This window comes from Triticum urartu, chromosome 6A, assembly GCF_056163025.1.
Source record: "Triticum urartu cultivar PI428250 chromosome 6A, HENAU_Tu73, whole genome shotgun sequence".
Taxonomy (NCBI): Eukaryota; Viridiplantae; Streptophyta; class Magnoliopsida; order Poales; family Poaceae; genus Triticum; species Triticum urartu.
Window position 1 is genome coordinate 25201982 of NC_141878.1, and position 72089 is coordinate 25274070.

Here is a 72089-nt window from a genome sequence, read left to right on the forward strand (position 1 = left end):
AAGTTAAGTAGTGAGTGGGACCAAAAAGATCCATGTGAAGTAGTTCGAAGGGTCGAGTAGTGGTCATGATTTTCTTCGAGGGATGTTTGGCCCTCGTCATCTTCCCTGCTTCACAGGCACCGCATAAGTGATCTTTCTTGAACTTGACGCCCTCGATGCCTATGACATGCTTCTTCTTCGCAAGGGTGTGGAGGTTCCTCATGCCAGCATGCCCAAGCCTCCGATGCCAAAGCCAGCATTCTGAAGCTTTTGCCAGAAGACATACTGCAAGCTGTGGCCCTGCTGAGAAATCTACCACGTACAAATCATCTTTCCGATACCCTTCAAACACTAGAGACTTGTCAGATTCCATTAGTACCAGGCAACGATATTTTCCAAATATTACGATCATGTTCAAATCGCAAAGCATTGAGACTGACATTAAGTTGAAGCCAAGGGATTCAACAAGCATGACTTTATCCATGTGTTGATCCCTTGAGATTGCAACTCTACCTAGACCCAATACCGTACTTTTACCAGTGTCAGCAAATGTGATGTGGCTCTTGTCGGATGGACGTAAGGTTGAGTCCATAAGAAGGCTTCTTTTGCTAGTCATGTGATACACCCACTGTCAATAATCCATTCTGAAGACGCTGGTGTCGTACCCTACAGTGCAGTTAGGGGGATAGGCTTCACGAAGAGAATTGTGAAGCAAAAACATTTGACGAACCAGTGGGTTATGAAAACTTAGATCCAGATTAGGACTAATAGGGAGAGTAGCATGCGATTCAGGAACGAAGTACATAGTAATGCCATTCGGGCATTTGATCTTGCGCCCTACAAGATGTTTAAGGTCCCCAGCAATAGCGTCAGAAGATTTTGGTTTTCTGCTGGAGACCTTTCCCTGCATATGAGAGTTAAGCTTTCTTAGCCACCTACATCTTCAAGGGTGGCTTAGAAGCAATAAGTCTAAGTGCAGCATCTGAGAATTTTGGCTTTGGAGCCCTAGCAAACAGTCTAGCAGGCGGACAATAGTACTCATAAGAATAGGCAGAATAGTTCTTGGTCATATGAACATGGCGGTTTGATGAACCGCTCTCATATTCATATGCCTGAGTATGGTTTCCCTGCAAAACATTTGCGTTAGTGCGACTCAGGTGAGTCCTCTGTCTGTATGAAGCCTTTGGACCGTATGAAGCCTTTGGTCTGAGGTTTGTCTTCTTCATGTGAGGTGTCATGAAGACATTCACAGGAAGATTTTCAAGACACCTTTTGGGAACCCAGATCTTCTTCATAGGCGGTCCATTCCTGTAGTTAGTACCAATGTACCTGGCAAACACTTCACCATTTTGATTCTTAAACAGTACATAGTTTGCATCAAAGGATTCATCAATGATAATGGGGTTAGCACAACTGAAGCCAGATAGATTGGATGGATCTGCTGAAGGTTCCTTTGCGGCAACCCACTTGGTTTTGGGGTACTGCTCAGGTTTCCAGTAAGAGCCATCTGCATTCATTTTCCTTACGAACCCAACACCCTCTTTCCTAGGGTTTCTGTTCAGAATCTGCTTCTTGAGGACATCACATAATGTCTGATGCCCTTTAAGACTTTTGTACATCCCTGTTTCAAGCAATGTCTTCAACCTAGCATTCTCATCAGCAATAGCGGTGGTATCCTCAGCAGAGGGGTTAGTTACCACATCAACAGTTGAAGATATTGCAACAACAGTAGCAGTGGAACTTTCAGCAACAGAAGTAGCATTATCACGCTCAATGCATTTAAGACATGGTGGTTCAAATCCTTCCTGAGCGGAACTGATCTGTTTGGCGCGAAGTGACTCGTTTTCCTTTTGAAGATCTTCATGAGCCGCTCTCAATTTCTCAAGATCTTGCTTCCTTTGAAGATAATCATAGGAAAGCTTTTCATGAGTTGTTGAGAGAGTATCATGACGACTTTCAAGTTCCTGATACTTAATGTGAAGATTTTTTATGTCTTCAATTAAGGATTCAGACCGAGTCATTTCAGCACCCAAGAGATCATCGCTTTTGTCTAACAGTTTTTGAATATGTCCCATAGCTTTCTGTTGTTCAGTTGCAATTTTAGCAAGTGTTTTGTAGCTGGGTTTTGAACCACAATCAGAGTCATCGTCACTAGATGTTTGATAGTGAGTAGTGCGTGTGTTTACCTTGGCACCGCGTGCCATGAAGCAGTAGGTAGGAGCGGAGTAGTCATTGTCATTTGCATCGGTGTCAGTGATGAAGTCATTGTCTTCAGTGTTGAAGATGGACTTGGCGACGTATGTTGTAGCCAGACTTGCAATGCCAGAATCAGACTCCTCCTCAGACTCCACCTCTGCCTCCTCAGAAGAGGACTCCTCCTCTGAATCCATTTCCTTGCCAACAAACGCACGTGCCTTGTCAGATGAGCTCTTCTTGTGTGATGAAGACTTTGAGGAAGACTTGGAAGAAGACTTTGAGTATTTCTTCTTCTTGTCGTCAGAGTCATATTCCTTGCTCTTCTTCTTCTTTCTGTTCTCATTGTCCCACTGTGGACACTCAGAGATGAAGTGTCCAGTTTTCTTGCACTTGTGGCATGTTTTCTTCTTGTAGTCATGAGCAGAAGCTTCATCATTCCTTGAGCTTGATCGTGAAGACTTTCTGAAGCCTTTCTTCTTGGTGAATTTTTGGAACTTCTTCACAAGCATTGCAAGTTCCCTTCCAATGTCTTCAGGATCATCAGAACTGATGTCAGATTCTTCTTCAGATGAGGAAACAGCTTTTGCCTTCAAGGCACGAGTTCGCCCATAGTTTGGACCGTAGATATCTCTTTTCTCAGAAAGCTGAAACTCATGTGTGTTGAGCCTCTCAAGTATGTCAGACGGATCGAGTGTCTTGAAATCAGGACGTTCTTGAATCATCAGGGCTAGGATGTCAAACGAACTATCAAGTGATCTCAGCAGCGTCTTGACGACTTCATGTTTGGTGATCTCAGTAGCGCCGAGGGCTTGAAGCTCATTTGTGATGTCAGTGAGTCGATCAAATGTGTGTTGGACATTCTCATTGTCATTTCGCTTGAAGTGGTTGAAGAGGTTGCGAAGGACACTGATTCTCTGATCTCTCTGGGTTGAGATGCCTTCATTGAACTTGGAGAGCCAGTCCCAGACCAGCTTGGATGTCTTCAAGGCACTCACACGGCCATACTGTCATTTGGTCAGATGACCACAGATGATATTCTTGGCAGTAGAGTCCAGTTGAGTGAATTTCTTGACATCAGCAGCAGTGACACCTTCTCCAGCCTTGGGAACGCCATTCTCGACGACATACCATAGGTCGACGTCAATGGCTTCAAGATGCATGCGCATCTTATTCTTCCAGTAGGGATATTCAGTTCCATCTAAGACGGGGCACGCAGTGGAGACTTTAATTATCCCTGCAGTCGACATAGCTAAAACTCCAGGTGGTTAAACCGAATCATACAGAACAAGGGAGCACCTTGCTCTGATACCAATTGAAAGTGCGTTATATCGACTAGAGGGGGGTGAATAGGCGATTTTTATGGAAGTCTTCAAAACGTGGAAGTTATGAAGACAGACAGTAGAGATATGCCTATTACTATGCAGCGGAAGGTAGACTACACTAGGCAAGCCATGGTCAAGTATTCAATAGAGTGAAAGCACAATGACAAATAGCTGCAGTGTAGTAAGGATCAGGTAGGAAGATATTGTGAGGCCAAACAGAACACACAGTCACTCAGTGAAGACAAAAGATAGAGCAAACATGCAATGACTTCACAACGAGTAACAGTAAGTAAAGGGAAGTGAAGATGAAACCAGTGACTCGTTGAAGACAATGATTTGTTGGACCAGTTCCAGTTGCTGTGACAACTGTACGTCTGGTTGGAGTGGCTAGGTATTTAAACCTTAGGACACACAGTCCCGGACACCCAGTCAAGGACACTTAGTCCAAGACACCCAGTCCTCACCGTTTTCTCCTTGAGCTAAGGTCACACAGACCTCGCCCAATCACTCTGGTAAGTCTTTAATGTAGACTCCCAAACCTTCACAGACTTCGTTCACCGGCAATCCACAATGTCTCTTGGATTCTTAGAACGCGACGCCTAACCGGCTGGAGGGTGCACAGTCCTCAAGTGTAATAAGTCTTCAGATCACTCAGACAAGAAGACTTAAGTGATGCCCAATTCTCTCTGGCTCTGGGTGGTTAGGGCTTTATCCTCGCAAGGTATTCTCTCTCTCAAAGGCTTCGAGGTGGGTTGCTCTCAAACGACAAAAGCCGTGCACTGAATCTGAGCAGCCAACCGTTTATGGTTGTATGGGGTGGGCTATTTATAGCCACTTGGCAACCCGACCTGATTTGTCCGAAATGACCCTGGGTCACTAAGGAACTGACACGTGTTTCAACGGTCTGATTTCAAACTCACACGGCAACTTTACTTGGGCTACAAGCAAAGCTGACTTGTCCGACTCTGGACAAGATTACCTCTCATAGTCTTCACTCGAAGACATAGGTTTTTAATTAGGCATCACTTCAGTCATTCTGACTGGTTCTCTTGGACCCCACTTAACAGTACGGTGGTTCCTATGACTCAACACAAACGAAAAAGAACTATGAAGGATCTAAGTCTTCGAGCTCCACAGGCTTCATGTGGTGTCTTCTCTTGTCATAGTCTTCAATGTGAATATCTTCATATACCACCATTGACTTCAATGTCTTCGTACATTTTTAGGGGTCATCTCTGGTAGGAAAACCGAATCAATGAGGGACTTCTACCTGTGTTATCTTGCAATTCTCACAAACACATTAGTCCCTCAACTAGGTTTGTCGTCAATACTCCAAAACCAACTAGGGGTGGCACTAGATGCACTTACAGTGAGTGAGGAGCGGAGTCCACTCCTCTTGAGAATAACCCGCCTAACATGGAAGATACAGATAGCCCTAGTTGATACATGAGCTATTCGAGCATACAAAACATGATATTTATCTGAAGGTTTAGAGTTTGGCACATACAAATTTACTTGGAATGGCAGGTAGATGCCGTATATAGGTAGGTATAGTGGACTCATGTGGAATAACTTTGGGGTTTAAGGGATTTGATGCACAAGCAGTATTCCCGCTTAGTACTGGTGAAGGCTAGCAAAAGACTGGGAAGTGACCAGCTAGAGAGCGACAACAGTCATGAACATGCATTAAAATTAATCAACACCGAATGCAAGCATGAGTAGGATATAATCCACCATGAACATAAATATCGTGAAGGTTATGTTGATTTTGTTTCAACTACATGCGTGAACATGTGCCAAGTCAAGTCACTTAAATCATTCAGATGAGGATACCACCCTATCATACCACATCATAACCATCTCAATAGCATGTTGGCACACAAGGTAAACCATTATAACTCATAGCTAATCAAGCATGGCACAAGCAACTATGATCTCTAGTTGTCATTGCAAACATGTTTATTCATAATAGGCTGAATCAGGAACGATGAACTAATCATATTTACAAAAACAAAAGAGGTCGAGTTCATACCAGCTTTTCTCATCTCAGTCAGTCCATCATATAATCATCATTATTGCCTTTCACTTGCACGACCGAACGATGTGAATAATAATAGTGCGCGTGCATTGGACTAAGCTGGAATCTGCATGCATTCAATAAGCAGGAGAAGACAAGGCAATATGGGCTCTTTTGTCAGATCAACAATAATGCATATAAGAGCCACTTCAACAATTTAATCATGGTCTTCTCCTATTGCCCCCCAAAGAAAAGAAAAGAAATAAAACTATTTACACGGGAAAGCTCCCAACAAGCAAAAGAAGAACATGAAATCTTTTTGGGTTTTCTTTTTAATTACTACTACAAGCATGGAAGGTAAATTAATTAAAAGCTACAACTAAATTTTTTTGGTTTTTCTTAAGGTTTATTAAACACACAAGAAGAAAGCATAAAAAAAGAAAATAAACTAGCATGGATGATACAATGAAAAAGTATGAGCACCGACATCTAGCAATGAGTGTGTGAGCATAAATGTAATGTCGGTGAGAAAAACGTACTCCCCCAAGCTTAGGCTTTTGGCCTAAGTTGGTCTATGGCCACGGCTGGCCTGACGGATATCCATAATAATAGTTGTTGGGGTCGTACTATGATGCAGCAGCTATCGCCTGCTGAGCTACAACGTGGCGACGAGCGGCCTCCTCTCTCCTCTCATACTCATCTGCCTCCTCTCTGGTAATAGTATATCCTCCTCTTGCCTGAAATCAAAGAAAGTAGGAGCAGGGAGAGTAATACGGACAGCACGGCGTCTGTCAAAGATTAGTCGATACTGGAGAGGTGATTCGTTCCTCTCGACAAACTGATGGTGAACCATAGCATTAAAATCTAGATAGGCAGGAGGTAATTCAATATCATCTTCGCGCACATCTATACCAAGAAAATTAGCTACGCGGGTTGCATAAATTCCACCAAAGAAATCTCCATTACATCTATTAAGATGCAACCTACGTGCAACAATGGCTCCCAAATTATATGATTTGTCTCCTAACACAGCACTCCTAAGAATACTGAGGTCAGGGACACACACGTGACATGCTTCATCTTTACCATTTATGTATCTGCCTATGAAGAGAGCAAAATAATGTATGGCAGGAAAGTGAATGCTCCCTATGGTAGCTCGTGTAATATCTCTAGATTCTCCCACAGTTATATCAGCAAGAAAATCTCTAAATTCAGGTTTGCGAGGATCCATTATACTACCCCATTGTGGAAGTTTGCATGCAGTGGTAAAATCCTCTAAGTCCGTGGTATAAGATTTATCATAAAGATCAAACAGGACAGTTGGAGAATTACGTGAAGTGGAAAATTCAAACCTCCTCACAAAGGAGCTAGTGAGCTCATGATACTGACTGCACTTCTCTTCCTCGAAGCTCACGAGATCAGCATTACGCAAATATGCGTTGAATGCTTCATTTATTCCCGCTTGATCCATAAAATTTTCAGAAGGCCACTCACAAGGACGCACTGGAGCGTCTCTCGGTGGCTCTTCGTCAGCATCACACATTGCAAGCCTGGGTCCTTGCTTCTTTGAAGAACCACCTTGGAACATTTTCCTAAGCATTTTTCTTCCTCTGAAAAATTCTGAAAACTTTTAGTAACTTCAAAATTAAAGTAAACCAAACTCAATAAAATTGATAGTAACTACTCCTACAAGTGCCTAGGGCCTATATCATGCATCAAAACTACTTTTGACCATATAAATTTGACATGCAAGTTCAAGAACAGGGTCACCTAAGCAACACAAATTTGCAATGAATAAAGCACTAGAACAAAAACTAATTGGACCAATAGAGGAGTCACATACCAAGGAACAATCTCCCCAAGCAGTTTTTGTGAGAGGTGCTTTGAGCAAGGATATCGAAAATGGCAGCAAGATGAGCTAGAACTCGTGCTTGAGCTGGTTATTCATGTTTGTGGAAGGAAGATGAAGTGTGTGGGTGCAGGAATAAGTGGAGAGGGCCACCATGGGCCCACGAGGCAGGGGGCGCGCCCTCCACCCTCGTGGCAAGGTGGCTGGCCCCCCTGGTGTGTTCTTTGTTCCATAAATCCTCAAATATTCTAGAAAAAATCATATTTAATTTTCAGGGCATTTGGAGAAATTTTATTTTCGAGGTATTTTTATATTGCACGGATAATCAGATAACAGACAGAAAAATATTTATATTTATTTTTATTTAATATGAATAACAGAAAGTAAAAGTGGGGTACAGAAGGTTGTGCCTTCTAGTTTCATCCATCTCATGATCATCAAAAGGAATCCACTAACAAGGTTGATCAAGTCTTGTTAACGAACTCATTCCGAATAACATGGAACTAGAGAAATTTCGAATAACACTATGTTACCTCAACAGGGATATGCACATCCCCAATAATAAGAATGTCATATTTCGTCTTGACAGTAGGAAGAGGAAATTCAAAACCTCCAAATATAATCGATGGAATTTTTCCAATAGAGTTGATACTATGAACTTGAGGTTGTTTCCTCGGAAAGTGTACCGTATGCTCATTACCATTAACATGAAAAGTGACATTACCTTTAGTGCAATCAATAACAGCCCCTGCAGTATTCAAAAAGGGTCTTCCAAGAATAATAGACATACTATCGTCCTCGGGAATATCAAGAATAACAAAGTCCGTTAAAATAGTAACATTTGCAACTACAACAGGCACATCCTCACAAATACCGACAGGTATAGCAGTTGATTTATCAGCCATTTGCAAAGATATTTCAGTAGGTGTCAACTTATTCAAATCAAGTCTACGATATAAAGAGAGAGGCATAACACTAACACCGGCTCCAAGATCACATAAAGCAGTTTTAACATACTTTATTTTAATAGAGCATGGTATAGTGGGTACACCGGGATCTCCAAGTTTCTTTGGTATTCCACCCTTAAAAGTATAATTAGCAAGCATGGTGGAAATTTCAGCTTTTGGTATCTTTCTTTTATTTGTAATGATATCTTTCATGTACTTAGCATAAGGATTGGTTTTGAGCATATCAGTTAATCGCATACGCAAAAAGATAGGTCTAATCATTTCAACAAAGCTCTCAAAATCCTCATCATCCTTTTTCTTGGATGGTTTGGGAGGAAAAGGCATGGGTTTCTGAACCCAAGGCTCTCTTTCTTTACCATGTTTCCTAGCAACAAAGTCTTTTTTATCATAACGTTGATTCTTTGATTGTGGGTTATCAAGATCAATAGCAGGTTCAATTTCTATGTCATTATCATTACTAGGTTGAGCATCATCATGAACATTATTATTAACATTATCACTAGTTTCAGGTTCATTACCAGATTGTGTTTCAACATCAGAAATAGAAATATCATTTGGATTCTCAGGTGTTTCAACAATAGGATCACTAGAAGCATGCAAAGTCCTATCATTTTTCCTTTTCTTCCTTTTAGAAGGACTGGGTGCATCTATATTATTTCTTTGAGAATCTTGCTCAATTCTCTTAGGATGACCTTCAGGATACAAAGGTTCCTGAGTCATTCTACCACCTCTAGTCATAACTCTAACAGCATTATCATTATTCTTACTATTCAATTCATTGAGCAAATCATTTTGAGCTTTAAGTACTTGTTCTACTTGAGTGGTAACCATAGAAGCATGTTTACTAATAAGTTTAAGTTCACCTTTGACATTAGCCATATAATCACCCAAGTGTTCAAGCATATTTGAATTGTATTTCAATTGTCTACCAAAATAAGCATTAAAGTTTTCTTGTTTAACAAATAAATTGTCAAACTCATCTAAGCATTGTCTAGTAGACTTATAACGAGGGATATCACCTTCATCAAATCTATAGAGAGAATTTACCTTTACTACCTGTGTCGGGTTCAACAAGGATTTTGATGCAGATTTGGTGGCTCAATTCTTTGCTACTGTTCATCTTGGAACTGATGCCGACAGGACTCTGACTTGGATGACCAATGGCAAGTTGCTTTCCGTCAAGTGGAAGGCCTTCATGGAGTTACTTGAGGTGGAAGATCACGGGCTTGAGACTCCAGTCGGCTTCCGCCCTCACCTCAATGCTACCTCCACTCACAAGCAAGCTCTCTGGCCCTACTGTACTGTGAAGGTTCACCCTGTGACTAAGAAGGAAACCTATGAGCTGTTTGCCTTTCTGAACATCCTTCATCGTGTCTTCCGAGAGACTCTCTTCCCTCGCATCGGGAATCTGGATATGGTCCACTCCTATCTCGTGGACATGCTTCTATTCTGCCAGCATGACAAGGAAGCAAACACTAGAGAGTGCCTAGACATTTCTCATGTTATGTGGTCTGAACTTCTCTCTGCCGTTTCTGAGCGCAAGTGCCCAATCTATGGTCCATTCATCATGCGGCTCATTGAGAAGGCCTGGGCACGTGTCTATCCCAAGGAGATGTTGGAAACTTGAGAATTGGTTTCTCATGAGATCAAGCGTCTGAGGAAGAAGGACAATTGGGGCACTCCAGCGCCTAAACCAGGGGGTCCATCTACTGCTGCTGACATGGAGACCGAGGGTGGGGCTGCGGCCGATGATCACGATGAGGACTTTGGGCCTTCTAGTGCAGAACCCTCTTGGGCAAAGAAGCTTAAACGCAAGATGAAGAAGCTCTTCTGCATGGAGTCCCATGGTCAGGGGCGTCACAAGGAGCTCATGCGTCAGCTGGGTGGGACCGTTGCCAGCGGTTCTGAGGGCCAGATCACTGATGAGGAGGAATGGATTCAGCAGCACTGTCCGTGGACCGATTCAGACACCGAGCAGTTTCCGACTGAGGATGGCAGTGCGGATGACCCTGCCAGGATGTGATGAGTTTGCTATCACCTGGATTTGTAGCTTCGCTCTATGCCCTTTTGGTGTCTCGCTACCAAAGGGGGAGAGAGTTTAGGGATTTGTGTTGTTGTCGTGTTGCGAGTGTGTCTTTGTGGTTTGTGGTGCCGTGTTGCGAGTGTGTCTTTGTGGTTTGTGGTGTCTTGTGTTTTCTCGTCGTTTTGCTTGGTTTGGTTTGGTGCCAGTGATACCTAAGTTCTAGACATATGGTGTTAGACATATGCTACCCTACCTTTACCTTATTATCTATGTCTATTCAGTACTGTAGTATCTTATGAGTTGCATGCTTATCCTGTTTTATACCCTGCTCTCATGTATCCCGTGCTTAGAACTTTTGGACTATAAAATATAGGGGGGTGTTGATCCAAATGTGTGTGCCTTGCATTCCAAAGGCACTACTAACTAGGTGCATGATAACCCACAAGTATAGGGGATCACAACAATTTTCGAGGGTAGAGTATTTAACCCAAATTTATTGATTTGACATAAGGGGAGCCAAAGAATATTCTCAAGTATTAGCAGTTGAGTTGTCAATTCAACCATACCTGGAAACTTAGTATCTGCAGCAAAGTGTTTAGTAGCAAGGTAATATGATAGTGGTGATAACGGTAGCAAAAGGTAACATTAGTAAAAGCAATGTTTTTGGTATTTTGTAGTGATGATAGCAATAGCAACGGAGAAGTAAATAAGCAAAGCACAATATATGGAAGGCTCGTAGGCGATGGATCGGTGATAGAGAATTATGCCGGATGCGGTTCATCATGTAACAGTCATAACCTAGGGTGACACAGAACTAGCTCCAGTTCATTGATATAATGTAGGCATGTATTCCGAATATAGTCATACGTGCTTATGGAAAAGAACTTGCATGACATCTTTTGTCCTACCCTCTCGTGGCAGCGGGGTCCTTACGGAAACTAAGGGATATTAAGGCCTCCTTTTAATAGAGAACCGGAACAAAGCATTAACACATAGTGAATACATGAACTCCTCAAACTACGGTCATCATCGGTAAGTATCCCGATTATTGTCACTTCGGGGTTAACGGATCATAACACATAATAGGTGACTATAGACTTGCAAGATAGGATCAAGAACACTCATATATTGATGAAAACATAATAGGTTCAGATCTGAAATCATGGCACTCGGGCCCTAGTGACAAGCATTAAGCATAGCAAAGTCATAGCAACATTAATATAAGAACATAGTGGACACTAGGGATCAAACCCTAACAAAACTAACTCGATTACATGATAGATCCCATCCAACCCATCACTGTACAGCAAGCCTACGATGGAATTACTCACGCACGGCGGTGAGCATCATGAAATTGGTGATGGAGGATGATTGGTGATGACGATGGCAACGGATTCCCCTCTCCGGAGCCCCAAACGGACTCCAGATCAGCCCTCCCGAGAGGTTTTAGGGCTTGGCAGCGGCTCCGTATCGTAAAACGCGATGATTTCTTCTCTCTGATTTTTTTTCTCATCGAAACTCAATATATGGAGGTGGAGTTGGAGTCGGAGAGGCAACAGGGGGCCCACGAGGTAGGGGGCGTCCCCCCCAACCCTCGTGGCAAGGTGGTGGGCCGCCTGGCCTTCATCTTTGGCAGGTATTTTTCTTATTTTCTGAAAAGTGTCTCCGTGAAGTTTCAGGTCATTCCGAGAACATTTGCTCCTGCACATAAATAACACCATGGTAGTTCTGCTGAAAACAGCATCAGTCCGGGTTAGTTCCATTCAAATCATGCAAGTTAGAGTCCAAAACAAGGGCAAAAGTGTTTGGAAAAGTAGATACGTTGGAGACGTATCAGTGCACACATTCAGGGGGAGCCCATCTATATTTTGTAGTTCTAAGTATCCTTACTTTTATGTCTTTTCCCTGTGCAAATCCCTGGTTGTCATCAATCCACCAAAAAGGGGGAGATTGTTACGGCATATCTCTCTCGATGTAGTTTTGGTGGTTGATGACAACATATTTGCGGACTAACCGTGTGCTTTGAGCATTTCAGAGATTCATCCTTTGGCTCGAGACGATTTCTTTCCCCTCGGAGTGTTTTCCAAGATGGTGTAGCTCTTTCGTTTCTTGTTGGTGGATTAGTTTCGTAGGAGTCACCGTACTATCAAGAGGGGGTCCGCTTTGGTATGGCTAGGGTGGAATCATCGCGTACACTTTCGTTTCACACCCTCAGGGCCTTCCCGCGTTGTTGGGGTCTTATTCCCTGCTGTTTCGGCAGTCTTTAGCCCCAGCGGTAGTACCATGGTGCCCAGCGGTAGTACCACTTGTGTGTCCTGCTACCTCTTGAGCACTGAGTTGGTTTTCCCCGAAGAGGAAGGGATGATGCAGCAAAGTAGCATCAATATTTCCCTCAGTTTTTGAGAACCAAGGTATCAATCCAGTAGGAGTCTACGCGCGAGTCCCTCGCACCTGCACAAAACAAATAAATCCTCGCAACCAACGCAAATAGGGGTTGTCAATCCCTATAGGGCCACTTACGAGAGTGAGATCTGATAGATATGATAAGATAATATTTCTGGTATTTTTTATGATAAAGATGCAAAGTAAAATAAAGGCAAAGGAAATAACTAAGTAGTAGGAGATTAATATGATAAAGATAGACCCGGGGGCCATAGGTTTCACTAGTGGCTTCTCTCAAGAGCATAAGTATTCTATGGTGGGTGAACAAATTACTGTTGAGCAATTGACAGAATTGAGCATAGTTATGAGAATATCTAGGTATGATCATGTATATAGGCATCACGTCCGAGACAAGTAGACCGACTCCTGCCTGCATCTACTACTATTACTCCACTCATCGACCGCTATCCAGCATGCATCTAGGGTATTAAGTTAAAACAGAGTAACGCCTTAAGCAAGATGACATGATGTAGAGGGATAGACTCATGCAATATGAAGAAAACCCCATCTTGTTATCCTCGATGGCAACAATACAATACGTGTCTTGCTTCCCTTACTGTCACTGGGAAAGGACACCGCAAGATTGAACCCAAAGCTAAGCACTTCTCCCATTGCAAGAAAGATCAATCTAGTAGGCCAAACGAAACTGATAATTCGAAGAGACTTGCAAATATAACCAATCATACATAAAAGAATTCAGAGAAGATTCAAATATTATTCATAGATAGACTTGATCATAAACCCACAATTCATCGGTCTCAACAAACACACCGCAAAAAGAAGATTACATCGAATAGATCTCCACAAGAGAGGGGGAGAACATTGTATTGAGATCCAAAAAGAGAGAAGAAGCCATCTAGCTACTAACTATGGACCCGTAGGTCTGAGGTGAACTACTCACACTTCATCGGAGGGGCTATGTTGTTGATGTAGAAGCCATCCGTGATCGATGCCCCCTCCGGCGGAGCTCCGGAACAGGCCCCGAGATGGGATCTCGTGGATACAGAAAGTTACGGCGGTGGAATTAGGCTTTTGGCTCCTGTTCTGATCGTTTGGGGGTACGTGGCTATATATAGGAGGCAGGAGTATGTCGGTGGAGCAACAGGGGGCCCACGAGGGTGGAGGGCGCGCCTGGGGGGGTAGGCGCGCCCCCTATGTCGGTGGGAACGACACCTATGGGATCACGAGAATCCCTACTACGGTTAGCGGGGCGCGGGGTCGTGAGAAGAGCGGATCAAGCAGGTAGCACACAGTTCGTTTATCCAGGTTCGGGCCGCAAGGATGCGTAAAACCCTACTCCTGCTTTGGTGGATTGTATATCTGTGTTCTTGAGCTAGCTATGGGGCGTGAGGAGCTCCAAAAAGCCGAATCCTCCTCCTGGTCGCCTCGGGCCTCCTTTTATAGAAAAAAGGGTTGCCACAGTGGCACACAGGAGGTGGAAAGGGTACAGTGATGCGAGGTTATCCCTTGCATTACATGACAAGGCGCATTTAATGCGTCTTGCTTAGGTGTCCTTGCTTTATCGGGGACGGGGGAGAGATCTGTCTCGTCCGTCGCCGCTCCTTCTTGTGTCGACACGCGCCCTGGCCAGCGATGCCTGAGATGCCACGTAGGTAGGCAGGCAGCTGAGGTGGCGCAGTGGTGGGTCTTCACGAAGATCTACATGCCGCCACGCAGGTGCCTGCCTAGCTGGTTGGGTCGGCAGCTGCATGCATGCGGTGGTGGAGGTTTAGTTGGCGTGGGCCTGATGGTGGCCCTGCGGGTGTCCTCGGCAAGGGCCTTGCCGGGGCCCCGGCAAGGGTTTTGCCGAGGCATCTGCTGTCATCCCCAGCAAAGCGCTTGCCGGGGGCCTTGTGGTCTTCCTCGGCTGGGATCCCGCCAAGGGTTGTCGTCTCCTTAGTGCGTATCTGATCTTGAATGTCTTCACAAAGATCTGCATGCCACCACGGGGATGTTTCCCGAATCCTTGCCCCATGGGGGCAGTGGACTCAAGGGTGATTTGCTCCGTAGGTGTGAGACGAGTCGCCGCGGCAAGGGTCTTGCCGGGGCTGCTAGAACTGTCTCCCGGCAAGGATCTTGCCGGGGGAGTCCGCTTCGTCCCCTTTGCTCTTCGTGGTCTTGGCCTTGGCGTCGTTCTAGTTCTCTTGAGCTTCGGTCTTACCCTGGCTCACCTCCCTTGCCTTGCTTGGTGTGGTGGTGCCCGTGGCTCAGACTGCCCGTGCACAGTTATAGGGGTACAAAAAGTGTACCCCCCTTTTTGTACACCGACAGGAGCCCCCGGGCCTGGGCCACACATAAGCACAATGCGTTGTTGGGCTAGGCCCAAAAATGGTGCGCGGGCAGGCAGGGCGGTTTTTACCGCGGTAAGATTCTTCGCGCGCTGCGCTTCCCACGACTCCCGCGCGTGGCGCGGCGTGGGGAGGTGCGTGTGACGTGGGCAGCATGCGTGGGGTTGGTTCCCGCGGGCAGGCGTCACACCACAGTTAATGTGAAAGGAGGCGGCCCGTGTTTTCCCCCATAAAAAGGGAATAACCACGGGGGCGCTGCTCACTTTCTCCTCTTTCCTCGTGCCTTCTCCAATCTCAGAGCCGCCGTTTCCTCTCTTCCTTCTTTCCTAAGCTTCCACCGTCGCCCGCCGTCGTTGCTTCTCCATCCCCCTTCCTCAGCCCTCTAAACTTCTTGGCCGCCATGGCGCCCAAATCCGTCAAGGGCAAGGGGGTGGCTAAGGGCGCTGGGACTGTGGAGCCGCCGGAGAGCGCGCTGTCGGGGGACCAAACGAAGTCCGCCTTTTTCTTCCCCTCGACGGTTGATGTTCATGAGCTCCGGGCCTCCTTCAGGCCCCTATGGGGAGCGAAGACGGGGGGAGAGAATTTGGGACACCCGGCGACGCGTGTCATTCCTGCTGCTTGCGCCGATCCTGCTCCAAATCGGTATCCCTTTTTCGTCGACTATCTTTCTTGTGGGTTATGCCCCCCTTTCTCCGATTTCTTCTGCGACATTATGCACACCTTCGGCTTTCGCCTCTTGGATTTTACTCCGAATGCGATGGTGTGCATGGCTTTTTTCGCGCATCTTTGCGAAGGCTTTGCCGGGGTGCAACCCAACACGGCACTCTTCCGCCATTATTTCTTCCCACGGATCCAGCCGGGAGGTGCCATCTCTGGTTGCGTCACCTGGATCCCAAGATCCAAGGGGGCGTATCCGGACGGTGCCGTGAAGGAGAGGTGGGAGGAATGGCGTGGCCGGTGGTGCTGGATTGAGGATGAAGACCCGCCGGAATTCTGCAAGGTCCGCCGAGTGCCGCCGGTCCGTGGCAGCGATTGGAGCGATGTCGACGCCGCCGACGGGAGGCTCACTGTTGCCACTACTAGGATTCTCCGGCTCACCCGGGCTGGACTCACCCTTGAGATGATAGGGGCGGACTTCATTCGTCGCCGGATCACCCCGTTGCACAACAAGGGGAGGCCAGCCTGGCTTTTTACGAATCCGGCTGACATTATGCGACTCCGCCCCGGCCTCGACCACAATTTCACGGTGTTGGCGCATGCCCACTTCTGCCAGCGGCTTTTCCAGCTTGATGTGGGTCGCGATGGCGAGGTCGAATGGACCGTCAAGGCCACGAGGGCTGCCGCAAAGGTTGGCAAGGCCCTCAAGGGGCCGTTTTTCAAGCTGCCAGTGGGGGTGGTCCCGTTGTGCAACAATTCACGTCGGTCCGAGATAATCGCCATGATGCCGGACTGTAATGCGCACGGCCCTGTCCCGAGCTGGAAGGAGCCGAAGGACACGGATGTGCAACAATTCTTTGACACCCTGATCGAGGTGTATGTCAATGCTGACGCCGAGCGGTGGCTTGTCATGGACACCACCCAGGCAGAGCTGGACTACATCGCCACTAGGGCAAGGGAGGCGCAGCTCGCCATGGAGGCCGGCAGTGCCGGGGGCGTGGAGGACAAGGCCGCAATGGCTGCGGAGGAAGAGCAGCTCACCCGGTGGGCGGCGGCCACCGAGGAGGTCAGCAACACCGACACTGGAGCTCCGCTTGTCAAAGACGCGGCCGACGAGTCGTCGGAGGAGGAGGACGTGGCGGCGGGCTCGACGCCAACCAGGGGAAGAGGGCGAGTCCTGCGGCGGGCTGGCTCCGGTGAGCCGGTCCGGCCTGGCAGGGCTACGCGGCCTCAATTGGCCCTGGAGGGGTCTGGGCGTCACACGAGGGCCACGGCAGCCAAGAGGCTGACGAAGGCCGCTGAGAAGAAGAAGACAACAGCCCCTTCCTCATCTGGGCGCGCACAAACCCCGCCGTCTTCGCCTCCTCCGGCAGATGTCGACTCGGATGTTGACGCGGAGGTCACTTTTGATCTCGGGCCTCTCAGCCCGAAGAGGAAAAGGAAAGTGGTGGAGGAAGAGGAGATAGATGACGAGTAAGTACTCTGTTCCTTACTGCCATTTCCATTCCCCTGAATTAAGTCACTTATCTTGATCCGTTTTTGCTTTTGCAGGGATGCAGAGACGTTGGCCCAAAGGGTGAAGAGGGCGAAGGCCTCGGCGAGCAGTCAGCCCCCGGCTAGGGCTTCAAAGACGCCACTGGTGGTGTTGATCAGTCCAGACAGCAGCCCCCGGCACAACCCCCAGCGTAAGTTCGTCACCCTCCTCCTATTCGACACGTGGTAGGCATTCGATGCTATGGTATTGACCTTGTCGGGTTTGCAGGAGGGGAGCGGCAGCAGGAGGAGCCGCAGAGGGCTACCCCCAACACACCACCCCCATCGACTACGCCGCCGCGAGGGGCGTCCCCGGCAAGGGCATCAAGCACGGAGCCCACACCCATGGAGGAAGAGGGGAACTTGGGCGCTGGTGACTCTGCCACGGCGCCAAATGCTGGCGGGGAGGGGACTTCTACTTCACAGCCCGACACTGGTGAGTCGCCTGTCCTCCGTCTCTGTTTTTTTCCTTATTCTTTTTCTTGGCTTCAATGCTCCCATTACTACCCAGGCCCTTCTTCAATAGGTATGGAGGACGTGGATACTGTTGTTGGGAATATTGCTGAGGAGGCCGCGGCGGGGGCCGACAGGATTGCTGCCGAGGAGGCTATCAGGGATGCTGGCGAGGTCACCGCTGATGAGGCCGCCAAGGATGCTGCCGAGGACACCGCTGCGGGGGCCGCCAAGGCGACCGGCGAGGCTTCTGCCGAGGGCGCCAATGGTGGGCCCGCCGGGGAAGCCGGCAAGGCCACTGCCGAGGAAGAGGTGGTTGATGATCAGCCTCCCTCCTCCTCAGCCTCGGGACCCGGCAAATATCTGAAGGTGGGCGACGATCTTTTCTTCCATCTCCCAAGGGCGTCAAGTTCCCGAGCGCCCGCTGAAGGGGAAGTCTTTGACGGCGAGGTGCTTGCCGCCACCGGGCTCGAGGTTGTCGATGAGCCGGGCGTTGGCGGCGATGGTTCTCCAGAAGAGCAGCTTTTCCGCGCTATGGGGGCCAACTTCCGAAAACTCCAGGCGCTCTACCGTGTCCGTCTGGACAAGGTTAAGTCCGGGACGGCAACGGTGGACCAGGCGGAGGTGGATTTCAAGGCGCGCGTTGCTGAGACGCAGACCTGGTTCCACCAGACTCGCGAGGAGCAGAGGGCCTTTCAGGAGGAATTGGCCAAGCGCAATGTCGATCTCACCATGAAGATGGCTGACATCGAGAAGGCCCGGAAAAGGCGGCGAACTTGGCTGCCGCGGCCGAGGCCATCCGGAATCAACATCAAGCCGCACTGGATTCCCAGGAAGAGGACCTCACCATGCGTGAGGCGAAGCTTGCCGCAGCGCTCCGTGGCAAGGATGAGGAGCTTGAGGCCCTTGTCGCGCGGCGGACTCGTGAGCTGGAGCAGAGGCACAAGGAGGCACTCGATGCCCAGGCTCTGGCCCATGCCGGCAAAGTAAGGGAGTTGGAGGTGGGGCGGGACGAGCTGAAGGAGCAGGCCCTCAAGCTTTCCAACGAGAAGAGCACGCTCAACAACGCCTTGGTAGAGGCGCAAGGAGCGATCATCAGCAGGACTGGGGAGCTCTCCGAGGCGCAAAACTCCGTCGGAGATCTCAAGCTGAAGCTGGAGAATCTCGAGAAGATGTTGTCGGAGAGCAGGGCTCGGGAGGAGATCTTAACCAGGAGTCTGGAGGAGGAGAAGCAGCTGCGGGCGAACGAGGCCGCCTCCCACCAGGAATACGTGGCGGGCGAGAACAGATGGATCAGCCGTCTGGAGGACGTCGCCGGCAGGGTCACCTCATAGTTGGCCACCATGGGGATGCCAAACGTGAGGTACGCCCCTGAGCGCAGTGGGACCGTCAACACCAAGCTGACTCTGTTCTTCGAGGGCGTCCTTGGAGCCTTGGCTTATCTTCACTCCAGCAGAGCGGCCACGTTGGCCGGGGAAGCCCGGCGACTTTGCCGGGGGGTCATGACCAAGGTCCTCACCAAGATGGCGTACTAGAACCCTGACCTCGACTTTGGTGTCGCGATGGATAGCTTGCCGGACGGTATTGACCTCACGGTGCTCAAGGAGCGCATCAAGCCCGTCATCAGCAGCATCGACGAAATCAAGAGGGTGGAAGGCCAGCGCCGGGATTAGGCATCCCGTTCTTCACCGCCGCTGCAGGTTCATGACCAAGACAAATTTCATCTTTAGTTAGAACCGCAGCAATGATGTGGTGTAATATAACTTTGCAGTACTTTTAATTTCATGCACGTTATTTCCCCGTTCAATTCCTCTTTGTATGCGCGCCCTACGTCGATTGGGTAGGCTCACCAGCGCGGAAGCCCCTAGCAGCGTTTTGGGGACGGATCCCCATGGGCCTGCTGGCTACGCGTGCTGCCGGACGAGCCACCTTTCCGCTCTGAACGCGGCCGCTCGAACTATCGAGCTTGACTCGAGTCAGAATCGAGAGCGTTGTTGATCGCGGAAGGCTACTCTGCCATTCTCGACGCAGCCGTTGAGCTGTTGAGCGGACTCGAAACAGGGCAAGGGCATTGCCGATCGTGGGAGAGCCCCCTGGCGTGCAGGTTTCTCATACAAAGGCGTGACATCTCGGGGGGGATAACCTCATATAAGAAGGATAGAAAAAATAAGGGTTCAGTGCAACTTAGCTTCTGTTTGCAATCGCTCGAGTGCTGAACTTCTGGCCTCCTTTCTTCTCCAAGGGCCACGAAGACGAAGGAGTGCTGGGCTGATTGCTAGAGCCGATTCTCACAACTGCGCCCCCTACCTGGCGCGCCAAAGATGTCGGTGGGAACGACACCTATGGGATCACGAGAATCCCTACTACGGTTAGCGGGGCGCGGGGTTGTGAGAAGAGCGGATCAAGCAGGTAGCACACAGTTTGTTTATCCAGGTTCGGGCCGCAAGGATGCGTAAAACCCTACTCCTGCTTTGGTGGATTGTATATCTGTGTTCTTGAGCTAGCTATGGGGTGTGAGGAGCTCCAAAAAGCCGAATCCTCCTCCTGGTCGCCTCGTGCCTCCTTTTATAGAAAAAAGGGTTGCCACAGTGGCACACAAGAGGTGGAAAGGGTGCAGTGATGCGAGGTTATCCCTTGCATTACATGACAAGGCGCATTTAATGCGTCTTGCTTAGGTGTCCTTGCTTTATCGGGGACGGGGGAGAGATCTGTCTCGTCCGTCGCTGCTCCTTCTTGTGTCGACACGCGCCCTGGCCAGCGATGCCTGAGATGCCACGTAGGTAGGCAGGCAGCTAAGGTGGCGCAGTGGTGGGTCTTCACGAAGATCTGCATGCCGTCACGCAGGTGCCTGCCCAGCTGGTTGGGTCAGCAGCTGCATGCATGCGGTGGTGGAGGTTTAGTCGGCATGGGCCTGATGGTGGCCCTGCGGGTGTCCTTGGCAAGGGCCTTGCCGGGGCCCCGGCAAGGGTTTTGCCGAGGCATCTGCTGTCATCCCCGGCAAAGCGCTTGCCCGGGGCCTTGTGGTCTTCCTCGGCTGGGATCCTGCCAAGGGTTGTCGTCTCCTTAGTGCGTATCTGATCTTGAATGTTTTCACAAAGATCTGCATGCCACCCCCGGGATGTTTCCCGAATCCTTGCCCCATGGGGGCAGTGGACTCAAGGGTGATTTGCTCCGTAGGTGTGGGACGAGTCGCCGCGGCAAGGGTCTTGCCAGGGCTGCTAGAACTGTCTCCCGGCAAGGATCTTGTCGGGGGAGTCCGCTTCGTCCCCTTTGCTCTTCGTGGTCTTGGCCTTGGCGTCGTTCTAGTTCTCTTGAGCTTCGGTCTTACCCTGGCTCACCTCCCTTGCCTTGCTTGGTGTGGTGGTGCTCGTGGCTCAGACTGCCCGTGCACAGTTATAGGGGTACAAAAAGTGTACCCCCCCTTTTTGTACACCGACACCCTACCTCATAGCCTCCTCTTTTCTTTCTTGACGTAGGGTCCAAGTCTCCTGGGTCTTGTTCGTTGAGAAAATCACGTTCCCGAAGGTTTCATTCCGTTTGGACTCCGTTTGATATTCCTTTTCTTCGAAACCCTAAAACAGGCAAAAAACAGCAATTCTGGGCTGGGCCTCCGGTTAATAGGTTAGTCCCAAAAATAATATAAAAGTGGATAATAAAGCCCAATAATGTCCAAAACAGTAGATAATATAGCATGGAGCAATCAAAAATTGTAGATACGTTGGAGACGTATCAAGCATCCCCAAGCTTAATTCCTGCTCGTCCTCGAGTAGGTAAATGATAAAAACAGATTTTTTGATGTGGAGTGCTACTTGGCATAATTTTAATGTAATTCTTCTTAATTGTGGTATGAATATTCAGATCCGAAAGATTCAAGACAAAAGTTCATATTGACATAAAAATAATAATACCTCAAGCATACTACACAAAGCAATTATGTCTTCTCAAAATAACATGGCCAAAGAAAGTGCATCCCTACAAAATCATATGGTTTAGTCATGTTTCATTTTCGTCACACAAGAATGCTCTCATCATGCACAACCCCGATGACAAGCCAATCAATTGTTTCATACTTTAGTAATCTCAAACCTATAAACTTTCACGCAATATATGAGCGCGAGCCATGGACATAGCACTATAGGTGGAATAGAATATAATGAGGGGGGTTATGTGGAGAAGACAAAAGAGGAGAAAGTCTCACATCAACGAGGCTAATCAATGGGCTATGGAGATGCCCACCGATTGATGTTAATGCAAGGAGTAGGGATTGCCATGCAACAGATGCACTAGAGCTATAAATGTATGAAAGCTCAACAAAATAAACTAGTGGGTGTGCATCCAACTTGCTTGCTCACGAAGACCTAGGGCACTTGAGGAGGCCCATTGTTGGAATATACAATCCAAGTTCTATAATGAAAAATTCCCACTAGTATATGAAAGTGACAAAACAAGAGACTCTCTAACATGAAGATTATGGTGCTACTTTGAAGCACAAGTGTGGCAAAGGATAGTAACATTGTCCCTTCTCTCTTTTTCTCTCATTTTTTTGGGTCTTTTCTTTTTTTTATGGCCTTTCTCTTTTTTATAGACTTTCTCGCTTTTTATGGCCCTTTTTTTATATTCCTCACTTGGGACAATGCTCTAGAAAATGATGATCATCACATTTCTATTTATTTACAACTCAATGATTACAACTCGATACTAGAACAAAGTATGACTCTATATGAATGCCTCTGGCGGTGTACTGGGATATGCAATGGACCAAGAGTGACATGTATGAAAGGATTATGAATGGTGGCTTTGCCACAAATACTATGTCAACTACATGATCATGCTAAGCAATATGACAATGATGAATGTGTCATGATGAACGGAATGGTGGAAAGTTGCATGGCAATATATCTCGGAATGGCTATGGAAATGCCATAATAGGTAGGTATGGTGGCTGTTTTGAGGAAGATATAAGGGGGTTTATGTGTGAAATAGTGTATCATATCACGGGGTTTGGATGCACCGGCGAAGTTTGCGCCAACTCTCAATGTGAGAAAGGGCAATGCACGATACCGAAGAGGCTAGCAAGGATGGAAGGGCGAGAGTGCGTATAATCCATGGACTCAACATTAGTCGTAAAGAACTCACATACTTATTGCAAAAATCTACAAGTCATCAAAAACCTCGGTACTACGCGCATGCTCCTAGGGGGATAGATTGGTAGGAAAAGACCATCGCTCGTCCCCGACTGCCACTCATAAGGAAGACAATCAAATAACACCTCATGTTTCAAATTTGTTGCATAATGTTTACCATACGTGCATGCTACGGGACTTGCAAACTTCAACACAAGCATTTCTCAATTTCACAACTACTCAACTAGCACGACTTTCATATTATTACCTCCATATCTCAAAACAATCATCAAGCATCAAACTTCTCTTAGTATTCAAAACACTCTTAAGAAAATTTTACTAATCTTGAATACCTAGCATATTAGGATTTTAAGCAAATTACCATGCTATTAAGACTCTCAAAATAATCTAAGTGAAGCATGAGAGATCAATAGTTTCTATAAAACAAATCCACCACCGTGCTCTAAAAGATATAAGTGAAGTACTAGAGCAAAATTATATAACTCAAAAGATATAAGCGAAGCACATAGAGTATTCTAACAAATTCCAAATCATGTATGGCTCTCTCAAAAGGTGTGTACAGCAAGGATGATTGTGGTAAACTAACAATCAAAGACTCAAATAATACAAGACGCTCCAAGCAAAACACATATCATGTGGCGAATAAAAATATAGCTCCAAGTAAAGTTACCGATAGAAGTAGACGAAAGAAGGGATGCCTTCCAGGGCATCCCCAAGCTTTGGCTTTTAGGTGTCCTTAGATTATCTTGGGGGCACCATGGGCATCCCCAAGCTTAGGCTCTTGCCACTCCTTGTTCCATAATCCATTAAATCTTTACCCAAAACTTGAAAACTTCACAACACAAAACTTAAAGTAGAAAATCTCGTGAGCTCCGTTAGCAAAAGAAAACAAAAGATCACTTCGAGGTACTGTAATGAACTCATTCTTTATTTATATTGGTGTTATACCTGATGTATTCCAACTTCTCTATGGTTTATAAACTATTTTACTAGCCATAGATTCATCAAAATAAGCAAACAACACACGAAAAACAGAATCTGTAAAAAAAACAGAACAGTCTGTAGTAATCTGTAGCTAGCGCAAGATCTGGAACCCCAAAAATTCTAAAATAAATTGATGGACGTGAGGAATTTATCTATTAATCATCTGCAAAAATAATTAACTGAATAGAACTCCCAAATAAAAATGGCAGCAGTTCTCGTGAGCGCTAAAGTTTCTGTTTTTTACAGCAAGTTCAACAAGACTTTTCCCAAGTCTTCCCAACGGTTCTACTTGGCACAAACACTAATTAAACACAAAAAACACAATCAAAACAGAGGCTAGATAAATTATTTATTACTAAACAGGAGCAAAAATCAAGGAATAAAAATAAAATTGGGTTGCCTCCCAACAAGCGCTATCGTTTAACGCCCCTAGCTAGGCATAACAAGCAAGAATAGATCTAGGTATTGCCATCTTTGGTATTAGGAAAGAAAAGAGCAAACTTGCTATATATAGAATTAATCCTTCTATTTTGATAAAGCACATGGCTATTAATGGTAGAAGAAATATTAAGCATGTTACGGAAGTTTGTATCTAGGCTAGCCTTTATCTCTTTAATAGATTCATTTTGGTAAGAGAGCAAAAGAGATGTAGATTCAACTTTCTCATTCATGGGGTGCCCAAATATAGTTTTCATTTGTTCATAAGTGTCTACGACATCCCCTTCAAGGAAACCTTCTTCAAATATAGAATCTAAGACATGCTTAAAAGAAGAAGGAAGGGCAATATAAAACCTTTTTAGGTAAACTTCGATTTGATATTGAGGAACATAGCTAGCCCTGATCCTTAATAGTCTATACCAAGCATCTTTCAAAGATTCATCAAGTAAATAACGAAAAATTCCAGAATCATCTTCATCAAAATTATTAAGACTCTCATTGATAACTTCGGTAGGTTTTTCCATAGTATCCTTATTTATAAGTTTAGCGAGGATAGAGGGGTTGTCCAAAGTACTAAAACTCTGGAGAGAACCCCCAACCCTTTTTGATTCAGACATAGCGGAAGAAAGGCAAGCGGAAAGAGAGGGAGGATAGAGAGAGAGGGCGAATAAAATGGCGTAGAGGCCCTTCTTGAGGTAACGCCTGATGCGGCCGATGAAGGAAATATGCCCTAGAGGCAATAATAAAGTTGTTATTTATATTTCCTTATATCATGATAAATGCTTATTATTCATGCTAGAATTGTATTAACCAGAAACTTAGTAGATGTGTGAATACATAGACAAACAGAGTGTCCCTACTATGCCTCTACTTGACTAGCTCGTTAATCAAAGATGGTTAAGTTTCCTAACCATAGACATGTGTTGTCATTTGATGAACGGGATCACATCATTAGAGAATGATGTGATGGACAAGACCCATCCTTTAGCTTAGCATAATGATCGTTTAGTTTTATTGCTATTGCTTTCTTCATGACTTATACATGTTCCTCTGACTATGAGATTATGCAACTCCCGAATACCGGAGGAACACCTTGTGTGCTATCAAACGTCACAACGTAACTGGGTGATTATAAAGATGCTCTACTCGTGTCTCTGATGGTGTTTGTTGAGTTGGCATAGATCGAGATTAGGATTTGTCACTCCGTTATGTAAGAGGTATCTCTGGGCCCTCTCGGTAATGCACATCACTATGAGCCTTGCAGGCAATGTGAATAAAGAGTTAGTTACGGGATGACGCATTACGGAACGAGTAAAGAGACTTGCCGGTAACGAGATTGAACTAGGTATGATGATACCGACGATCAAATCTCGGGCAAGTAACATACCGATGACAAAGGGAAGGACGTATGTTGTTATGTGGTTTAACCGATAAAGATCTTCGTAGAATATGTAGGAGCCAATATGATCATTCAGGTTCCGCTATTGGTTATTGACTGGAGACGTGTCTTGGTCATGTCACATAGTTCTCGAACCCGTAGGGTCCGCATGCTTAATGTTTGATGGCGATTTGTATTATGAGTTATGTGATTTGATGACCGAAGTTTGTTCGGAGTCCCGGATGAGATCACAGATATGACGAGGAGTCTCGAAATGGTGGAGAGGTAAAGATTCATATATTGGAAGGTTGCATTTGGACATCAGAATGGTTCCGAGTTGTTCGGGCATTTTTTTGGAGTACCGGGAGGTTACCGGACCCTCCCCCCCCCCCCCCGAGGAAGTTAATGGGCCTTAGTGGGCTTTAGTGGATAGAGGGAAGCAGGGCCACGAGGTGGCACGCACCTCCCCCTGCCTAAACCGAATTGGACAAGGGGTAGGGGCGCGGCCCCCTCCTTTCTTCTCCTTTTCCCCTCCTTCCTTTCCCTCCGGTGGGGTGCCCCAATAGCACAACAGACAATCTCTTAGTCGTGTGGGGTGCCCCCCCTCCACAGTTCAACACCTCGGTCATATCGTCGTAGTGCTTAGGTGAAGCCCTGCGTCGGTAACTTCATCATCACCGTTGCCACGCCATCGTGCTGACGGAACTCTCCCTCGTCCTAAACTGGACCAAGAGCTCGAGGGACGTCATCGTGTTGAACGTGTGCTGAACACGGAGGTGCCGTACGTTCGGTGCTTGGATCGGTTGGATCGTGAAGACGTTCGACTACATCGACCGCGTTACTAAATGCTTCCGCTTTCGGTCTACGAGGGTACGTGGACACACTCTCCCCTCTCGTTGCTATGCATCTCCTAGTTAGATCTTGCGTGATCGTAGGAATTTTTTTGAATTACTACGTTCCCCAACACTAGACCCACCCGTTAGCTTAGCATATGATCATTCAGTTTATTGCTACTACTTTCTTAATGTCAAATACATATTCCTATGACCATGAGATCATGCAACTCCCGGATACCAGAGGAATACCTTGTGTGCTATCAAATGTCACAACGTAACTGGGTGATCATAAAGATGTTCTACATGTATCTCCGAAGGTGTCTGTTGAGTTGGCATGGATCGAGATTGAGATTTTTCACTCCGTGCATCGGACAGGTATCTCTGGGCCCTCTCGGTAATACACATCACAAGAAGCTTGCTAGCAAATTGCCAAGGAGTTAGTTACGAGATGATATATTATGGAACGAGTAAAGAGACTTGCCAGTAACGAGATTGAACTAGGTATAGAGATACCGACGATTGAATCTCGGGCAAGTAACATACCGACAGACAAAGGGAACAACATACGTTGTCATAAAGGTTCGACCGATAAAGGTCTTCATAGAATATGTAGGAACCAATATGGGCATCCAGGTTCTGCTATTGGTTATTGACCAGAGAGGTGTCTTGGTCATGACTACATAATTCCCAAACCCGCAGGGTCGCACGCTTAACGTTCGTTGACGCTAGAGTAGTATTGTGATATTTGATGAGTGGTAACCAAATGTTGTTTGGAGTCCCGGATGAGATCACGGACGTCACGAGGAGTCTCGGAATGATCGAGAGGTAAAGATTTATATATGAGAAGTCATATTTTGGGTTCCGGAAAAAGGTGCAGTTTTCTCGGTATTGTATCGGGAAGCTTCCAAAAGGTTCCGGAAGATTCCGGAGGGGTCTGAAAGTCCACAAGTGGGTCGACCATGACCCAAGGGCTAGCATGGGCTGCGGGAGGCGCCCTTGCCTTATTGGGCTAGGCGCACCAAGTCCTTAAAAGCCCATGTGGCTAGGGAAGGCAAAAAAGGAAGGAGTCATCGAGCCTACGTGTTCGGCACTAGATTGGTTGGATCGTGATCGGATTGCGAGGAGTACGACTACATCAACCGCGTGATAAACGCTTCCGCTTAACGGTCTACGAGGGTACGTAGACACACTCTCCCCTCTTGTAGCTATGCATCTCCATGGATAGATCTTGCGTGAGCGTAGAATTTTTTTTTTGTTTTCCATGCAACGTTTCCCAACAGATACGTCTCCAACCCCTGCTAAGGATGTTAGCGAGGGTTGCCTTGATTGAGAAAATCATTTGCAGAAACACCACCATACATCAATATCAGCATACAACAACAACACGGTCATACATCATGTGGAAGTGAAATTACCTTCAGTAGTAAGAGATCAGAGGGAGGGGGCACAAGAGATGGAGCCCATCATCTAGAGATGGAGATGGACGAAGAAGGATTGATTTATCTAGAGGTGGTTGAAATAGCAAGTCCTAGTCAGGTGTAGGTTGAGTTGTTGACGGCTGGATACCGAGTCAGGGATGGCGGAGATTGGGACCCGACCGGGAGGGGGGGTCGTACACGGACTAGCGGGTGTGGTGGCGGCTGAGGGACCGTGAGGCTCGAGGATCAATGGTGTCTTAGGAGCTCGGGTGTGGCAATGTAGCTTGGGGACTATGTCAAAGGATAATGCACAATCCGCTCCATTTTCATCTCACAAAGTCACATGAATCACGCTAATCATTAAAAAGATAACAAAAGTAACATTAAACACAAAGTTCAACAAATAATAGTAACATCTCATGCGCTGTAAGAGTGAAAAAAAGACAAAGGACCAGAGTAATGAAAGTAGGCAAAAAACAAACAAATGAACAGACTAATGAAAATAGGCTCATTAATAACAAGGGTTAACAAAAAATCCACACACAAATGTGTCATATACATGTTCACCCAGCTCTTTTTAAACATACCATTGACATTTTTTAGATGCTATATATAGAAACATTTCACGCACCCAAGCAAATCAACTTCTTTATTACTCGCATGATTCATGATTGTTTTCCCAATGTGAAACAACTTATGACGACATTGACATTGGCCATACAATTGTTATCCTTACCCATCCTTATTTTTTCACTCCACAGACTGTACAACGCATATACCTTCCATTTCTTAAACTTCAAGTTTCTAATCAATTTGCCAAATTTGAACATTTTAGTCTATGGAGTGATGAAACTGAATATGGCCAATACCCGATGCTAAATTGTTGATCCACACATGATGAATGGGCTTACTACCAAAAAAAAGTGATTAGCTACAACAACAAAATAATGTTATACATATAAGCAGATTCGTCTCAGTGAAAAATCAATTGGCTGCAAGATAAGAGTGGATTTTTTTTGTACAAATGATGCACAAAGACAATCATCAAGTGGTTAAAAAATCCCTACTCTCTGATTGGCCGATTAGACCCTCACACGGATCGTGCCCCCAAACTGATCTCGACCGCCCGCACCCCGCAGATCCAACGGCTGGCGCACCGCATCACGCGGATCGCTCCCCCCGCCAGCGGCGCTCCCGCCTCCCGATAAAACCCGCGCCCACGCCAGCGTTCCAACACACAAGCTCAGAGCATTCCGATCTAGCACCGCCGCCGCAAACACCACACATCGAGAGTCCTCGTCGCCGGAGAAGTAGTAGCAAGCAAGATGGCCGGAAGGAAGGGCGGCGACAGGAAGAAGGCGGTGACCAGGTCCGTGAAGGCCGGGCTCCAGTTCCCCGTCGGCCGCATCGGGCGCTACCTCAAGAAGGGCCGCTACGCCCAGCGCGTCGGCTCCGGCGCCCCCGTCTACCTCGCCGCCGTCCTCGAGTACCTCGCCGCCGAGGTATGCCCTGATCTCTCCCCTCCTCGAGCCTCTGTTACTCTGTTCTTGCCCTGTTCGACGGATGACTGACTGATCTGGTTCTTGGTTGAATCTCAGGTGCTGGAGCTTGCCGGCAACGCGGCCAAGGACAACAAGAAGACCCGCATCATCCCGCGCCACCTGCTGCTCGCCGTCCGCAACGACCAGGAGCTCGGCAGGCTGCTTGCCGGCGTCACCATCGCCCACGGCGGCGTCATCCCCAACATCAACTCCGTGCTGCTGCCCAAGAAGTCCCCCGCCGCCGCCGAGAAGGAGGCCAAGTCGCCCAAGAAGAAGACCTCCACCAAGTCCCCCAAGAAGAAGGTCGCCGCCAAGGAGTAGAATTCCCCATAGCATAGCCATTGTTGCTTAGATCCATTTCTCGTGGACAAGATGAGCAGTCTTTTGGTTAGTTAGATGAGTAGTCGTTCTGTCCTTAGATTCGCTGAGCAAGGGTGGCATTGTGTCTGTGATTTCTGTAGGAATGGCTAAATATGCAATCGCTCAGATCTTAATTCTCTTGCTCTATCTATGATTCCTGTTAATCCTTGCTTCCTGTGCTGTTTTATCCTAGTACTAAATTCTCGCTTGTATCAGCTGAAAAATTCCCCAATTCTTTGCTCTCTGAATTATGGTGCTCAATTGCAAACACTGATTGTAAATTCCTTATGAAGATCAACACAATCATATTGCTATTGAGCTGCAGAGAAAAAATTCGCACCTCATGATCAGCTTTCTGTTAGTCAGCATCACCATCTTAGACTTGCTCAAGCATGTACCAACGAACCACAAAAGGCCATGCCAAGACATTTCTGGAGTTAATTTTGCCTTGATCTTTCCCTCTGTAGTTGAGTTCTTTACATGTTGCATTCACAGGCCAAACAAATTCTTCCGGTTGGAGTTGAGCCGGCCGTATGCAAACTGAAGTTTGGGGAGTCAGGTGTACGTAACAAACCACAAACCAGATTTATGAGCCACTGGCCAGGTAAGGTACTAATTTAGATTGACCTAAAGCAGAAACAAACATTGAGGAATTAAGATAGCAACCATGCTCATGTAAGAAAACTGATATAGTGATGTTTCACCTCGTTCCATCAATAAAAATATATTTTCTGAAAGTAAAATTGGTAACCACCATGGAAATACAACAGGTACAAATCTCAGTAAAATAAAACTTGGAATTGAACACATTGATTCTATTACAACCGATTCTCCACTAAATCGCTTGCGACCAAAACTAGTACCGAGTCCAGGGAAGGTCTTGTGCTAAGGATATAGGTTTTGTGTACGCTTCTCTTGTTTTTCATGCTGTTTCCATGGGTTTATATGGTTTCCCATAAAATTTTTCTGTTTGTTACAATTTTCTTTTGCTGAATTCCATTTTATTGTTTCATTTTTTTCCTCTATTGTCTCTATTTATTTTTCCCATTGTCTTCTTTTGAAGTTTTCCTTTTTTACTTTTTCGTCGACTTTCTCTTATTTGTTTTTGTTTTGTCTCGGATTTTTAGTACTTTTTATAAATACATTTTTTAAATACATATTTTTTAAAATAAAAACATGAACCATTCTTAAAATGGCACATGCATGTTTTGTAAAATAGGTGATACTTTATGAGAAAACTTTTCAAATGACCCATCACTTTTAAAACATAAATTTTTTTTCAACACATCAACACTTTTAATAACTACATGAATAACTTTTAAGAAATACAATTGTGAACACTTCTAGAAATTAAGAACATTTATTTTAAACATGCAAACTCTTTTTCGAATTACATTAGCACTTAAAACAACTGAACATAAATCACAAGAACACTTTTTAAGTCTATTTGGATTTTTTATGTGTAAATTTATTTCAACATTACAGTATCACTTTTTAAAATATGTGAACACTTTCTTGTAACTTCATGAACATGTTTCAGAATGGAGCAAACATTTTTTTTAAATGATACTATATAAAATACATGAAACATTTATCAGCTTACTTTAATTATAGTAAAGAAATGCATGACCACTAATTAAAAAAATCTTTTTTAAAACCTACATGAACATTTTTTTAAACATACAAATATGTTTTGAAAGCCACGAGCATTATCAGATATATTTTATAAAATTACATAAAAAGTTCATCTGTGTGAAAAATTAGTAGCACACATATTTTTATTTTTTTAACTTATTATTTTACATTGTACTTATAAAAGCGACAAAAAACATAAAACCATTGGGGGTGAAGAGACTCACTCACGCTCGGCCACTCGCATCTGGTACTCAGTTTTTTTTCTCTATGTATGGACTCAACTACTCCCTCCCTTCCATTTCTTTTCGTAGTTTTAGTTCAAATTTAGTTCTTACCAATTAACTATACCTTCGTGTTGCACACATGGGCTAGTCCAAAATAGAACATTCGCTGGCGGCGCACGTGTTGAACACTATACCACCATTGGCGCCTACTTGTAATTATGATGCTCAGTTGGACGGTGGCCCAATAGGGATTGCTCGCTCCCTCTGCCCAATGTAACAGCGCCATTCGCAAAGGCTATATCTCTGTTACTGTTTCTCTAAAAAAATACATTTCTTTTTTTTGCAATGAAAAGGGAGTTTTATTCCATATTTATTGGGTTACAATCAAAGAGGCAATAATTCCTCAATACATGGAGGTGTGTGACCTAATCACACCTCGGTGACCTAGTCGATCTGTTGCACTATTTTTATCTTGTCTAAGTTTCTGAGGATGTAGCATGTACTCACCTCTGGCGCTTGGGGTGCTCACATCTTAGTGGGCCAGTTCATTGAACCCATTTTGGGGCGGTTCTCACGATTGGGTTTTAGAACCTTCCTTGCAGTTTTTTATTTTTGTTTTTCTGTGTACCAAATACAGTACATGAAAAACATTTTTCAAATACATGTTATGAAAACAAGTTAAATATTTTTCAAAAACATGTTGACTATTTTTTGAATGGATGAAGCATTTCTTTAAAAATAGATGAAGAATTTTCGTACAATATATAAACATTTTCTGAAATATAGGTTTGAATGTTCTTATCACTACATTAAAACTTTTTGCAAATTCATGGGAATTTTTCCAATGATACGAAACAAAAAATTTAAACTATGTGATCATTTTTATTCATTGTATAACCATTTCTTAAAATTTTCATAAACTTATTTCTGAAATGTGTGAACAGTTTTTTAAATTTCACAATTTCTTTTGAATGCAACGATTTTTTAAAAGATACACATATGTTTTTTCCATTGTTCAAACGTTTTAAAAAAACGGTAAGTACATTTTTTTGAAACACACAAACATTTTGAAATTGTCATGACCATCTTGTTGAATAGTATGACATTTTTAAAAAATTATGCAAACAATTGTTTTATATTGTGTTAGCTAATTGTTGAATATATATATTGTTGTGTTTTCAAAATCATAAAAAGGTAAAAAAAACAATGAAACAAATGAAACTAACGAACCTAACACTTTTGGGTCGGCCCACCATACGTCGTGCTTAAGGCAAGGTGCTGTTGGTCTTGTAGAAGCGAGAGAAAGCATCACACTGCCCAATATAGAGCATCTTCAACTGCTAGGAAGAATTATATAGCGCTTATTGCGAGAAGTTCGGAATAAGTAGGGTCAATAGTTCAACATTTAGGTCGTAACATTTAGCAATAAAAGAATCTTAGACCCAACAAGTGCTTTCCGAACCACACCAACCAACCTGGATTTTGATTCTTTTTTGTTATTCTAACCGGATATAAAAACCATAAAGATTGTTTCCAGCCGAGTACCCATATGACATAAGCGCTCTTGGGTGGGGTGGGCCCTCATTCTCCAGGTATTTGAGTGCACGTCGTACCACGTGGTTGGTACACTAGGCGAATAGATACTTACTTTAAGGATTTGGCACCTTTGCTAGACGGAGAGTAAGTGACTTCTATTAGCACCGGACCATCGAGTCGAATTTCTCGTGTCATGTGCCTAGCCTCACCATTAGCGAAGTAGCCGACTCATTAAACCACTTTTTGGGACGGGAACGCATAGAAAGAAAAGAAAGAAACAAACCAAATGAATAAACGAATGAACTTACAACTGGGCCAGCCCACTAGGGAGCGAGATATAGCCTCTATCCCTGACAGGACCTCCTATTTGACCGGAGGCAACTGTCCATGCGTGTGTTGATGGGCCGACTCATTAGCATTATGCTGTAGCAAGCCGGAAAGCAATAGAGTTTTCTTGATGATGTATCGTAGCGAACCGATGAACTGTAGAAAACAAGTGTATTATATGTAGCGAGCCAATTTATCTTAGCAATAGATGCACTATATCGACCGGGATAATGTAGCAAGCATTTTTAAAATATTGAGAACATTTTATTGAAATTGTGAACAATTTTTGAAAACACAAACAATTTTTAAAATGCTGAACAATTTTTGAAAGATTTGATAGTTTTCATTTTTAATGATTTTTAGCAATTCCATTCATTTTTGAAAAAACAAACAATTTTTAATTACAAAACTTTTAAAAGAATATGAACATTTTTCTCAAAATTTGAACATTTTTTAAGTTCCATTTTTTTAACGATATGATTTTTAAAAAAAATTCTAAACATTGTATTTAATAACAAGGATGGATTGTCATCTAGCTACTGCCATGTACCCATAGTCCAAAGAAAACTACTCATGTGAAATTATGGTAGTAGCAAGGTTTATGTTGATGGCTGCCGTGATGAATTCCCTCATGGAGAGTATGGGAAAATGCATATAGATTGGATCACGACGGGACATAGAGGTGTGGCTGTGAATTGTTTGCCTCTATATAAAATCGGTGTTTTCGTGCAATTATAAAGGTGGATGTGCCGAGAGGTGGTGGAGCGGAGTCCCATGGGGCCCACGTGGACACCCCTCGCATCGTGGGGCTCATATGACTCTCCAAGCGGGGCTAGGTGCCTCTGGAAGCTTCTGGACTTGAATCATTTTTGGGAATTGCCCCCTTTTTTGAGCTTGTGAAAATTGATTTTACTTAAAAGCCACAAAACTACAGAAAACATCATATTGTCCTTGGACCGAATTAATAGGTTAGTTAAAAAAAATTGGTGCTAAAACTATGGAAAATAACGTAATTATATTATGAAACAAGCGAAAATTATGCACACATCTAAGACATATGAAAAGCACTCGAGTGTAAATACCAAGAATTCGCGACAAAATCAGGGAACCTCGGGATGGCTGTGAGTACATATGGACTGAATTCGTTTGTGAACTAGCACATCACATAACACATGGCGTGTGTTTGTATGGTTATACAGCCCCATGGCTCTACATAAAGTGGAAGTATATACACACATGGTTATGCTAATTCAAGGGCCGACACAACCAAGGAACAATATTAACTTGTATCTCCAGCTATTGAAGGATGATGTACACATCATGGGCTGCTGGAGGGGTCAATACCTGGGATGCCAACGAAGGGGATCATTTCCCTGTAAGAGTTGTGTTGATCACGATGGTGCAACGCTATCTTGGTTATGTATATGTCTCCTGCAGGTATGCCATGGACACTGCAAATGTGTTACATGTATGGATGATACAACTTTTGACGAGACATCAAAAGCCAGCTCTTGCAAAATTGTGTTTATGGGGCGTTGAAAGTGGCTTCAGAAGGATGAAGTGGATAACTCGCAAAGATCTATTCGACAGTAAAACTCAAGACCGATTAAAGTCGCATACAAGAAGCGGAGAAAAAAAGCCACCATATGTTGAACGACAGAACTAGTGCCCTGAGTCAGGATAGAAGCAAAAGGCCCATAGAAGTCATTGTTAACAGTATGAAAAAGGGAGTCTGCTTTTTGGGGCTTGTCGCATTGGATAGTCCTCGATACACCTCGTTGTCTTGATGTCATGCAGCTCACAAAGAATGTCTGTGAGAGTTTGCTTGGCACATAGTTTGACATGTCAAAAAAAGAAAAAAATAGGTTGAAGGCAAGATAAGATTTGGAAGACCTTAGTATTAGGGCTGAGTTGCACGCACATCATGAGTAGAGGAAACAGTCACGTGCAATTTTTCTTCTTCCAAAATTCAAGGATGACAACTCCCTCCCCCTCCCCCACACACATTCGCTTTACTCTAGATGAGAAGGAGCCTAGTCAAGTCTTCAACTGTCTTCAAGGTATCAAAGTTGGTTCCACTTACTTAGGGAGTATCTGCATACATGTGCCGTTAATGGACAAATGTTCAGCGGGACGAAGTCTCATGATTGTTGCGATCATGACACAAATACTTCCGTTTGTTGTCAGAGGCGTAACAGATAAGCGTATCCTCAAAACACTTCTTGTCCTATGTAATTTTTTTGATATTATCTCTCAAAAGTGATCAACTTAGAAGTGCAAGGCTACAGGAGGAAAACATTATCATATTATGTGAGCTTGAGAACTACTTCCCACCCGCACTCTTTGATGTTATGGTTATAATCCCCAAGTGCAAAGACTATTGCAACGCTTCCCAAAGTGGATGTGGTACATATGAAGTGTCAATATCACATAGGTGCTAAAGGTAGGAATCATATTCTCTCAAAGTTTCATCTGACACAGACATAGTCCTGCCTATAGTAAATGTTGTTTTACCTGGACTTTCTACTAAAAGATACTCCCTCCATTCTTAAATATAAGTCTTTTTTAGAGATTTCAACGCGGACTACATATAGAGCAAAATGAGTGAATCTACACTCTAAAATATGTCTATATACATCCGTATGTATTCTTTGTTAAAATATCTAAAAATACTTATATTTAGAAACAGAAGGAGTAGTTTGCAAGTTTCTGAGAGGGCGAAATGTGGGGTAGTGGTGGAAGGTGTTGCAAAATTGTTGCTCACCAATTGTCTATGATATCGGATCGATAATCATACATTTTCCAGGTTCATACGCAGGAGAGGCCTATGCTAACATGCAGTAACATCCATTGACATCATGTTCTTATTGATAAACCTTACAAAGCATCGTATGAAGAATTCATTAAGTTAAAGCCCAACCATAAGATCTATGGGTCCCGTGTATCCCATATGCATGAACTCTTATACTCACGTGAAAGTGATAGCATTGCTTTGTCGATGAAAAAAAATTAAGTGTAAAATTCGGAGGTAACATTTGTCGCTCGACTTGTTTTTTTTTTTGGGTGTAAGTCAAAATGTTCAAGCCTTTACCCTAAAATTTCGCAAATAGCATTTTGGTGTGACAATGAACACATCTATTTTTTTTACATTTGCAAAATTACATTTTGTGTGCGCATGCGCGTATGCTCAGTAGAGCCGAATTGGATTTCTGTGAAAAAAACATGCATATATATGGCGCAGAAAGTGAATCAAGTGCTAAAACAAAAGCTCTGCGCTCTGATTGGTCGGTAGGACCGTCCCACGGATCGCGCTCCCCTACTAATCTCCACCGTCCACTACGCGCAGATCCAACGGTGAGCGCAGCATGTCACGCGGATCGCTCCCTCCTCTGCTTCCCAATAAAACCCGCGGCCACGCCGCCGTTCCAACACACAAACTCAGAGCATTTCCATCCAGCGCAACCGCCGCCAACACCACTCCTAGAGAGTCCTCGCCGCCGGAGAAGCAGCAAGCAAGATGGCCGGAAGGAAGGGCGGCGACAGGAAGAAGGCGGTGACCCGCTCCGTGAAGGCCGGGCTCCAGTTCCCCGTCGGCCGCATCGGGCGTTACCTCAAGAAGGGCCGCTACGCCCAGCGTGTCGGCTCCGGCGCCCCCGTCTACCTCGCCGCCGTCCTCGAGTACCTCGCTGCCGAGGTATGCGCCGATCTATCCTCTCCGCGAGCCTCTGTTCTTCCCTCCTCTTGTCCCGATTGACTGATTTCGTTGGCTTTTGAATCGCAGGTCCTGGAGCTCGCCGGCAACGCGGCCAAGGACAACAAGAAGACCCGCATCATCCCGCGCCACCTGCTGCTTGCCGTCCGCAACGACCAGGAGCTCGGCAAGCTGCTCGCCGGCGTCACCATCGCCCACGGCGGTGTGATCCCCAACATCAACTCCGTGCTGCTTCCCAAGAAGTCCCCCGCCGCCGCCGAGAAGGAGGCCAAGTCGCCCAAGAAGAAGACCACCACCAAGTCCCCCAAGAAGAAGACCGCCGCCACCAAGGAGTAGCCGTCGTCCCCATAGCCCAGCCATTGTTGCTTAGATCCATTTCTCATGGACTAAGATGGGATCCTGTATGTAGTGCCTGCTAGTCTGTAGTGCCCGTCAGATTCGTCGAGCAAGGGTGACATTGTACCTGTGATTTCTGTGAGAATGGCGAAAGATCCAATCATTTCAGTGTGTTGTTCTATCTATGGCTGCAATGATTTCAATCCCTTGTTCTACATATGGCTGCAATTGATCTTGCGAATACTTGCTCCCTGCGTATGCGTCTGATGATCTGAAATTTTCCTAGGATTCAGTTCACTTCAAGCTTATTCCTACCAATCTGCAGGAAACTGAATCTATGAAGAACTGCACCTAGGATTCTCAATCATATTCCACCTCTCCCTTCGTGGCAGCTTATAAATTGAGCTTCAGAATTCCTGCAGTAAAACATTTCAGTTTAGAGCTTGACCATGCCGAAACATTTTGCAGAAATGTAACCTTGATCTTTCTCTCTGTAGTTGAGCTGGTGACATGTTGCTTTGTTCATGAGCCAAAAGAATTCTTAAAGTTGGAGTTGAGCGGACTACATGCGAACTGAAGTTTGGATAGTTGTTTGATGCAGGTAACAAACCACAGACCTGACAACATCTTGGCTGCTACTAGATGCAAAGTATAATAACTAGCCAGACGAGGTGCTGATTTTGTAATCAGATAAAGCTGAAACAGATACTATTGAGGAATTTAGAATTAGTCAGGCCCTTGGAATAGAATTAACACTTGACGATTCCCAATCATCCTCCACCTCTGTCTGCGGCGCAGCCTATAGATCGGTGCTGGCTCTAAATTGGACAAGTAATAAGCAAGATTCTTCAGAAGTACTGCAGACAAACATGGCAAATTAGAGCTTGATCATGCCGAAACATTTTGCAGACAATTGATCGTTGATCTTTCCCTTTGTAGTTGAGCTGGTTACATCTTACTTTGTTGGACAAAATAATAATTCCAGTTGGAGTCGAGCCGGCTACATGCGAACTGAAGTTTGGATAGTTTGATGTAGGTAAAAAAACACAGAACGTTTTGGCTGCTATAGATGCAAACTACAATAACTAGCCAGATGAGGAGCTGATCTTGTAATCAGCTAAAGCAGAAACAGATATTGAGAAATTTAGATACTAGGATCAGTCAGGCCCCTTAAAACGGTCCAGTAGAAAATTGTTCTTCACCGGAGTGCACAAGATTTCCTGGGTAAATAAGCAAGTTAATGTTGCATGGCGGGAACAATAGTAAGAAAGAATTTCAGTAAAACTGACGAATAGGGAAAAAATAGGTTAAATGCAGAGTGGGTATTCCGTATATCCATCTGTTATTTTTTTTTATTATCAAAAATAGGCCCAGTGGCGGGTTAACTTTTCTCCATTCTGCGTTCCCCATTGAAATTTTAAATTTGTTGTGGAAAACAGGCATGTGGTAATTTTGAAGTTCGGCAGATGATTGTTTAGATATTTTCCGCTTTAGGAAAACAAGCTAGGAAAAACAATTTAGATGTTTCATTCTAGCTAAAAGTTTTTTAAAGGAGTTGAAGACTTTTCAACATTTCTGCATATACTGACAGTCCTTCTCGTTTGATTCTGGTTTGATTTGTGGTATGAAACACTTTGTGAACCGGCATGAGCTGTGATTCTGGTTTGATTTGTGGTATGATTGTGAATCTGGTTTGATTTATGGTATGATTGAATGTGCTCATACCACTGCTCGTCTTCTGTTTTGTTAAATTTATGACTTGTGTCCGACTTCTTCTATTTTGTGGTATGTGTGGACAAGTTTGCAGACGCACTTTGTATGAGTATGAGTGCTCGTCAGTCCTTCTAATAACTTGGTCATGTGTGGTCTCTAGCGATATGAGCTACACTGCGACCGAGGGCTGTTGTATCACTAGTCAACCGATGGTGTTACGGCCCAGGGGTACCTCACCTTGTCGGTTACCGGTCCAAGTAGGACGGCCCGAGGCCCCTAGGGCGGTACCGCTTGGGCCATCTTGTCAGCCCATTGGCCCTCTAGGAGAAAATTTTTGAAGCCTTTTCGTTCAAGAGAAAGAAGTCGGATCCGTGGAGGACTCCTCTCCACCGACGTTGCCAACTAGGACTCTTATAACCCTAGGGCCCCCGATATCTTATATAAGCTAGGTTTGGGCTAGTCAACTAAACATCTTAGACATTACAATCCTTCGGTATTACATGTACTTTGTATACCCCGGTCAAAATATACACAAAGTAGGAGTAGAGGTTTTACATCAATCATGAGGGCCTGAACCTTGGTAACTCGCTTCTTCTTTCTCCTCTAGCCTAATCACCATGCAAGGATACCCTACTGGGGGATATACCGGAATCATCTCCGACACCATAAAAGGACCACATCAGCCGGAAAACAACACCGCATCAACACTGATACCACAGTACCATTAGAGGGACCAACTTACTGTTAAGTAGTACACATCCCATAAGAAGCAGGCTTACCAGAGCCCAAAGAACAAGCTACCTAAGCGATAAGGTAGGAGATAAGGATACTCTCAGGTAGCATAGAGGTGGGTGGCTGCTCCGGATCCAGGCAGAGGCATGGTGGGGCGCGGCGTGGTCCAATTCTGGGCCTGGCAAGCAGGCACATGCATGCAAGACTGGGCGCACCGAGAGGGTGCTCATGGTCCAGATCGCATGGTGCACGACGAGCTAGGGCAGGCCGGAGTAGTAGGGTGTGACCAGAAGGTTTTTGTGGCTCGAGATCCGCGTGGTGCTTGCTCCTAGTGGGCGTGTTGCTCGTGAGTGTGCACTTTGCAGCACGATGGAGGAGCTTGATGCAAGATGCTAAGCAAGTGGTTTGATGCGCATATGGCTTGTTAGGGGGGCTGCCCGAGTCCTGGGGCTTGGAGGGTGATGAAGGCGAAAGATGTATTCTCACGATGGCGCCTTCGAGCCCCTTTTCCTTGTTGGAGGTGTCAAGGTGGAAGTCCTCACTCCCCCCTCCCTCCGACAAGCTATGGTGGAAAACCTAGATCTGGTTTACCGAATTGGGCGACGACAGTGTTGTTAGCTTTGCTTGGTGTGGCGCGCATGCCCTCTTGATGGCATCGTTTCGAAGGTGCTGATCGGTGGGACCTGTGGCTTGTGGAGTTGGCCGGTGACGGCTAGTGTGTTTTTGCCCGTGTGACGTGCTTACTGAATTGGGTGGTGGGTAGTAGGAGCATCCTTCACATGTGGCGTGCGTCGGGTGAGGCACATCAGCCAACCTCATGGGATGGAAACTGCATATGTTCGATTGAACATACATATCAGTCCTTTTTGATGTCGTCGTGGTTCGCGGAGAATCTTGTGACAAGCCCAGACTAATGCAACGGCTTTCAGCGTGCAGTCTGGTAGCGGCGAAGGCGCTGGAGCCGGTTTTCCTCAATATAAACCGAGCGGCCCTTTCTTCATTCTTCTTTCTCTAGCACATGCTTATGCGGTGCATTGCTTTATTTGGGTGTTCATGTTATACCCGTTTCTAATCAATGTTTCTTTTTTTGGGGTTCTAATCAATGGTTTTATTTTTTTTCACTCTCTTTTCATGCTCTGCAACGTGCTGTATGTACACGGGGGTGTGTAGCGTACGCTCGACGACGAGTGCGCGGGAGTCCACAGGCCATCGATCCGCGCCGCTCCAGCCCGCGCACGTTCTCGCCACGTCATCGATCCGCGACCAAGCGCATCGGGTCCGTCCGTGCCAAGCATCACCGAACGGCTGGAACCAGTCCACGGCATGGATCCGAGGCACCATCCTCTCCGCCAACCGCAGCCCACCTCCCTCCTCCTCCTCCTCGCTCCCTACATAACCTCGCCGCCCCCTTCGTCTCTACACATCTCAGCATCAGCAGCCCGCCTCACATCCCACCCAAGCCCCACCTCCCCACGCGCTCCAACCAGCAGCACCCATGGCACCCAAGGCGGCGGAGAAGAAGCCGGTGGCCACGGCCGAGAAGACGACGGCGGGGAAGAAGCCCAAGGCGGAGAAGCGGGCGCCGGCGACCAAGGAGGCCGGCGGCGAGGGGAAGACGAGGGGCAGGAAGAAGGGCAGCAAGGCCAAGAAGGGCGTGGAGACGTACAAGATCTACATCTTCAAGGTGCTCAAGCAGGTGCACCCGGACATCGGCATCTCCTCCAAGGCCATGTCCATCATGAACTCCTTCATCAACGACATCTTCGAGAAGCTCGCCGGCGAGTCCGCCAAGCTCGCCCGCTACAACAAGAAGCCCACCATCACGTCCCGGGAGATCCAGACCTCCGTCCGCCTCGTCCTCCCCGGCGAGCTCGCCAAGCACGCCGTCTCTGAGGGCACCAAGGCCGTCACCAAGTTCACCTCATCCTAGGCTAGTCTGCCGTGTCCGTGAACTGATGGCGGCATTCTGTATGTAGTTTAGCAGTACCATGTTACAACCTTTGTAAGAATTGTGCTGCTGCCTATGGTTTTGAAGAAACAGTGATGTCGTTTGAATCAATGTTCATGTCTGCCTGCGTGTAGCGTCAGACTCGTCTTGCTTTCAGCATGTCTATTACAGTGAAACCTCTTTTCGACGGTGGTTCTGTACATCTTGCTTTTCCGTGGAACCTCTTTTCTCCGATTTTTGTTTACTGTGGTAGTTTGTAAGTCTGCACATAGAGACCTCAAATTAAATTTCTACACTCTTCAAAGTTTGAAATTCTGTAGTTAAATTCATGAACATTTGCAGTCGGTTCCATTTCGATGGTGATAGTTTGTAAGAATTTTGCAGTCGTTTACATATTGTTAGTTTTTGTTTTAAAACTAAAGTTGGTGAGTTTTGTTAATCTCTGACGGAAAACTACAAGTTTTTTCCTCAGTGGGTACTTGTCATCCATATGGCAAGAAGCCAAGAACAGCTTGCCAGCTGTGCTCTGAAAGGCAGAATGCGTTAGATTTTGATTTAACTTCTTGAGGCAAATTAGAGCTTTTTTGCAATAAAAAATAAGAGATAAATCAGAGGCAGTGCAACCATTTGTTTTAGAGTCAAGGATCATGCCAGATGCAACCATCATTTTATTAGGATCACGCACGGAAAGTTTGCTGTTGCCACCTGAGTTTCTTCTCTATATATGTTTACATGTTTAGGAATTTCATCAATACCAGCTTGCGGAAACACTCAGGTACAACAACATATTCCTATAGAGAACTTTTTGCCAAAGCTTGCCACCAAAGACGGGCATCTCCGTGGGAATCGTTGGTACAAGTACATATACAGTTTGGTGTTCCTGGTCACTTTATCGGCAAGATTTTGCAAGAGAGTCCGTCGTTTTGGACCCTCATCGTCTGGTCCAGGATCATGAGATCCGAACTACAAACATAATCTCTTTTCTCGACAATAGAACGATAACCCATCACCAGTTTTCTGACTTGGCAAACTGGCAATCCATCAAAAACTGCAGCCTGAAACATGTCTTTGCGCATCATTTGCATAGCTAGGTAGATTCTGCAAAGCATCCAAGCTTCTGCCTATTCTTTCTTCTATCCACGCAAGTCTCCTCTCAAGTTTTAGCACACTGGCATGAATAACCCTAATGTCAACCTCCACAAGCTTGGCAAATGAGCATACCAACATGTAATAATCAGTGTGTCGAACACAAACAAGACTACCAGTTATTGTTTTCTTTCTATAGTGAAGATAGCCATCTGATCTGGGACACTTCCTTGGCGGCACTAACAAAATCCATGGTCTTCCATTTCTGACTTGATACTTAGTATCCCTGATGATGAAGAAGAAAAGCACCTTGCGCTGACAAAAGTTCCATCCCGATCTCGTTTATTCACTCCAGTTGTGGTTCGCATTTCCTCCATGTGTGCTTTTGGATTCTCATCCTATAATGCAACAGATTTAACCATTAAGCCAACAACATCACCCCCAAAAGAGATGTCGCAAATCCTCAAGGTACTCATTTGTACAAATTTTAAGCTCAGATATGCTGCGAATAAATAAAGTTTTTTACGATTAACAATTGTTTTTCTATTTATCTTTTGATTTTATAATTTGGCTGTTTCTCAAAAAGAAAACCAGTTGTGTTTGGTTTCTATAATCATTTTCTTTCATGCTGATTTTGTTCCTGAAATAACGTTCATAGATAGAAGGGTCTCAATGGTTTGTACCCAAGGTTCAGAAATGCTACATCCGTAGAGATTAGAAGTTCAAAATAAATACATTATGTGATTAGAGTAAAATAGAAAACTCTTTCTGAATGGCAACTTTATTGTTCTTAATCTTTTAAATTTATAATATGGCAGTTCCTCAAAATAAAATAAAATAAAATATCATTGTGTTTGGTTTCTAAGATCTTTTGTGTTTTTTTTGTTCTGATTTTGTTCCTAAAATAGTATCCATACATAGAACCTTGTTAATAGTTTGCACTAAAGGTTCAGATCGAAAGGCACTAGGCACTAGGCGGGCGTTTTGTGATAATTCATGATGAATATTATTAAATACATGATGAACAATTCCAATAAAGTTTAATTATTTTTAGTACCCAAAATACATTTTCTTAGTACACGAAGAACTCTTTTAGTACATGGTATTTTTTAAAAACACGTGGATTATTGTTAGTGAAATATAAATATCTTTTACACACTATATTTTTTTAATAAAGTCTTGTCATTTTCAATAAATTGTAAAACATTCTTGATATACATCAAATATTTTTTTAACCAATAAATGATTCTTTAATACACAAAGAACATCTTTTAAACAAGTAGCTAATATTTTTTTAATGCATAATAAAAACATAAATACATGTTGAACACTTTTAATACACATGCACATTTTTAATACTCCCTACGTTCCAAAATGTAGTGCATATAATTCTTTCGAAAAATCAAATTTTGCAAACTTTGACGAAATTTATAGAGAAAAAAAATATATATCTAGAATACCAAATATATAAAATACTCCCTCCGTCCAAAAATAACTATCGCTCAAACGAATGTATCTAGCACTAAAATACATTTTGATACATCCGTTTGAGCGACATATATTTTTTGGACGGAGGTAGTATGAAACTACATCTTATGATGAGTATAATAATATATATTTTTGGCAATCTAGATGTAAATGTTTTTCTTTAAAAAATAGGTCTAAGTTGGTGAGGTTTGCAGTACATTATGAAACAGAGGGAGTACATGACAAAACATATCTCGAAACATGGGGACCATTTTTTAGAAAGTGATTTCATAAATGGTATGGGAAAAGGAAAAAAGAAATAAACAGAAAAAACAGGAAAAAGGAAACCCCAAACGGAAACAATAAATGTATAAAAATAAAAAGGAATAGAAAAATAAATGCGAAGAAAAATTAAGGTGAAAGAAACAGGAAAACAAGAAAAAAATGTGGGAAACGAGAGTTAAACAGAAAATATATGCACATAAACCACCCATCCCACAGGAAACAAGAGGCAAAACCAGGGAGGCAAACCCCCATACGTTGCCCGAGCCATGACCCATGTCGAGATTGCTAGAGGCGAGTACATGGTATATCTAGCAATAAGCGAGATATATTCTTCGCAAAAACAAACAACCAAATGGGAAGCGCTGCCAATACATAAGAGAGCGGCTCCAGGCCACTTTATGCATTAAAGCCATGACGAGAACGGCGTACTTTCGCTATGATGCTGCCTTCGTTGCATCTGATTTCCAAATACCATCTTGTTTCCTGATTGATGAAGTTCACTCTCGGAACCAACTCACATCGTTGTCTTTTAAGGGGGGGGGGGGGGGGGGGGGGGGGAGTACTAAACGGTTTCTACTAGGCATGATCCCCACAATGATGCAACCTCAACCCCTCTTAATAGAGCGACTTTCCTAAGATTTAAATAAACCAGAAAAATACTTCAAGTCCTTAGACAAACCGACACATTTTGGGGGAGGGGGGGAGGGGTGAACCATCCCGTTCCTTTTCATCAAGGAACCAATATCGTCAAATAAATTTGATAAACGCCTTTAGTCCTACTGAACATATCATCATCACATCAAAATACAATTAGGGTCTATATGCACTCTCAAAACTGTTTACTTTCCTTTTTTAGTTAGATCCACACAACTAAGAAATATATTAAGATAACATTGATGGGTTTTGTGTACTAATTGTTGGGAATGCAGTATTTAAAAAAAAAATCCTACGATCACGCAAGATCTATCTAGGAGATGCATAGCAACGAGAGGGGAGAGTGTGTCCATGTACCCTCGTAGACCAAAAGCGGAAGCGTTTAGTAACGCGGTTGATGTAGTCGAACACCTTCGCGATTCAACCGATCTAGCACCGAACATACGACACCTCTGTGTTCAGCACACGTTCAGCATGATTACGTCCCTTGAGCTCTTGATCCAGTTGAGGATGAGGGAGAGCTCCGTCAACATGATGGCGTGGCGACGGTGTTGATGATGTGATCCGCGCAGGGCTTCGCCTAAGTACTACGACAATATGACCGAGGTGGTAAACTGTCGAGGGGGGCACCACACATGGTAAGACAATTGATCTTGTGTGTTCTAGGGTGCCCCTGCCTCCATATATAAAGGAGGAGAGGGGGAGGCCGCCCGGCCCCTGTAGGGTGCGCCAGGAGAGAGCAGTCCTACCGGGACTCCAAGTCCTAGTAGGATTCCACTTGGTGGAAGGGGGAAGAAGGAAGGGAGAGGGGGAGGGAGAGGGAAAGGGGGGCCGCGCCCCCTCCCCTAGTCCTATTCGGACTCCCCATGGGAGGGGGTGCACCACCTCCTCGTGGCCTGCCCTCTCTTTCCCCTAAGGCCCGTGTTGGCCCATTACTTCCTCGGGGGTTTCCGGTAACCCCTCCAGCACTCCATTTTTACCTCGTACCTCTCGGAACTCTTCCGCTGTCCGAATAACATCGTCCAATATATCATTCTTTATGTATCGACCATTTCGAGACTCCTCGTCATGTCTGTGATCTCATCCAGGACTCCGAACAAACTTCGGTCATCAAAAACACATAACTCATAATACAAATCATCATCGAACGTTAAGCGTGTGGACCCTACGGGTTCGAGAACTATGTAGACATGACCGAGACACATCTTTGGACAATAACCAATAGCAGAACCTGGATGCTCATATTGGCTCCTACATATTCTACGAAGATCTTTATCGGTCAAACCGCATGACAACATACGTCATTCTCTTTATCATCGATATGTTACTTGCCCGAGATTCGATCGTCGGTATCTTCATACCTAGTTCAATCTCGTTACCGGCAAGTCTCTTTACTCGTTCTGTAATGCATCATCCCATAACTAACTCATTAGTCACATTGCTTGCAAGGATCAAAGTGATGTTCATTACCGAGAGGGCCCAGAGATACCTCTCCGATACACGGAGTGACAAATCCTAATCTCGATCTATGCCAACTCAACAAACACCATCGAAGACACCTGTAGAGCATATTTATAATCACCCAGTTATGTTGTGATGTTTGATAGCGCATAAAGTGTTCCTCCGGTATTCGGGAGTTGCATAATCTTATAGTCAGAGGGACATGTATAAGTCGTGAAGAAAGCAATATCAATAAAACTAAACGATCATAATGCTAAGCTAACGGATGGGTCTTGTCCATCACATCATTCTCCTAATGATGTGATCCCGTTCATCAAATGACAACACATGTCTATGGTCAGGAAACTTAACCATCTTTGATTAACGAGCTAGTCAAGTAGAGGCATACTAGGGACACTTTGTTTTGTCTATGTATCCACACATGTATCAAGTTTCCGGTTAATACAATTCTAGCATGAATAATAAACATTTATCATGATATAAGGAAATATAAATAACAACTTTATTATTGCCTCTAGGGCATATTTCCTTCAGTCTCCCACTTGCACTAGAGTCAATAATCTAGTTCACATCATCATGTGATTTAACACCAATAGTTCACATCTTTATGTGATTAGTTCACATCGCCTTGTGACTAATACTCAAAGGGTTTTACTAGAGTCAATACTCTATTTCAAATCGCTATGTGATTAACACCCAAAGTGTACTAAGGTGTGATCATGTTCTGCTTGTGAGAGAAACTTAGTCAATGGGTCTGTCACATTCAGAGCCGTATGTATTTCGTAAATTTTCTATGTCTACAATGCACTGCATGGAGCTACTATAGCTAATTGCTCCCACTTTCAATATGTATCCAGATTGAGACTCAGAGTCACCTGGATCGGTGTAAAAGCTACTCCCTCCGTCCGCGAATAAGTGTACTTCTAGCCTTTGTTCTAAGTCAAAGTTTTAAAATTTTGACCAAATATATACAAAAGAGTAGTAACATATATGACATAAAATTGATATATTATGAAATTACAATTCAAAACGAATCTAGTGATACTAATTTGGTGTCATAAATGCTGCTACTTTTCTCTATAAAGTTGGTCAAAGTTTTAAAACTTTGACTTAAGACAAAAGCTAGAAGTACACTTATTCATGGACGGAGGGAGTATTGGGGAACGTGGTATTTAAAAAAAATCCCTACGATCACGCAACATCTATCTAGGAGAAGCATAGCAACGAGCGGGGAGAGTGTGTCCACGTACCCTCGTAGACCGAAAGCGGAAGCGTTTAGTAACACGGTTGGTGTAGTCGAACGTCTTCGCGATCCAACCGATCCAAGCACCGAACGTACGGCACCTCCGCGTTCAGCACACGTTCAGCTCGATGACGTCCCTCGAGCTCTTGATCCAGTTGAGGACGAGGGAGAGTTCCATCAGCACGACGGCATGGTGACGGTGATGATGAAGTTACCGGCGCAGGGCTTCGCCTAAGCACTACGACAATATGACCGAGGTGTGTAACTCTGGAGGGGGGCACCGCACACGGCTAAGAGAAGACTTGGTGTGCCTTTGGGGTGCCCCCTGCCCATGTATATAAAGGAGGGAGGGAGAGAGGCCGGCCCTCCTAGGGGCGCACCAAGTGTAGGGAGTCCTACTAGGACTCCCAAGTCCAAGTAGGATTCCCTTTCCTTTTCAGAGTAGGAAAGAAGGAAAGGAGGGAGAGGAAGAAGAAGGGGGGGCACCCCTTGTACAATTCGGTTTGGGCAGGAGGGAGGCGCGCTCCACCTCGTGGCCCTTCTTCCCTCTCTCCACTAAAGCCCAATAAGGCCCATTAACTTCCCCCGGCGAATTCCCATAACTCTCTAGTACTCCGAAAAATACCCGAATCACTCGGAACGATTCCGATGTCTGAATATAGCCTTCCAATATATCGATCTTTACCTCTAGAACATTTCGAGACTCCACGTCATGTCCGTGATCTCATCTGGGACTCCGAATAAACTTCGGTCATCAAATCAGATAACTCATAATATAAATCGTCATCGAACGTTAAGCGTGCGGACCCTACGGGTTCGAGAACTATGTAGAGATGACTGAGACAAATCTCCGGTCAATAACCAATAGCGGAACCTGGATGCTCATATTGGCTCCTACATATTCTACGAAGATCTTTATAGGTCAAACCGCACAACAACATACGTCATTTCCTTTGTCATCGGTATGTTACTTGTCCGAGATTCGATCATCGGTATCATCATACCTAGTTCAATATCGTTACCGACAAGTCTCTTTACTCGTTCCATAATGCATCGTCCTGCAACTAACTCAAGTCACATTGCTTGCAAGGCTTATAGTGATGTGCATAACCGAGAGGGCCCTAGATACCTCTCCGATATACAGAGTGACAAATCCTAATCTTGATCTATGCCAACCCAACAAACACCTTCGGAGACACCTGTAGAGCATGTTTATAATCACCCAGTTATGTTGTGACATTTGATAGCACACAAGGTGTTCCTCCGGTATTCGGGAGTTACATAATCTTATAGTTAGAGGAACATGTATAAGTCATGAAGAAAGAAATATCAATAAAACTAAACAATCATTATGCTAAGCTAATGGATGGGTCTTGTCCATCACATCATTCTCCTAATGATGTGACCCCGTTCATCAAATGACAACACATGTTTATGGTCAGGAAACTTAACCATCTTTGGTTAACGAGCTAGTCAAGTAGAGGCATACTAGGGACACTCTGTTTTGTCGATGTATTCACACATGTACTAAGTTTCCAGTTAATACAAGTCTAGCATGAATAATAAACATTTATCATGATATAAGGAAATATAAATAACAAACTTTATTATTGCCTCTAGGGCATATTTCCTTCAGTATCCCACTTACACTAGAGTCAATAATCTAGTTCACATCGTCATGTGATTTAACACCAATAGTTCACATCTTTATGTGATTAGTTCACATCTCCATGTGACTAACACCCAAAGGGTTTACTAGAGTCATTAATCTAGTTCACATCGCAATGTGATTAATACCCAAAGAGTACTAAGGTGTGACCATGTTTTGCTTGTGAGAGAAGTTTAGTCAACGGGTCTGCCAGATGCAGAGCCGTATGTATTTTGCAAATTTTCTGTGTCTACAATGCTCTGCACGGAGCTACTCTAGCTAATTGCTCCCACTTTCAATATGTATCCAGATTGAGACTCGGAGTCATCTGGCTCGATGTAAAAGCTTGCATCGACGTAACTCTTTACGACGAACTCTTTATCACCTCCATAATCAAGAAATATCTCCTTAGTCTTCTAAGGATAATTTTGACCGTTGTCCAGTGATCCACTCCTCGATCAATATTGTACCCCTTGCCAAACTCATGGCAAGGTACACAATAGATTTGGTACACAACATAGCATACTTTATAGAACCTATCAAGGTTGTCAGAATCGTGATTTTGAATCGGATCGGAGCTTCGATGGTTGGATCGCAAATCATAGGATCTTCACTATCAGGATCGTAAAGTCGTAGATTCTAAGAACTAAAATCGTAGAATCATAGGGGTTAGTTTGGATCGTAAAGTCGTAGAATCGTATAACAGAATCGCGATTCTGACAACCTTGGAACCTATGGCTGAGGCATAGGGAATGACTTTCATTCTCTTTCTATTTTCTGTTGTGGTCGTATTTTGAGTCTTACTCAACTTTACACCTTGCAATACAGGCAAGAACTCCTTCTTTGGCTGATCCATTTTTGAACTCCTTCAAAATCTTATCAAGGTATGTACTCACCAAAAGTCTGATCAAGCGTCTTGATCTATCTTTATAGATCTTGATGCCCAATATGTAAGTAGCTTCACTGAGGTATTTCATTGAAAAATTCTTATTCAAGTATCCTTTTATGCTATTTAGAAATTATGTATTATTTCCAATCAACAATATGTCATCCACATATAATATCAGAAACGCTACAGAGCTCCCACTCACTTCTTTGTAAATACAGGCTTCTCCAAAAGTCTGTATAAAACCGTATGCTTTGATCACACTATCGAATCGTACATTCCAACTCCGAGATGCTTGCACCAGTCCATAGATGGATCGCTGGAGCTTGCACACTTTGTTAGCACCTTTAGGATTGTCAAAACCTTCTTGTTGCATCATATACAACTCTTCTTTAAGAAATCCATTAAGGAATGTAGTCTTGACATCCATTTGCCAGATTTCATAAAATGTGGCAATTGCTAACATGATTCAGACAGACTCAAGCATCGTTACGAGTGAGAAAATCTTATCGTAGTCAACACCTTGAACTTGTCAAAAACTTTTTGCGACAATTCGAGCTTTGTAGATAGTAACACTACTATCAGCGTCCGTCTTCCTCTTGAAGATCCAATTATTCTCAATGGCTCATTGATCATCGGGCAAGTCAATCAAAGTCCATACTTTGTTCTCCGATGTCGCTTGAAGCTACGTCGGTATTTCCCCAAAGAGGAAGGGATGATGCAGCACAACGGCGGTAGGTATTTTCCTCAGATATGAAACCAAGGTTATCGAACCAGTAGGAGAACCAAGCAACACAACATAAACAACCCCTGCACACAAATAACAAATCCTCGCAACACGACGTGTTAAAGGGGTTGTCAATCCCTTTTGGGTAACGGTGCCAGAAATTGGTGCATGACGGGAAAAAGGTTATAATAGATTGGATAAATAGATCGCAAATAAAATAAAGTACAACAAGATATTTTTGGGTTTTTGGATTAATAGATCTGAAAATAAAAAGCAAATAAAAATAGACCGCAAAGGCAAATAATATAAGAAAGAAGACCCGAGGGCCATAGGTTTCACTAGTGGCTTCTCTCGAGAAAAATAGCAAAGCGGTGGGTGAACAAATTATTGTTGGGAAATTGATAGAACTTTAAATAATTATGACGATATCCAGGCAATGATCATTATATAGGCATCACGTCCAAGATTAGTAGATCGACTCCTGCCTGCATCTACTACTATTACTCCACACATCGACCGCTATCTAGCATGCATCTAGTGTATTAAGTTCATGGAGAAACAGAGTAATGCAATAAGAACGATGACATGATGTAGACAAGATCTATCTATGTAGAGATAGACCCCATCATTTTGTCCTTTGTAGCAACGATACATGCGTGTCATTTCCCTTTCTGTCACTGTGATTATCTCTACAAATCTTGACCTTGCAATACATACAAGAACTCCTTCTTTGATTGATCCATTTTTGAACTCCTTCATAATCTTATCAAGGTATATACTCATCGAAAGTCTTATCAAGCGTCTTGATCTATCTCTATAGATCTTGATGCTCAATGTGTAAGTAGCTTCACCGAGGTCTTCCTTTGAAAAAACTCCTTTCAAACACTCCTTTATGCTTTCCAGAAAATTCTATATTATTTCTCATGAACAACATGTCATTCACATATACTTATCAGAAAGGATGTAGTGCTCCCACTCATTTTCTTGTAAATACAACCTTCTCCAAAAAGTATGTATAAAACCATATGCTTTGATCACACTATCAAAGCGTATATTCCAACTCCGAGAGGCTTGCACCAGTCCATAAATGGATCGCTGGAGCTTGCTCACTTTGTTAGCACATTTAGGATTGACAAAACCTTCTAGTTGCATCATATACAACTCTTCTTTAATAAATCCATTAAGGAATACAATTTTGACATCCATTTGCCAGATTTAATAAAATGCGGCAACTGCTAACATGATTCAGACAAACTTTTAAGCATTAATTCGAGTAAGAAAATCTCATCGTAGTCAACACTTTGAACTTGTCAAAAACCTTTTGCGACAATTCAAGCTTTGTAGATAGTAACACTACTATCAGCGTCCGTCTTCCTCTTGAAGATCCATTTATTCTCAATGGCTCGCCGATCATCAGGCAAGTCAATCAAAGTCCATACTTTGTTCTCTGATGTCGCTTGAAGCTATGTTGGTATTTCCCCAAAGAGGAAGGGATGATGCAGCACAACGGTGGTAGGTATTTCCCTCAGATATGAAACCAAGGTTATCGAACCAGTAGGAGAACCAAGCAACACAACGTAAAGGATAAAACGATGGGGTCTATCTCTACATAGATAGATCTTGTCTACATCATGTCATTGTTCTTATTGCATTACTCCGTTCCTCCATGAACTTAATACACTAGATGCATGCTGGATAGCGGTCAATGTGTTGAGTAATAGTAGTAGATGCAGGCAGGAGTCAGTCTACTAATCTTGGACCTGATGCCTATATAATGATCATTGCTTGGATATCGTCATACTTATTTGAAGTTCTATCAATTGCCCCAATAGTAATTTTTTCACCCACGGCTTTGCTATTTTTCTCGAGAGAAGCCACTAGTGAAACCTATGGCCCCGGGTCTTCTTTCTTATATTATTTGCCTTTGCGATCTATTTTTATTTGCTTTTATTTTCAGATCTATTAATCCAAAAACCCCAAAATATCTTGCTGTACTTTATTTTATTTGAGATCTACTTATCCAATCTATTATAACCTTTTTCCTGTCACGCACCAATTTTTGACACCGTTACCCGAAAGGGATTGACAACCACTTTAACACGTCGGGTTGCGAGGATTTGTTATTTGTGTGCAGGGCTGTTTATGTTGTGTTGCTTGGTTCTCCTACTGGTTCGATAACCCTGGTTTCATATCTGAGGGAAATACGTACCGCCGCTGTGCTGTTCCTCTTTGGGGAAATACCAACGTAGCTTCAAGCGACATCAAAGAACGAAGTATGGACTTCGATTGACTTGCCCGATGATCAATGAGCCATTGAGAATAAATGGATCTTCAAGAGGAAGACGGACGCTGATAGTAGTGTTACTATCTACAAAGCTTGAATTGTCGCAAAAGGTTTTTGACAAGTTCAAAGTGTTGACTACGATGAGATTTTCTTACTCGAATTGATGCTTAAAAGTTTGTCTGAATCATGTTAGCAGTTGCCGCATTTTATTAAATCTGGCAAATGGATGTCAAAATTTTATTCCTTAATGGATTTATTAAAGAAGAGTTGTATATGATGCAACTAGAAGGTTTTGTCAATCCTAAATGTGCTAACAAAGTGAGCAAGCTCCAGCGATCCATTTATGGACTGGTGCAAGCCTCTCGGAGTTGGAATATACGCTTTGATAGTGTGATCAAAGCATATGGTTTTATACATACTTTTTGGAGAAGGTTGTATTTACAAGAAAGTGAGTGGGAGCTCTGTAGCATTTCTGATATTATATGTGGATGCCATATTGTTGATTGGAAATAATACATAATTTCTAGATAGCATAAAAGTATACTTGAATAAGAATTTTTCAATGAAAGACCTCAGTGAAGCTACTTACATATTGGGCATCAAGATCTATAAAGATAGATCAAGACGCATCATAAGACTTTCGATGAGTACATACCTTGATAAGATTTTGAAGTTGTTCAAAAATGAATCAGTCAAGGAAGGAGATCTTGCCTATATTGCAAGGTGTAAAGTTGAGTAAGACTCAAAATACGACCACAACAGAAAATAGAAAGAGAATGAAAGTCATTCCCTATGCCTCAGCCATAGGTTCTATAAAGTATGATATGATGTGTACCAAATCTATTGTGTACCTTGCCATGAGTTTGTCAAGGGGGTAAGATATTGATCGAGGAGTGGATCACTGGACAACGGTCAGAATTATCCTTAGAAGACTAAGGAGATATTTCTCGATTATGGAGGTGATAAAGAGTTCGTCATAAAGAGTTACGTCGATGTAAGCTTTTACACCGATCCGGATGACTCTGAGTCTCAATCTAGATACATATTGAAAGTGGGAGCAATTAGCTAGAGTAGCTCTGTGCAACGCATTGTAGACATAGAAAATTTGAAAAATACATACGGCTCTGAATGTGCTAGACCCGTTGACTAAACTTCTCTCACCAGCAAAACACGATCACACCTTAGTACTCTTTGGGTGTTAATCACATTGCGATGTGAACTAGATTATTGACTCTAGTAAACCTTTGGGTGTTAGTCACATGGAGATGTGAACTAATCACATAAAGATGTGAACTATTGGTGTTAAATCACATGACGATATGAACTAGATTACTGACTCTAGTGTAAGTGGGAGACTAAAGGAAATATGCCCTAGAGGCAATAATAAAGTTTGTTATTTATATTTCCTTATATCATGATAAATGTTTATTATTCATGCTAGAATTGTATTAACCGAAAACTTAGTACATGTGTGAATACATAGACAAAACAGAGTGTCCCTAGTATGCCTCTACTTGACTAGCTCGTTAATCAAAGATGGTTAAGTTTCCTGACCATAGACATGTGTTGTCATTTGATGAACGAATCACATCATTAGGAGAATGATGTGATGGACAAAACCCATCTGTTAGCTTTGCATAATGATCGTTTAGTTTTATTGCTATTGCTTTCTTCATGACTTATACATGTTCCTCTGACTATGAGATTATGCAACTCCCAAATACCGGAGGAACACCTTGTGTGCTATCAAACGTCACAACGTATCTGAGTGATTATAAAGATGCTCTACAAGCGTCTCCAAAGGTGTTTGTTGGGTTGGCATATATCAAGATTAGGATTTGTCACTCCGTGTATCGGAGAGGTATCTCTGGGCCATCTCGGTAATGCACATCACTATAAGCCTTGTAAGCAATGTGACTAATGAGTTAGTTACGGATGATGCATTACGGAACGAGTAAAGAGACTTGCTGGTAACGAGATTGAACTAGGTATGTGGATACCGACGATCGAATCTCGGGCAAGTAACATACCGATGGCAAAGGGAACAACATATGTTGTTATGCGGTTTGACCGATAAAGATCTTCATAGAATATGTAGGAGCCAATATGAGCATCCAGGTTCTGCTATTGGTTATTTACCGGAGATGTCAGTCATGTCTACATAGTTCTCGAACCCGTAGGGTCCACACACTTAACGTTCGATCACGATTTGTATTATGAGTTATGTGACTTGATGACCGATGTTTGTTTGGTGTCCCGGATGAGATCACGGACATGACGAGGAGTCTCGAAATGGTTGAGAGGTGAAGATTCATATATTGGAAAGTTATATTCGGACACCAGAATGGTTTCGGCAAGTATCAGATAAGTTCCGGAGTACCGGGGGTTACCGGAACCCCCCTCCCGGGAAGTTAATGGGCCACACATGGGCCTTAGTGGAGGAGAGAGGGCCGGCCAAGGAGGTGGCGCCCCCCTTGCCAATCCGAATTGGACAAGGGTGGGGGGCCCCCCTTTCCCTCTCCTACTCCTCTCTTTCCCTCTTTGCTATTCCAAAAAAGGAAAAAGGATAGGTGTCGTGGTGGGTGCACGACAGATGCCTTGGGATGGCTAAAGAGAGGAGGAGGCTCGAGGGCACTGGTGGGCTCCAGAGGCGAGGTCGGCATGAGCGAGCGCGGGACACAAGACATACCCAGGTTCGGGGCTCTCCAGAGAGATAACACCCCTAGTCCTGCCGAGTATGATTTATATGTAACAGTACAAAGTTGCTCCTAGAGATGTATGGAGGGAGAAGGAGGTCTGGCCAAGGCTTAGGCTGCTCCGTCTCCTCAGGTGTTGCTTTGTGTGTGATCGATTGTGTGAATGAAGTGGGTTCTGCTCGTATGCAAGGGGGCTCCTAGGGGGTTTTATAGGTCAACCCCCAGGGGTACAAGGGTAATATTACAAGGTCGTAGGGCCGGATTGTCAGTGTCCAGGAACCCGGTGCTGGGACCCGCCGGGTACCAGGGCTCGTCGGGTTCTCCAGGCGCGGGCCCCATGCGCCTAGGGGGCACTGTGTGCTGTCTTGTCGATCGTCAGGGCATGGCCGGGTTGAGTCGGCTACAGTGGCGCTCCATCAGGACGCCACTTGTGGGCGTCATTGGTCACGCCGGGACACTGTTGCCACACCAGGCCTAGCTAGTGGGTAGGTGTAGGGCACTGTAGCCACGCGGGCCCTAGTCAGTGGGTAGGTGGAGGGCACTGTTGCCTCATTCGGCTGACCAGAGGCATGGGCGGGGTACTGTGGCGTTGATCATTAGCTGGCGGAGATTCGTCCCATCGTATGGCCGGGGTGGGACGGCTGCTGACCCTTGCCCGGGTTTTGAGAACACGCCAAGGGCGGTCCTGGCTTGCTGGAGAAGTCTTGAGCTTGGTTGTTAGGGCCGAGTCGAGGAGCCTGGCCGGGTTGGCCTGCTTGGCCAGATCGAGCGACCTGGCCGAGTCGAGCAACTCAGCCAAGGTCGGGCCGGATTGAGGGGTGATGTTGGCCCCATTGTTTTTGAAAAGGACCCAGATTCCGTTGCCTGCCTGGGGTTCATCCCCCCGACAATAGGGGAATCCTACTTGGACTAGGGAGTCCTAGTAGGACTCCCCACACCTGGCGCGCCCCCTTGGGCCGGCCACCTCTCCTCCCCCTTTATATACGTGGGAGGGGGGCACCCCAAAGGTACACCAGGCTTTCTCTTAGCCGTGTGCGGTGACCCCTCCACAGTTACACACCTCAGTCATATCATCGTAGTGCTTAGGCGAAGCCCTACACCGGTAACTTCATCATCATCGTCGCCACGTCATCGTGCTGACGGAACTCTCCCTTGTCCTCAACTGGATCAAGAGATCGAGGGACATCATCGAGCTGAATGTGTGCTAAACGCGGAGGTGTCGTATGTTTGGTGCTTGGATGGGTTGGATCACGAAGACGTTCGACTACATCAACCGCGTTACTAAACGCTTACGCTTTTGGTCTACGAGGGTACGTGGACACAGTCTCCCCTCTCATTGCTATGCATCTCCTAGATAGATCTGGCGTGATCGTAGGAATTTTTTTGAAATACTGCGTTCCCCAACATGAACGTGTGCTGAACACGGAGGTGCCGTACGTTCGTTGCTTGGATCGGTTTAATCGTGAAGACGTTCGACTACATCAACCGTGTTACTAAACGCTTCTGCTTTCGGTCTATGAGGGTACGTAGACACACTCTCCCCTCTCGTTGCTATGCATCTCGTAGATATATCTTGCGTGATCGTAGGGAATTTTTTGAAATACTGCATTCCCCAACAGTGGCATCCGAGCCAGGTCTATGCGTAGATGTTATATGCACGAGTAGAACACAAAGAGTTGTGGGTGATAATAGTCATATTGCTTACCACCGACGTCTTACTTTGATTCGGCGGTATTGTTGGATGAAGCGGCCCAGACCGACATTGCATTACCGCGTTCATGAGACTGGTTCTACCGACGTGCTTCGCACACAGGTGGCTGGCGAGTGTCTGTTTCTCCAACTTTAGTTGAATGGAGTTTGACTATGGCCGGTCCTTTTTGAAGGTTAAAACAACACAGTCAAAGAAAAATCGTTGTGGTTTTGATGCATATGTAAGAACGGTTCTTGCTAGAAGCCCGTAGCAGACATGTAAAACTTGCAACAACAGAGTAGAGGACGTCTAACTTGTTTTTGCAGGTCATGTTGTGAGGTGATATGGTCAAGACGCGATGAGATATAAATTGTTGTATGAGATGATCATGTTTTGTAAAAGTAATCGGCAACTGGCAGGAGCCTTATGTTGGAAATATGCGCTAGAGGCAATAATAAAATGGTTATTATTATATTTCCTTGTTCATGATAATTGTCTATTGTTCATGCTATAATTGTGTTATCCAGAAATCGTAATACATGTGTGAATACATAGACCACAACATGTCCCTAGTGAGCCTCTAGTTGACTATCTCGTTGATCAATAGATGGTTACGGTTTCCTGACCATGGACATTGGATGTCGTTGATAACGGGATCACATCATTAGGAGAATGATGTGATGGACAAGACCCAATCCTAAGCCTAGCACAAGATCGTGTAGTTCATATGCTAAAGCTTTTCCAATGTCGAGTATCCTTTCCTTAGACCATGAGATTGTGCAACTCCCGGATACCGTAGGATTACTTTGGGTGTGCCAAACGTCACAACGTAACTGGGTGACTATAAAGGTACACTACGGGTATCCCCAAAAGTATCTGTTGGGTTGGCACGAATCGAGACTGGGATTTGTCATTGCGTATGACGGAGAGGTATCTCTGGGCCCACTCGGTAAGACATCATCATAATGAGCTCAATGTGACTAAGGGGTTGGTCACGGGATGCTGTGTTATGGAACGAGTAAAAAGACTTGCCGTAACGAGATTGAACAAGGTATCAGTATACCGACGATCGAATCTCGGGCAAGTACTATACCGGTAGACAAAGGGAATCGTATACGGGATTGATTGAATCCTTGACATCGTGGTTCATCCGATGAGATCATCATGGAACATGTGGGAGCCAACATGGGTATCCAGATCCCGTTATTGGTTATTGACCAGAGAGATGTCTCGGTCATGTCTGCATGGTTCCCAAACCCGTAGGGTCTACACACTTAAGGTTCGATGACACTAGGGTTATAGGGAATAAATGTACGTGGTTACCGAATGTTGTTCAGAGTCCCGGATGAGATCACATACGTCACGAGGAGTTCCGGAATGTTCCGGAGGTAAAGATTTATATATGGGAAGTCCCGTTTTGGACATCGGAAGTGTTCTGGGCGTTATCGGTAACGTACCGGGACCACCGGAAGGGTTCGGGGGTCCACCGGGAGGGGCCACCAGCCCCGGAGGCTTGCGTGGGCCAAGTGTGGGAAGGGACCAGCCCCTAGGTGGGCTGGTGCGCCTCCCACAAGAGGCCCAAGGCACAGGGAAGGGGAGAAGGGGGAAACCCTAGGCTCAGATGGGCCTAAGGCCCACCTAGGGTGCGCCCCCCTCTCTCTCCCTCTGGCCACCCCCTAGATGCATCTAGGGCTGGCCGCCACCCCTAGGGGGGGGACCCTAGATGGGGGCGCAGCCCCTCCCCTCCCCCTATATATAGTGGGGGTTTTGGGGCTGCCAGAGACACGAGTCTCCCTCTCTCTTGGCGCGGCCCTACCCCTCTCCCTCCTCGTCTCTCGCAGTGCTTGGCGAAGCCCTGCTGGAGTGCCACGCTCCTCCTCCACCACCATGCCATCGTGCTACTGCTGGACGGAGTCCTCCCCAACCTCTCCCTCTCCCCTTGATGGATCAAGGCGCGGGAGACGTCACCAGGCTGCACGTGTGTTGAACGCGGAGGCACCGTTGTTCGGTGCTTAGAACAGATTCGGCCGCGATCTGAATCGCTTCGTGTACGACTCCTTCATCCGCGTTCTTGTAAAGCTTCCGTTTCGCAATCTTCAAGGGTATGAAGATACACTCCCCTCTCTCTCGTTGCTAGTCTCTCCATAGATTGATCTTGGTGATGTGTAGAAATTTTTTAATTTCTGCAACGATCCCCAACAACTTATGGTTGTCGCTTTATTGTATGAAATGCAATTGCCATGTAATTGCTTACTTTATCACTAAGCGGTAGCGATAGTCGTGGAAGAAATAGTTGGCTAGACGACAATGATGCTACGATGAAGATCAAGGTGTCAAGCCGGTGACGATGGAGATCATGACGGTGCTTTGGAGATGGAGATCAAAGGTACAAGATGATGATGGCCATATCATGTCACATATATTGATTGCATGTGATGTTTATTCTTTATGCATCTTATTTTTCTTAGTACGATGGTAGCATTATAAGATGATCCCTCACTAAATTTCAAGGTACAAGTGTTCTCCTTGAGTATGCACCGTTGCTACAGTTCGTCGTGCCGAGACACCACGTGATGATCGGGTGTGATAAGCTCTATGTTCACATACAACGGGTGCAAGCCAGTTTTGCACATACAGAATACTCGGGTTAAACTTGACGAGCCTAGCATATGCAGATATGGCCTCGGAACACTAAGACCGAAAGGTTGAACATGAATCATATAGTAGATATGATCAACATAGTGATGTTCACCATTGAAAACTACTCCATCTCACGTGATGACCGGACATGGTTTAGTTGATATGGATCACGTGATCATTTAGATGACTAGAGGGATGTCTATCTAAGTGGGACTTCAAACACATTTTGAACGTCATGGAGCATATGAGATGTTCCAGGAGTTGAAGTTAATATTTCAAGCAAATGCCCGAATTGAGAGATATGAAGTCTCCAATAAGTTCTATAGCTGCAAGATGGAGGAGAATAGTTCTGTCGGTGAACATATACTCAGAATGTCTGGGTACCACAACCACTTGACTCGACTGGGAGTTAACCTTCCTCATGACAGTGTCATTGACAGAGTTCTTCAATCACTGCCACCAAGCTACAAAAGCTTCGTGATGAACTACAATATGTAAGGGATGGATAAGACAATTCTCGAGCTCTTCGCAATGCTAAAGGCTGCGGAGGTAGAAATCAAGAAGGAGCATCATGTGTTGATGGTTAACAAGACCACTAGTTTCAACAAAAAGGGCAAAGGGAAGAAGGGGAACTTCAAGAAGAACGACAAGCAAGTTGCTGCTTGATACGTCTCCAACGTATCTATAATTTTTGATTGCTCCATGCTATATGATCTACTGTTTTGGGCAATATTGGGATTTATTATCCACTTTTATATTATTTTTGGGACTAACCTATTAACCGGAGGCCCAACCCAGATTTGCTGTTTTATGTCTATTTCAGTGTTTTGAAGAAAAGGAATATCAGACGAAGTCGAAACGGAACGAAATCAACTGGAGAAGTTATTTTTGGAAGGAAACACACCTGATGGACTTGGACCCCACGTCAGAAGATACAAGAGCTTCCCACGAGGGTGGGGGGCACGCCCACCCCCCTAGGGCGCGCCCTCTGTCTCGTGGGGCCCCCGTGGCTCCCCTGACGTGCTTCTTCTGCCTATATAACTCCATATACCCTAAAACTTCTAGAATGCAAGATAGATCGGGAGTTCCACCGCCAGAAGCCTCTGTAGCCACCGAAAACCAATCTAGACCCATTCCGGCACCCTGCCGGAGGGGGGAATCCTTCTCTGGTGGCCATCTTCATCATCCCGGTGCTCTCCATGACGAGGAGGGAGTAGTTCTCCCTCGGGGCTAAGGGTATGTACCAGTAGCTATGTGTTTGATCTCTCTCTCTCTCGTGTTCTTGATTTGGCACGATCTTGATGTATCGCGAGCTTTGCTATTATAGTTGGATCTTATGTTTCTCCTCCCCCTCTTCTCTCTTGTAATGAATTGAGTTTCCCCTTTGAAGTAATCTTATCGGATTGAGTCTTTAAAGATTTGAGAACACTTGATGTATGTCTTGCCGTGGATATCTGTGGTGACAATGGGATACCACGTGCCACTTGATGTATGTTAAGGTGATCAACTTGCGGGTTTCGTGACATTGGGAACCTATGCATAGGGGTTGGCACACATTTTCATCGTGATTCTCTAGTAGAAACTTTGGGGCACTCTTTGAGGTCCTTTGTGTTGGTTGAATAGATGAATCTGAGATTGTGTGACGCATATCGTATAATCATACCCACGGATACTTGAGGTGACATTGGAGTATCTAGGTGACATTAGGGTTTTGGTTGATTTGTATCTTAAGGTGTTATTCTAGTACGAACTCTAGGGCTGTTTGTGACACCTATAGGAATAGCCCAACGGATTGATTGGAAAGAATAACTTTGAGGTGGTTTCGTACCCTACCATAATCTCTTTGTTTGTTCTCCGCTATTAGTGACTTTGGAGTGACTCTTTGTTGCATGTTTTTTTTGACAGAAAGACTGTAAGGGAACCCCATACAGTATAATTGGTGCAACAAACCCAAATTGCAAGTACCATGCCTTGAACCTGGGTGGGTGGGAAGGCATCAGCCCCTTCCCACCACTAGGCTATGCCTTAGTCTGCTCTTTGTTGCATGTTGAGGGATAGTTATGTGATCCAATTATGTTAGTATTGTTGAGGGAACTTACACTAGCGAAAGTATGAACCCTAGGCCTTGTTTACCATCATTGCAATACCATTTGCGCTCACTTTCATCACTTGCTACCTTGCTGTTTTTATAATTTCATATTACAAATACTCATATCTACTATCCATATACCACTTGTTTCACCATCTCTTCGCCGAACTAGTGCACCTATACAATTTACCATTGTATTGGGTGTGTTGGGGACACAAGAGACTCTTTGTTATTTGGTTGCAGGGTTGCTTGAGAGAGACCATCTTCATCCTACGCCTCCTACGGATTGAGAAACCTTAGGTCATCCACTTGAGGGAAATTTGCTACTGTCCTACAAACCTCTGCACTTGGAGGCCCAACAACGTCTACAAGAAGAAGGTTGTGTAGTAGACATCACTGCTCAAGTAAAGAAGCCCAAGTCTGTACCTAAGCCTGAGACTGAGTGCTTCTACTACAAAGGGACTGGTCACTGGAAGCGGAACTGCCCCAAGTATTTGTAGGGGAACGTTGCAGAAAACAAAATTTTTCCTACGGTTTCACCAAGATCCATCTAGGAGTTCATCTAGCAACGAGTGATTAGATGCATCTACGTACCTTGTAGATCGCGAGCGGAAGCGTTCAAAGAACGGGGATGTAGTCGAACACGACGTGATCCAAATCACCGAAGATCTTAGCACCGAACGGACGATGCCTTCGCGTTCAACACACGTACGGGACAGGAGACGTCTCCTCCTTCTTTATCCAGCAAGGGGAAAGGAGAGGTTGATGAAGATCCAGCAGCACGACGGCGTGGTGGTGGATGAAGGGCGTCACAGTAGCAGGGCTTCGCCTATACTACGCGAGAGAGACGTAACGGGGAGAGAGGGAGGCGCCAGGGGCTGTGGTATGAAATCCCTCCTCTCCCCCAATATATATAGGAGGGCCAAGGGGGGGTGGTGCACAGCCTAGGAGATCTGATCTCCTAGGTGCGGCGGCCAGGGGAGGGTTTCCCTCCCCCCCAAGGCACCTCGGGGTGCCTTCCACCACTTGGACTCCTCCTTGGTGGAAACCCTAGGCGCATGGGCCTAGTAGGGCTGGTGCCCTTGGCCCATGTAGGCCAAGGCGCACCCCCTACAGCCCATGTGCCCCCCCCGGGACAGGTGGCCCCACCCGGTGGGCCCACCGGACCCCTCCGGTGGTCCCGGTACAATACTGATAACCCCGAAACTTGTCCCGATGCCCGAAACAGCACTTCCTATATATAATTCTTTACCTCCGGACCATTCCGGAACTCCTCGTGACGTCCGGGATCTCATCCGGGACTCCAAACAACATTCGGGTTCCTGCATATACATATCTTCATAACCCTAGCGTCACCGAACCTTAAGTGTGTAGACCCTACGGGTTCAGGAGACAAGCAGACATGACCGAGACGACTCTCCAGTCAATAACCAACAGCGGGATCTGGATACCCATGATGGCTCCCACATGCTCCACGATGATCTCATCGGATGAACCACGATGTCGAGGATTAATCAACCCCGTATACAATTCCCTTTGTCAATCGGTATGTTACTTGCCCGAGACTCGATCGTCGGTATCCCAATACCTTGTTCAATCTCGTTACCGGCAAGTCACTTTACTCGTACCGTAATGCATGATCCCGTGATCAACCACTTGGTCACCTTGAGCTCATAATGATGATGCATTACCGAGTGGGCCCAGTGATACCTCTCCGTTATATGGAGTGACAAATCCCAGTCTCGATCCGTGTCAACCCAACAGACACTTTCGGAGATACCTGTAATGCACCTTTATAGTCACCCAGTTACGTTGTGACGTTTGATACACCCAAAGCACTCCTACGGTATCCGGGAGTTACACGATCTCATGGTCAAAGGAAAAGATACTTGACATTTGGAAAAGCTCTAGCAAACGAACTACACGATCTTTGTGCTATGCTTAGGATTGGGTCTTGTCCATCACATCATTCTCCTAATGATGTGATCCCGTTATCAATGACATCCAATGTCCATAGCCAGGAAATCATGACTATCTGTTGATCAACGAGCTAGTCAACTAGAGGCTTACTAGGGACATATTATGGTCTATGTATTCACACGTGTATTACGATTTCCGGATAATATAGTTATAGCATGAATAAAGACAATTATCATGAACAAAGAAATATAATAATAATGCTTTTATTATTGCCTCTAGGGCATATTTCCAACAGTCTCCCACTTGCACTAGAGTCAATAATCTAGTTACATTGTGATGAATCGAACACCCATGGAATTCTGGTGTTGATCATGTTTTGCCCTAGGGAGAGGTTTAGTCAACGGATCTGCTACATTCAGGTCCGTATGTACTTTACAAATCTCTATGTCTCCATTTCGAACATTTTCATGAATGGAGTTGAAGCGACGCTTGATGTGCCTTGTCTTCTTGTGAAACCTGGGCTCCTTGGCAAGTGCAATAGCTCCAGTGTTGTCACAAAAGAGTTTGATTGGCCCCGACGCATTGGGTATGACTCCTAGGTCGGTGATGAACTCCTTCACCCATATTGCTTCATGTGCTGCCTCCGAGGCTGCCATGTACTCCGCTTCACATGTAGATCCCGCCACGACGCTCTATTTGCAGCTGCACCAGCTCACTGCTCCACCATTCAACATATACACGTATCCGGTTTGTGACTTAGAGTCATCCAGATCTGTGTCGAAGCTAGCGTCGACGTAACCCTTTACGACGAGCTCTTCGTCACCTCCATAAACGAGAAACATGTCCTTTGTCCTTTTCAGGTACTTCAGGATATTCTTGACCGCTGTCCAGTGTTCCTTGCCGGGATTACTTTGGTACCTTCCTACCAAACTTACGGCAAGGTTTACATCAGGTCTGGTACACAGCATGGCATACATAATAGAACCTATGGCTGAGGCATAGGGGATGATACTCATCTCTTCTATCTCTTCTGCCGTGGTCGGGCATTGAGCTGAGCTCAATCTCACACCTTGCAAAACAGGCAAGAACCCTTTCTTGGACTGATCCATTTTGAACTTCTTCAAAATCTTATCAAGGTATGTGCTTTGTGAAAGACCTATGAGGCGTCTTGATCTATCCCTATAGATCTTGATGCCTAATATATAAGCAGCTGCTCCAAGGTCCTTCATTGAAAAACTCTTATTCAAGTAGGCCTTGATGCTGTCCAAGAGTTCTATATCATTTCCCATCAAAAGTATGTCATCTACATATAATATGAGAAATGCTACAGAGCTCCCACTCACTTTCTTGTAAACGCAGGCTTCTCCATAAGTCTGCGTAAACCCAAACGCTTTGATCTTCTTGTCAAAGCGAATGTTCCAACTCCGAGATGCTTGCACCAGCCCATAAATCGAGCGTTGGAGCTTGCACACCTTGTCAGCATACTTAGGATCGACAAAACCTTCCGGCTGCATCATATACAACTCTTCCTTAAGGAAACCATTAAGGAATGCCGTTTTGACGTCCATTTGCCATATCTCATAATCGTAGAATGCGGCAATCGCTAACATGATTCGGACGGACTTTAGCTTCGCTACCGGTGAGAAAGTCTCATCGTAGTCAATTCCTTGAACTTGTCGATAACCCTTAGCGACAAGCCGAGCTTTATAGATGGTCACATTACCATCCGCGTCTGTCTTCTTCTTGAAGATCCATTTATTTTCTATGGCTCACCCTTCAACGGGCAAGTCAGTCAAAGTCCATACTTCGTTTTCATACATGGATCTTATCTCGGATTTCATGGCTTCTAGCCATTTGTCGGAATCCGGGCCTGCCATCGCTTCTTCATAGTTCGAAGGTTCACTGTTGTCTAACAACATGATTTCCAAGACAGGGTTGCCGTACCACTCTGGTGCGGAACGTGTCCTTGTGGACCTTCGAATTTCAGTAGGAGCTTGATCAGAAGTATCTTGATCATCATCAATAACTTCCTCTCTAGTCGGTGCAGGCGCCTCAGGAACATTTTCTTGAGTTGCGCCATTTTCCGGTTCAAGAGGTAATACTTCATCAAGTTCTACCTTCCTCCCACTTACTTCTTTCGAGAGAAACTCTTTCTCCAGAAAGGATCCATTCTTGGCAACAAAGATCTTGCCTTCGGATCTGAGGTAGAAGATATACCCAATGGTTTCTTTAGGGTATCCTATGAAGACGCATTTTTCCGATTTGGGTTCGAGCTTTTCAGGTTGAAGTTTCCTGACATAAGCATCGCATCCCCAAACTTTTAGAATCGACAGCTTAGGTTTCTTCCCAAACCATAATTCAAACGGTGTTGTCTCAACGGATTTCGACGGAGCCCTATTTAAAGTGAATGCGGCAGTCTCTAAAGCATAGCCCCAAAAAGATAGCGGTAAATCGGTAAGAGACATCATAGATCGCACCATATCTAATAGAGTGCGATTACGACGTTCGGACACACCATTACGCTGAGGTGTTCCAGGCGGCGTGAGTTGTGAAACTATTCCACATTTTCTTAAGTGTGTGCCAAATTCGTGACTCAAGTATTCTCCTCCACGATCTGATCGTAGAAACTTGATTTTCCTGTCACGTTGATTCTCAACTTCACTCTGAAATTCCTTGAACTTTTCAAAGGTTTCAGACTTGTGTTTCATTAAGTAGACATACCCATATCTACTTAAGTCATCAGTGAGGGTGAGAACATAATGATAGCCACCGCGAGCCTCAACACTCATTGGACCGCACACATCAGTATGTATGATTTCCAAGAAGTTGGTTGCTCGCTCCATTGTTCCTGAGAATGGAGTCTTGGTCATTTTACCCATGAGGCATGGTTCGCACGTGTCAAATGATTCATAATCAAGAGACTCTAAAAGTCCATCTGCATGGAGCTTCTTCATGCGTTTGACACCTATGTGACCAAGGCGGCAGTGCCACAAGTATGTGGGACTATCGTTATCAACTTTACATCTTTTGGTATTCACACTATGAATATGTGTAATATTACGTTCGAGATTCATTAAGAATAAACCATTGACCATCGGAGCATGACCATAAAACATATCTCTCATATAAATAGGACAACCATTATTCTCAGATTTAAATGAGTAGCCATCTCGTATTAAACGAGATCCCGATACAATGTTCATGCTCAAACTTGGCACGAAATAACAATTATTGAGGTTTATAACTAATCCCGTAGGTAAATGTAGAGGTAGCGTGCCGACGGCGATCACATCGACCTTGGAACCATTCCCGACGCGCATCGTCACCTCGTCCTTTGCCAGTCTCTATTTATTCTGCAGCTCCTGCTGTGAGTTACAAATATGAGCAACGGCACCGGTATCAAATACCCAGGAGTTACTTCGAGTACTGGTAAGGTACACATCAATTACATGTATATCACATATACCTTTTGTTTTGCCGGCCTTCTTGTCCGCTAAGTATTTGGGGCAGTTCCGCTTCCAGTGACCCTTCCCTTTGCAATAAAAGCACTCCGTCTCAGGCTTGGGTCCATACTTTGACTTCTTCTTCCCAGCAGCTTGCTTGCCGGGCACGGCAACTTCCTTGCCGTCCTTCTCAAAGTTCTTTTTACCCTTGCCCTTCTTGAACTTAGTGGTTTTATTGACCATCAACACTTGATGTTCCTTCTTGACTTCTACCTCTGCTGATTTCAGCATTGCAAATACTTCAGGAATGGTCTTTTCCATCCCCTGCATATTGAAGTTCATCACAAAGCTCTTGTAGCTTGGTGGAAGCGACTGGAGGATTCTGTCAATGACCGCATCATCCGGGAGATTAACTCCCAGCTGAGTCAAGCGGTTACATAACCCAGACATAGTGAGTATGTGCTCACTGACAGAACTATTTTCCTCCATCTTACAGCTGAAGAATTTGTCAGAGACTTCATATCTCTCGACCCGGGCATGAGCTTGGAAAACCATTTTCAGCTCTTCGAACATCTCATATGCTCCATGTCTCTCAAAACGCTTTTGGAGCCCCGGCTCTAGGCTGTAAAGCATGCCGCACTGAACGAGGGAGTAGTCATCGGCACGTGTCTGCCAAGCGTTCATAATGTCTTGGTTCTGTGGGACGGGTGGATCACCTAGCGGTGCTTGTAGGACATAATCTTTCTTGGCAGCTATGAGGATGATCCTTAGGTTCCGGACCCAGTCCGTATAGTTGCTGCCATCGTCTTTCAGCTTAGTTTTCTCTAGGAACGCGTTGAAATTGAATACAACGTTGGCCATTTGATCTACAAGACATATTGTAAAGATTTTAGACTAAGTTCATGATAATTAAGTTCATCTAATCAAATTATTAATGAACTCCCACTTAGATAGACATCCCTCTTCTAGTCATCTAAGTATAACATGATCCGAGTTGGCTAGGCCGTGTCCGATCATCACGTGACACGGACTAGTCAACGTCGGTGAACATCTTCATGTTGATCGTATCTTCTATACGACTCATGCTCGACCTTTCGGTCTTCTGTGTTCCGAGGCCATGTCTATGCACATGCTAGGATCGTCAAGTCAACCTCAGTGTATTGCGTGTGTAAATCTGTCTTACACCCGTTGTATGTGAACGTAAGGATCTATCACACCCGATCATCACGTGGTGCTTCGAAACGACGAACTGTAGCAACGGTGCACAGTTAGGGGGAACACTTTCTTGAAATTATTATGAGGGATCATCTTATTTACTACCGTCGTTCTAAGCAAACAAGATGCAAAACATGATAAACATCACATGCAATCAAATAATAATAGTGACATGATATGGCCAATATCACATAGCTCCTTTGATCTCCATCTTGGGGCTCCATGATCATCCTGTCACCGTCATACTCATCGACATGTAAGTTGTGATTCCTATTACAATAGCATGAACATCTCATACATCACATATAGATCATTCATAATTCATCACAACTTTGGCCATATCACATCACATAGCATACCCTGCAAAAACAAGTTAGACGTTCTCTAATTGTTGTTTGCATGTTTTACGTGGCTGCTATGGGTTTCTAGCAAGAACGTTTCTTACCTACGCAAAGACCACAACGTGATATGCCAATTGCTATTTACCCTTCATAAGGACCCTTTTCATCGAATCCGATCCGACTAAAGTAGGAGAGACAGACACCCGCTAGCCACCTTATGCAACTAGTGCATGTCAGTCGGTGGAACCTGTCTCACGTAAGAGTACGTGTAAGGTCGGTCCGGGCCGCTTCATCCCACGATGCCGCCGAATCAAGATAAGACTAGTAACGGCAAGCATATTGAACAAAATCAACGCCCACAACTACTTTGTGTTCTACTCGTGCAAGAGAACTACGCATAGACCTAGCTCATGATGCCACTGTAGGGGAACGTTGCAGAAAACAAAAATTTTCCTATGGTTTCACCAAGATCCATCTAGGAGTTCATCTAGCAATGAGTGATTAGATGCATCTACATACCTTGTAGATCGCGAGCGGAAGCGTTCAAAGAACGGGGATGATGTAGTCGAACACGACGTGATCCAAATCACCGAAGATCTTAGCACCGAACGGACGATGCCTCCGCGTTCAACACACGTACGGGATGGGAGACGTCTCCTCCTTCTCGATCCAGCAAGGGGAAAGGAGAGGTTGATGAAGATCCAGCAGCACGACGGCGTGGTGGTGGATGCAGAGCGTCACAGTAGCAGGGCTTCGCCTATACTACGCGAGAGAGACGTAACGGGGAGAGAGGGAGGCGCCAGGGGCTGTGGTATGAAATCCCTCCTCTCCCCCAATATATATAGGAGGGCCAAGGGGGGGTGGTGCGCAGCCTAGGAGATCTGATCTCCTAGGTGCGGCGGCCAGGGGAGGGTTTCCCTCCCCCCCAAGGCACCTCGGGGTGCCTTCCACCACTTGGACTCCTCCTTGGTGGAAACCCTAGGCGCATGGGCCTAGTAGGGCTGGTGCCCTTGGCCCATGTAGGCCAAGGCGCACCCCCTACAGCCCATGTGGCCCCCCCGGGACAGGTGGCCCCACCCGGTGGGCCCACGGGACCCCTCCGGTGGTCCCGGTACAATACCGATAACCCCGAAACTTGTCCCGATGCCCGAAACAGCACTTCCTATATATAATTCTTTACCTCCGGACCATTCCGGAACTCCTCGTGACGTCCGGGATCTCATCCGGGACTCCGAACAACATTCGGGTTCCTGCATATACATATCTTCATAACCCTAGCGTCACCGAACCTTAAGTGTGTAGACCCTACGGGTTTGGGAGACAAGCAGACATGACCGAGACGATTCTCCAGTCAATAACCAACAGCGGGATCTGGATACCCATGATGGCTCCCACATGCTCCACGATGATCTCATCGGATGAACCACGATGTCGAGGATTAATCAACCCCGTATACAATTCCCTTTGTCAATCGGTATGTTACTTGCCCGAGACTCGATCGTCGGTATCCCAATACCTTGTTCAATCTCGTTACTGGCAAGTCACTTTACTCGTACCGTAATGCATGATCCCATGATCAACCACTTGGTCACCTTGAGCTCATAATGATGATGCATTACCGAGTGGGCCCAGTGATACCTCTCCGTTATATGGAGTGACAAATCCCAGTCTCGATCCGTGTCAACCCAACAGACACTTTCGGAGATACCTGTAATGCACCTTTATAGTCACCCAGTTACGTTGTGATGTTTGATACACCCAAAGCACTCCTACGGTATCCGGGAGTTACACGATCTCATGGTCAAAGGAAAAGATACTTGACATTTGGAAAAGCTCTAGCAAACAAACTACACGATCTTTGTGCTATGCTTAGGATTGGGTCTTGTCCATCACATCATTCTCCTAATGATGTGATCCCGTTATCAATGACATCCAATGTCCATAGCCAGGAAATCATGACTATCTGTTGATCAACGAGCTAGTCAACTAGAGGCTTACTAGGGACATATTATGGTCTATGTATTCACACGTGTATTACGATTTCCGGATAATACAGTTATAGCATGAATAAAGACAATTATCATGAACAAAGAAATATAATAATAATGCTTTTATTATTGCCTCTAGGGCATATTTCCAACAGTATTTGGCGGATAAGAAGGATGTCAAAGTGAAAGGTATATTTGATATACATGTTATTGATGTGTACCTTACTAATGCTCGTAGTAGTGCCTGGGTATTTGATACTAGTTCTATTGCTCATATTTGCAACTCAAAACAGGGGCTATAGATTAAACAAAGATTGGCTAAGGATGAGGTGACGAT

At 44.9% G+C, this 72089-nt stretch overlaps 3 protein-coding genes across 3 annotated transcripts; all 3 read left to right on the forward strand.

Annotated features, from left to right (window-relative positions):
* Nucleotides 1-29162: 29162 nt before the first annotated feature.
* Nucleotides 29163-29990, forward strand: LOC125515796 (histone H2A.1). Its single transcript, XM_048681299.2, has 2 exons — nucleotides 29163-29427; nucleotides 29524-29990. The coding sequence occupies exons 1-2, from the start codon at nucleotides 29251-29253 to the stop codon at nucleotides 29785-29787; spliced, it is 441 nt and encodes a 146-aa protein (XP_048537256.1). The 5' UTR covers nucleotides 29163-29250; the 3' UTR covers nucleotides 29788-29990.
* A 6986-nt stretch (nucleotides 29991-36976) lies between these two features.
* LOC125515795 (histone H2A.1-like) lies at nucleotides 36977-37764 on the forward strand. The gene is made up of 2 exons (XM_048681298.2): nucleotides 36977-37242; nucleotides 37330-37764. The coding sequence occupies exons 1-2, from the start codon at nucleotides 37066-37068 to the stop codon at nucleotides 37594-37596; spliced, it is 444 nt and encodes a 147-aa protein (XP_048537255.1). The 5' UTR covers nucleotides 36977-37065; the 3' UTR covers nucleotides 37597-37764.
* Nucleotides 37765-41448: 3684 nt separating this feature from the next.
* Nucleotides 41449-42100, forward strand: LOC125514069 (histone H2B.2-like). The gene has a single exon (XM_048679316.2). It carries the CDS (start codon nucleotides 41537-41539, stop codon nucleotides 41969-41971), a length of 435 nt encoding a protein of 144 aa, XP_048535273.2. The 5' UTR covers nucleotides 41449-41536; the 3' UTR covers nucleotides 41972-42100.
* The last annotated feature ends 29989 nt before the right edge of the window (nucleotides 42101-72089 follow it).

Coding starts and splice junctions, on each gene's coding strand:
- LOC125515796 (XM_048681299.2), top strand. CDS start 29,251: ATGGCCGGAAGGAAGGGCGGCGACAGGAAGAAGGCGGTGACCAGGTCC. Junction 29,428..29,523: donor TCGAGTACCTCGCCGCCGAG/GTATGCCCTGAT, acceptor GTTGAATCTCAG/GTGCTGGAGCTTGCCGGCAA.
- LOC125515795 (XM_048681298.2), top strand. CDS start 37,066: ATGGCCGGAAGGAAGGGCGGCGACAGGAAGAAGGCGGTGACCCGCTCC. Junction 37,243..37,329: donor TCGAGTACCTCGCTGCCGAG/GTATGCGCCGAT, acceptor TTTGAATCGCAG/GTCCTGGAGCTCGCCGGCAA.
- LOC125514069 (XM_048679316.2), top strand. CDS start 41,537: ATGGCACCCAAGGCGGCGGAGAAGAAGCCGGTGGCCACGGCCGAGAAG.